The sequence below is a fragment of the Magnolia sinica genome, chromosome 7, assembly GCF_029962835.1.
Source record: "Magnolia sinica isolate HGM2019 chromosome 7, MsV1, whole genome shotgun sequence".
NCBI lineage: Eukaryota > Viridiplantae > Streptophyta > Magnoliopsida > Magnoliales > Magnoliaceae > Magnolia > Magnolia sinica.
Window position 1 is genome coordinate 29,267,985 of NC_080579.1, and position 72,089 is coordinate 29,340,073.

Genomic DNA, 72,089 nt, shown 5'->3' on the forward strand with positions numbered 1-72,089 from the left:
TACTTGATGTATGTTGTATGCATGGAAGGGAGGGCCCATAGTGTCGGGATCCCTCCATCACACGGTCCTCTTTCTCTCTCTCTCTCTCTTACCCCTTTTTGCGGCCCACCTTGATGAATGGATTAGATCTACATTGTCCATCAGTGGGCCATGTGTATGTGGGGCCACCTTGATGCATGTGACTGGTGGGCCATGTGTACATGGATCCCACCTTGATGGATGTATTGCATCCCTACCGTCCCTCCATGGGACGTCTAGAAGCTTCTGCTACTGGACTATATGAAGGGAAATCACTAACATCAATTAGTTTAAAAAATAATAAAAATAAATAAATAAATAAAATAATATATATACATATATATAACATGTATATAGTGGGTTGACCACACCACGTGAGAACCCACCATGATTTTTGTATTTTATCAACACCGTCCAAATGGTGGGGGCCCCACGTGATGTACATGTAGCACCCACACCGTCTAACTATGGGGCCCACTCATGATGTATGTGGTGTATCCGCACCGTCCAAGGACTGGACAGTGGGACCCACTCCATGAAGTATGTTTTATAGCCCCACACTGTCCATCTGTTTCGTATCCAGACCGTCCAGCGATCTGGACATGGTCGTGGGCCACCATGTTGTTTTATTATATCCCAGCCCCGGGCTACATACCTGATGTATGTATACCAGTAGTTTTGTGGGTCCTAATCATGAGGCATGTATTATATCTAAACCGTCCATCTAATTAGCAAGCTCATATCAAGGCCTGAGACTAAAAATGAGGCAGATCCATATATCAGGTGGACCACACTACAAAAAAGAGTGGAGAATTAAACGGCTACCATAAAAGCCCTTTTGGTATCTCAGAAGTTTTGGATCAATATGAAATTTGTTTTTTGTCACGCCCCAAACTCGGAAACCGGGCTCCCAAAATTCTCGATCGCCAAATCCGGCACCGACAGCCTCCGTAGTACCCCATTCTCTGTTCCTGGCACCCATATACCAGGTTTCGATCCTGGGATCCTATAAGAAGGATTTATATATCACAAGTCTGTTACATAATCAGCATACCCAAGATCATAACCATAGAAAATAACTACAAGAATAGTATTACAAAATCCATAAAGAATTAAAACTTTTTACAATACATGGCTCGAAATAAAAAAAGATATAATGATAGATGATAAAACTCCAAAAGAGATAGCTCATCGGCGTCACCTACACACATCAATCGTGCATAAGCTTATAGAAAGCTTAGAGGGTGGTGTAAGTGTGTGCAGGACAGGCACCAAGAGTTCAATATTAGAGTATGCGGAAATGCTGGCAAGACCATGAATATCATCAATACTATCAGCCATACCAAGGCTATGCTGTATCAAGCATGAATGCTATCAGCCGTCATAAGGCTATGCAATGAAACATATGAGTACTGAGCACCATACCAAGGCAATGCAATAAGAGGCCTACATAGCCAAATGCTATATGCAAGGTGCAATGCAATTATGCCAGTTCTCATATCAAGTCCACATATCAATACAGTTCCTCTCGAGGAAATCACCAGGGTCAAATACACTACATGCTGACTGCCACCTCCCTAGCCTCGCAAACCAGTGAGCGTAAGAGACCTCACTACCCGCCTATGGACAGCCAATCACCGACAAAGCTTGACGGTAGCGGACCCATTTACGAGCTGGTCAAACTCAGCCTAACTTAAATGCCCTCTCACTCAGGCGGATAAGGCCACACCCCTTTCCAACCGACCACGTTATAGTGGGAGACACGGCCTCAAGGTGTAAGCACCGGCGCTCATATTTTCACTTGGTCTAGACGTTGGAGCATCTCCTGATACCATGAAAATTTTGAGACTTTCACCCAAGGACATCCTAAGTACCCACAGTGCTCAAAATAATATTTTTGGTGTCCAATTCTAGCCATTCACGTTATGCCTGTGGAGGCCACCGCCCTGATAAAGCTAAGGCAGATATCTATGCTATACCAATGCATGATGCATAAATCACGCCAGTCAACCGTGCATCAGTCCTGTGCACCCAGGACTCATGTAGGGCAACTCCATAACTCTCGAAGTCCCATAAAATATTCTGCCCAATGGCATAAGGCATGATCAATCATACCACGCTCCAAGCATACATATGATGCACATGGATGAATCATGAAGGTAACTAAGTATGACATGTGACAATGTTGTACTCTCCTTTTAACAAGGTTAAGTCTAGATACTTAGACAATTCCTTAAAATGTGAAAGATACATGCTACTAGTGGGGGCCCAATGATTTGGGGTAGCCCACAAGGTCTAAGTAAACAATAGAACAGGCCTAAAGGGTATGAATGGGCCCAAATAAGGTCTAAAGTGGACATTCAAGCACCAGTAAATGAGAATGGACCTAACAAATGGGCCTAAGGTGGACATTCAACCACCAATAGGCCTAGAGGGGTCCACAATGGTGACATTTAACCACCATTGTCCCCAAGAGGGTGGCCCAACAAGAAAGCTAGCCAAATCAAGGCCCAAGGCCTAAATATCATCATGAAAATACAATGGGCAGCAATAAATACTCATCACAACACATAATGGGCCCCAAGAGAATGGCTCAAGGCCTAGATACAACAACATGGGCCCAAGGGGGTAAGTCATGGCCCAAGGTATACATTTTTGTGGGCAAATGGCTTGAACCTATGCATTAAATGGATCTAATGGGCAGCCCACAAGCCCAAAAACACAAGGCCAAGGCCTAAATCATCCATGTGGGCCTCACAACATCGGCCCAAGAGTTAACAAGGCCTATCCAACATGCTTCAAGGTGGGCCTTGCAAGTCAGCCCATGACTATGATCTAGATGTGGGCATTCAAGGTTCAATCATACAAGTTGGGCTTATAAGCAGCCCATTGGGCCCATAATACAGGGAGGTCAGCCCTTACACAATACTGGGCTCCAATGGTGGACTTCCAGCCCATCTGGGTCTAATGGACCATTAAAAAAAATCTGGTTTATAGATGGCCCACAATATTTAACTAAGGATGGGCCTCACAAGGCATTAATTAAGCCCAAAAATATCTCAGAAATAAACTGATTATGTGTGTACCCAATACTCTCCATTTGGTGGGCCTCAATCCTTAAAATATCCCACAACATGTATCATACACCCCTTAGTACATTGCTGGACTTTCAGCCCACCCAACTTCCTTGGCCTACTGAGGTCTAGCACATGGAAATTTTAGGAGAAAATAAATCTCATAATGGCCCTTAATGATCATAGTGGGCCCCAACAAATGGAGGGTGTGAATACGACACACAAAAGGAGGTGGGCCTAAGGTGGGGTGGACGGCCAGCCCATGGCTGGACGTCCAACATGTGTTGCTATCCCAACCCCAGAAAAGCCCCAAATCTTAAAAGGTTTGGTGGCCCACATGCACCTGAGGTGGGTCCCTATAAGGTGAGCCACAAGATGGGTGAAGGGGAAGGCCACCATCACACCCAAACACATGCAACAAAAATGGACAGCAAGGTCCAAAATAAAAAATACAGCAAGAACACATTATTGTCCCTGATTTGAGCACCCCATTAGAGTTGGCCCAAGTCTGCCAAAAATTTGGGAAAATGTGGCCAACCTCCCTATACATGTATACATCAAGGTGGGGTCCACAAAAAGTGGCCCACCATTTCAAAATCAAACTGATATTTATGCTTTTCCATCATGCAGGGTGGCTGGATAGTCCAGAAAATCTGGATTGTCCAACCCTATTGGGCCACTCTTTTGGGTGGTCAAACAGAGTCAAATAGAGGTGGAACTTATTATACATGTAGGTGGGGTCCACACCTCCAAAAATGATCTATCATTGAGGTAAAAACGTCCCTCCAACCAATCCAAAAATCCATGCCAAGATCAACCAGAAACACTCTAAAAAATTTTCTAGACAACAATATTCATCTGGAAATAACTGAGCATAAGTATTAAGAAAAGGGGAAAATACTCCATAAAATCTATTTTATGGTCCACCTTAGTGGGCCCCACAAATATCCAGACCAAACCCCCTTCTCAAAACCCATTGCATGTGCCCATTATGGGGCAAATAGGACACCAATGTCCATAGAGTGGACAGCCATGGGTGTCCACTCTACTTGGACGGTCTAGATATTTCCAGGCCATAAAGTGGGTCACACACATCAGGAAGCAAGAGATGAATAAAGGAAAAATAGAGATACAGCCATAAGGAAAGGGGCTCCACCATATTGAGGCCCTTTCCTTCATCACACAAATACATATCCACTATATCATTGATGTTACATAGATCTAAGCATGCATGGCCCTACTAATCAAGATCTAAGGTGGGGATGCCATCCCCACCAAGGATTAAGGGTCAAGATGACCCGAGAAGCCTTAAACCTAAAGGAAAATACCATGTTGGGTTCCATGGAGAATGGCCCCATCCATGGATCATGCATGCAAGGGGTGGGCCATTGACCACACTCATGGAGACATGGGGACCTCCACCATCACTTGATGGGCCCCACATGCTCCCAAAGATGAAATGAGGAAGAGGAAGAACATCTAGATAAAGAAAATCCAAAAATCTAAGCTACAAGAACACTCACCTCTCAAAACACCAAGATTCTACCCCAAATGGACTTCTCAAGCTCCAATGCACAAGGATCAAAGGTTGAGATCTATTGTTGAGGGTTGGATGTCACGTCCCAAACCCAGAAATCAGATTCACAGGAATCTCGATCGCTGAATCCGGTGCCGACAGCCTCCATAGTACTCCATTCTCAGTTCCTAACGTCTATACGTCAGATTCCGATCCTGGGATCCTACAAGGAGGATTTTTTTTTTGTACATTTAACTTGTAATAAACATAACCACTAGATTACCCAATTCACAAAGGCAACATCATCATCATCATATATCCACTAATATAATCATTTGAGTACAATGCTGAAAGGAAAAAATACATAAATCGAAAATCAAGCTCCAGAAGACTGGTGTACGCTCGAAGCCTAACACTGCTGCAACTTAACATCACCTACATGCATCTATCATGCATAAGCTTATAAAAAGCTTAGAGGGTGGTGTAAGTATGTGCACAAGATAAGTGTCAAGTATTCAGTACAATGTCATAATCATACAATACCAAAAATACTAATAATCCATAAATAATACAATGTTGGAATAAGTAGAAATACTGACAAGATCATGAATTATCAGAGCAAGTAGAAATACTGACAAGATCATGAATTATCAGAGCAAGTAGAAATACAAACAAGATCAAGAATTATCAGAGTAAACAGAAGTACTGACAATATCATAAATCATACGATAACGGAGTAAACGAAAATACTGACAAAACCATGAGTCATACAATATTAAAATACGCAATACAAATCAACTATGCAAATGAGGAGTCATAGAGAGCCAAATATCAGATGCAGAGGATGTAATGCAATATACATTCCTGATGAGTAACACAAATAGCGTTAGCCATATCTAGACCATATAAAAGCAGAAGCACAATAACCCAAATTGTCATATGCCGTGGATGTAATGCAACATGTAGTGTGAATGGAATGACCATGCTGGAGTGTGAAGTCAAGATGGTAGTACGTAGTATCGCAGGCTATGAGGTCCATCACAATGGACTTCTACTCAAACTAGTCTCATACCTAATTTGGATAGCAGATTCAATGTGGTAAACTCTGGATCTCAGGTTAGTCGCGCACCCCAACCGAAATCCTAGCCAATGTGAAGGTACACATAACAAATAGTTACGCACCACCAGCCCGAGTGGATAGTGAATGCATGAATGAATGACTATGCAACTCCTGCTCAATAAGTCCACATATCAGTACAGTTCATCTCTAGGTTCAGAACTAGGGACTATTACACTCTACGCCAGCTTGTCGCCCCTATCGAAGCGCACAACTGGGTAAGTGGAAGAGATCTCACAATCAGCCTGCCAATATCGGGCCCGGCACGTCGATAGCGGACCCATTCCTCAAGCTAGTCAAACTCAACTTAGACATTGCCCCCTCACTCAGGCGGGTAAGGTCACACCCCCTCCCAACCGACAGTGTGAGACACGGCCAACTAGTATACGGCCCTCATCCACTCGGTCTCGACATTGGAGCGTCCTCTGGTACCAAGAGGGTTTAGAAATTTTCACCCAGGGCCATCTATGGCAGCCGGATGCTATAACAGATTTTCAGTGTCCCATATGGCCATCCACGATACGCCTGTGGAGGCTACGGCCCTGATGTCGCTAGGTCATACAGTAATCACAATGCAAGATGCATGAGTCATACAATTCAGTCATGCATCAATCCTGCACATACCATGTGTTTATGTGAGATAACCTCCGCCTATCAGGGAGTCTCATAGTAACCTGCCTAATGACATATGTAATGGTCATCCACATCTCATAACAAACATGCAGATGATGCACATGGGCATGTATCATGATGCTATACTGTTACATACTCATAATCGGTATCAATAACCAGCATCGACAATCAACCACGATAATGTAGACAATTAACCAACATTGCCCCCAAGGGATGGCTCACATATAGCAAACATATAATGGGCCCACGGCCTCACACAAAGGCCTAATATGCAACACAATGGGCCTTACTCAAGGGCCACATATACACCACTGGTGGGCCCTGTTCATGGGCCTAATACATATCACAATAGGCCTTACCCATAGGCCATGAATACGTCATAATGGGTATTGCATCATGGGCCTAATATATATCATAATGGGCCTTGCTCATAGGCCACGAATACGTCATAATGGGTATTGCATGGGCCTAATATATATCATAATGGGCCCTGCTCATAGGCCATGAATACCTCACAATGGGCCTTGCCCATGGGCCTCAAATACATCACAATGGGCCTTGCCCATAGGCCTTAAATACATTAAAATGGGCATCAACTACAGGTCGCATATACATCATATAGGTCTCGACAGTTAGCCTTGGCAATCGAGCTCGGCCTCAAAAATCGAAATCGGCCTTAACAATCGGAATCGACACTCGAAATCGGCCTCGATACTCAGCCCGGACAATCGGGATCGGACTCGATGATTGGTACCGATAATCAACATCTATAATCAGCACCGACAATTAGCATCGATAATCGACACCGACAACCAGCATATATAAACAAGGCGGGGTCCATAAATGGACAACCAATCAACCATAATGTAAAGATCGACTCTCGGATGTGGTTATATCAAATCCGATAGCACGGAGCCATCCTCTATGGTAAATGGGGCCCACTTATTTGGGTTAACCCACGAAGAGAATGGGCCTTGACAATTTAGAATCGATCGATAATCAGAATCGACAATTTGATCACGTCAATCGGGATCGACAATCGGTCATGATAACCAGGGTCGGTCGATCAATAATTTAGAATCGGCAAATCGGTCATGACAATCAGAATTGATTGATAATCGATCTTGACACAAGGCAGGGTCGATAGATGAACAACCAAAGATGGACCAAGTAATATCAATGCGACCCATTTATTTAGGTTAACCCACTAGAGAGTGATGAGAATGGGCCTAACCAGGCCTAAGGGATGGTCACAGTGTGGACATCCAACTATCATTGCCCATCAATGTGGACATCTAACCAACACTGCTCCCAAGGAATAACCTACATAGGGCCAAACATATAGTGGGCCCATGGCCTCACATACCATCACGATGGACCTCATTTACGTCACATCAGACTCGTCACATCGGACTTATCATATGGGCCAACATACACCCCTTTGGGCCTCATACAAGGGCTACATATACATCACTATAAGCCGCATCATATGGTCCTAAAACACGTCACGGTGGGCCAATCTCATGGGCCTAATACACATCATGATGGGTCGTACCACAAGGGCCTCGACTACATCAAATGGGCCGCACTATATGAGCCCCATAAATATATCAAGGTAGGCCTCACAGATGGGTCACAAGTATATCCAGGTGGGCACCTCAAATGGACCACAAAATACATCAAAGTGGGCTTGACAGATAGGCCACAAAATACATCAAAGTGGGCTCGACAAATGGACCACAAAATACATCAAGGTGGACCCAAAAAATGGGCCACAAAATACATCAAAGTGGGCCCGACAAATGGCCCACAAAATACATCAAAGTGGACCCGACAAATGGCCCACAAAATACATCAAAGTGGGCATGACCAATGGGCCAAAAAATACATCAAAGTGGGCCTGACAAATGGGCCACAAAATACATCAAAGTGGGCCCAACAAATGGACCATAAAATATATCAAGGTGGGCCTCAACAACAGGCCACTGTAAGTGCTATAGTTTATATCCCTGTTTGTTGTCAAATTTGTGGTGCCAAAATCACTGTTATAAATAACTTGCATAAGTGAAGCTCTCTCAAGGATCAACATTCATAAACAAGCAAAGCTCACAAGACAAGACTCAAGCTGCAAGACTTCAAGAAGAGTTCAAAGCAGTTTGTACACTTTCAAGATTGAGCTACATCAAGGTTTCAACTACATCAAGACTTCAAGGCTCATACGTCAAGGTCACTTGTTCCTAATGTTTCAATGTCCATACTTCATGGTTGAGGTTTGACTGACCATAGGTTGACCTTAGAAGTAGGTCATTTTGGATACATAAGTTAAATGTTTATTTTACTTGAGTTTGGTCTGTTCTTCGACTAGTCCTAGGCCTTCTTCGACTAGTCCTAGGGTTGCTTCGACCAGTCTAAGAAATTCCTCGATCAGTCGTGAGTTTGTTACAAATTTCGGATGAAATCTGTTAGGCTTCGACTAGTCCAGGAATCTGTTCGACCAGTCGTAGGAACAGTGTCGACTGCATCTACGACCAGTCGACAATCTTCGACTCGAAATCCAGCGAAGCTTTTCAGGACCTACGACCAGTCGAAGGAGACCTACGACCAGTCGTAGGTGACCTTCAACCAGTCGTAGAACGGTCAAAGCATATCCCGCCGAATTTTTCAAATATCTGTTATTGCTTCGACTAGTCGAAGAGCTCCCTAGACCAGTCGAAGACACGATCTGCTCACCTATAAATAGTGCACGAATCTCAGAAGAAATCATTGAATTAATTAATCCATTCAAGCCAATCTTCGTCGAACTTCTGAGAGATAATTCTGTACTCCATCTAAGCTAAGTGTGCTTATTTAATATTCTCTTTCCTTAGCTTTATTTAATTGATTTTGTTTCTGCATTCCAATCTAATTTGATAAGAGGAATTGTTATTCCCTTTCTTTGGAATCAAAATCAATTAAGGCAAGCCCTATTTGGTTTAATTTAAAATCTATTAGAATTAGAACCATTGTAATTGAGTACTGGACATTGAACTTGGACATTCAATCATCTACTCTGATTTGGTTCTACCGGGCTGCTACAACGAAGGAGATAATTAGGTATTTTACATTTAATTATAAATTCCTTTTTGTTTTGGTTTCTTTCAAGATTTGCCAGAAAAATCTTGTTATATTGGTTATCTGAGGAGAGCCAGGAAAACTCAGAAGTGGGGTTTTTTAATTGTGTAAGCCCACAGACAAAGACACAATTGTAAAGGTTTTGGGTGAACCTGGGAAAACCTATTTTGTTAGTGAACGCTAATATCCCCTGTGTGAGGATATTAGGAGTGGAGTAGCATTTTGTGTGGCTGTTGTTTAACAGTTGGTGAACACACAGGCGAACCACTATAATCCCTTGTGTCATGGTTGAATGGTTTATACTTCTAATCTTTAATTATTCTTTTGTGGGATGTATGTATGGTGGTGAATGTTGTAATCATTTAATTCAAGCATTGTGAGAATGTTGTAATAGTTTAGAATTTATTTTCTGCTATTCCTTTATCAGCTTGATATTTAATTTCTTTTGAAAGTTGTTCCAGCAAGGTTGCCCTGCCATTTTTATGGTGTATGGCTGTCCCTAGAACAATACATTTGTGATTGCAATTTATTTCAATTCAGTTTGTATTTATTTTTGTATTCCTCTTCAATTTGAAATTTGATACAAAGATCTTTCTAGAAATAAAGTTGTCCTACCATAAACTCTGGTTTTTGGTGTAAGGTTGTCCTTAGAACAACATTTGTATCAACCTCTCAAGATCTGAATTTTGAGGTTACTTTACTTTCCTGCATTGTGATTTACTTTGGCTATCATTTTCTTTTTAATTCCACTGTTATAAGTTTTATTTGGCATTGTCCTATTCACCCCCCCCCCCCCCCCCCCCCCTCTAGGACATATAGCTTGGCCTTTTCAACCACAAATACATTAATATGGGCCATACCCAAATATAAGTGGTGATAATGATTTCCATCATTAAAATTCCCAAGGCCCACGATAACATTTATTTCCCATCCAATCTGATCATAAGGTCACGCTGACTTGATTTTAAAGGAAAAGCGAAATATCATATTGGTCCAAACTTGGTAGCCCAAGGGATTTAATGGTGGATGTTCAAACCCACTGTTTTTTTTATAACATGGTCCACCTTATCCTAGATCTATCTCATTTTGATCTCAAGCCTTAAAGTTATCTATCAAAATGGTTGGACGGTTTGGATGTAACACATGCATCATGGTGGGTCCCATAGATGGATGGCGAGGGTGAAACAGGTGGGGCCCACATAACTTGGTGAAGTCACATATACCATCTATATAGCTGGTGTGTGGTGCTCTAGCCAACCTGCTTCATAAGGTGGATCCACACGTGTGGCCCACCATAACATTTATTTTCCACCAAACGTTGATAAGGTCATACAGAGCCGGGCCCACTGTAATGTTTATTTTCCACCTAACCTGTTGGTAAGGTCACGTAGACTTGGGCCACCGTAATGTTTATTTTCCACCCAACCTATTGGAACGGTCACATAGACCTGGGGCCCACCACAATGTTTATTTGCAATCTGACCCGTTAATAGGGTTACACGGACCTGGATGAAAAGAAAAAAAAAACAAATTTCATATTAATCCAAAACTTCGGTAGCACCCAAACAGGGTTTCAATGGCTGACGTCCAATCCCGCTGTTTCCTATGATGTGGGCCGCCTAAGCCACGTATATGGCTAATTTTTGAGGTGGCCCACTGCCCTAAGGGGCCCACCCAAATGCACGGTGTTGATGACATGACACACATCACGGTGGGGCCCACGGCAGGGACCCATGTCCCTGCCAGTTCACGTCCAGCGCAGGATGCCTGCGCGTCCAGAGGTCTGCCAGCAGCAGCGCCTGCTGTTACTGCCCTTGTATTTTTATTTTATTATTTTAAAAAAATGTGTTTTTCTGAGGTTTTTCATATGTGGGGCCTGCATCAGGGGAATCTGACCCAACCATTGGTCGCTATGGCTCAAGACAAGCCAAACATGCCCAGTATTCAATATATTTTAAGGTACAGAAACATTAGAGTATATTTTAATGGCGAAAACCACCGTTTTCCATGTTATGGCCCGTCAGAAACTCAGATTGGCTCGATTTTTCGACTCAATGCCTAAAATGAGCCGGGGAACAGAATGGATGGCTTGGATTAGAAACATATATCAAGGTGGGGCCTGCATGAGTGGCCCACCCAAAACTCCCTTTTTTTGTTGGATGTTAGTACACCCACTGTTAGTTCACACTTCACAGTTGCAACGTCCAACATCCCAGGACGCTAGACGGTTGCTTAAAACATACATTTAAGGTGGGCCCCACCTACGGACATGTTGTCCAGGTGGGCCACCCAAATAGTTGGATGATGTGGGTAATACACACATCAAAGTGAGGTCCATTTGATGAACGGTTTGGACATCTCACAACTCATTAAGTGGGCCACACAATCACATCTTCACACATAAAACAAATGAAAAAGAGAGGGAGAGAGAGAGAGAGAAGCACCCACCTCAAGATCTCCTCTTCCTTCTTCCGCCTATAGCCTCTAGAGCTCCAAGGGCACGTTTTTAATGGTTGAGATGGGCTTTGGATGGTGGGGATGGGAGATAGGAAAGTGGGCCACACCAAACTCTCTCTCTCTCATGGAGGTTGGGACGTGAGTTGCTTGGGAGAAATGAGAGGTAAGGGAGATGAGAGAGATGGGAGATGTGATGTAAAGAGAGAGAGAGAGAGAGGGATGGGTGAGAGAGTGATGGGTGATAGGGAGAGTTAACTTTTTTAAGGGTTACTTTTGTACTTGGGGATGGGATAGATTAATGTGTGTACTTTGACAAGTGAAGTGATTGATGTGATGAATTTTCTAGGGATTGCAACGCGCAGCATTTTTTCCTCGAACTGAACGCAGGCCCACATCTCCTAGCCTGGGTACCGGCTCGGCGCGTAATACGCAGCATCAGAACTGCGGCGACGGCGCGGTCGCAATGATATAAGTCTCGGGTCGAGCTGACTCAGACCGATAAGATCCGGCTTAGGATCGCGCCCAGACGCCGTTTACAGATCGTGAGTCACCGGAATTCGACCGGGAGGACCGTAAAGGCATATGGAATGGTACGGGCTAGGATACGGGTCTTACAGCTCTCACCACCTAATAAAAATTTTATCCTCAAAATTTACTATCACACAGGACGAGGTAAGGGGAGAGAAAGCATCGATATAAACATATACAAGGCATAATCAATCTACAAAAGGATGAAGATGGTGCTTTCTATTCTCAGCCTTACGCTCGCAAGATGCCTCCTTAAAAGAATGGTGAACCATACTAATATTCGGATCCCGGATCAGAAACGATCGAAACGGGAATACTATGCAGCCTCATAATCTCAATAGTAGGGAGCTATATCAGAAAATCTCTAAGTTATTCGAACTCGGGGATCTAACCATTTTAAGTTCTCAACATTCATAAAGTGAAGGGTAGCTATTAGTAAATATGTGATGTTATCTTTAGGTATTCCCAAGTTATGCTCTGATACCAACTTCTGTCACGCCCCAAACTCAAAAATCAGATTCACAGGAATCTCGATCGCCGAATCCGATGCCGACAGCCTCCATAGTACCCCATTCTCGGTTCCTAGCGTCCATACGCCAGATTCCGATCCTAAGATCCTATAAGGAGGATTTTTTTATACATTTAACTTATAATAAGCATAACCACCAGATTACCCAATTCACAAACGTAACATCATCATCATATATCCACTAATATAATCATTTGAGTACAATGCTGAAAGGAAAAAAATATATAAATCAAAAATCAGGCTCCAGAAGACCGCTGCACGCTCCAAGCCTAACATTGCTGCAACCTAACATCACCTGTATGCATCTATCGTGCATAAGCTTATAGAAAGCTTAGAGGGTGGTATAAGTGTGTGCACAAGGTAAGTGCCAAGTATTCCATATAATGCCATAATCATATAATACCGGAAATACTAATAATCCATAAATCATACAATGTTGGAATAAGTAGAAATACTGACAAGATCATGAATTATTAGAGCAAACAGAAATGTAGACAAGATCAGGAATTATCAGAGTAAACAGAAGTACTGACAAGATCATAAATCATACGATAATGGAATAAACGGAAATACTAACAAGACCATGAGTCATACAATATTAAAATACGCAATACAAATTAACTATGCAAATAAGGAATCATAGAGAGCCAAATATCAGATGCAGAGGATGCAATGCAATATACATTCCGATGAGTAACACAAATAGCGTCAGCCATACCTAGACCATATAAATGCAGAAGCACAATAACCCAAATTGCCATATGTCGTAGATGTAATGCAACATGTAGTGCGAATGGAATGACCATGCTGGAGTCTGAAGTCGGGATGGTAGTACGTAGTATCGCAGGTTATGGGGTCCATTACAATGGACTTCTATTCAAACTAGTCCCATACCTAATTTGGATAGTCAGACTCAATGTGGTAAACTCCTGTTAGTCGCGCGCCACAACCGAAATCCTGGCTAATGCGAAGGTACACGTAACAAATAGTTATGCACCACCAGCCCAAGTGGATAGTGAATGCATGAATGAATGAGTATGCAACTCTTACTCAATAAGTCCACATATCAGTACAGTTCATCTCTAGGATCATCACCGAGGTCTATTACACTCTATGCCAGCTTGCTGCCCCTATCCAAGCACATAACTGGGTAAGTGGAAGAGACCTCACTATCAGCCTGCCAATATCGGGCCCGACTCGTCGATAACGGACCCATTCCTCAAGTTGGTCAAACTCAACCTAGACATTACCCCCTCACTCAGGCAGGTAAGGTCATACCCCCTCCCAACCGACCACGACACAGTGGAAAACGCGACCTACTGGTATATGACCCTCATGCGCTCATATACATCCACTAGGTCTCGACGTTGGGGCGTCCTCTGGTACCAAGAGGGTTTAAAGATTTTCACCCAGGGCCATCTATGGCAGCTCGATGCTAGAAAAGATTTTCAGTGTCCCATATGGCCATCCACAAAACGCCTGTGGAGGCTACGGCCCTGATGTCGCTAGGTCATACAGTAATCACAATGCAAGATGCATGAGTCATACAATCCAGTCATGCATCAATCCTGCGCATACCGTGTGCTTATGTGAGATAACCTCCGCCTATCAGGGAGTCTCATAGTAACCTGCCTAATGACATATGTAATGGTCATCCACATCTCATAACAAACATACAGATGATGCATATGGGTATGTATCATGATGTTATGCTGTTATATACTCATAATCGGTATCAATAACTGGCATCGACAATCAACCACGACAATGTGGACATTAAACCAACATTGCCCTCAAGGGATGGCTCACATATAGCAAACATATACTAGGCCCACTGCCTCACACAAAGGCCTAATATGCAACATAATGGGCCTTACTCAAGGGCCACATATACAAAACAGGTGGGCCCTATTCATGGGCCTAATACATATCACAATGGGCCTTGCCCATAGGCCATGAATACGTCATAATGGGTATTGCATCATGGGCCTAATATATATCATAATGGGCCTTGCTCATAGGCCACGAATACGTGGTATTGCATCATGGGCCTAATATATATCATAATGGGCCCTGCTCATAGGCCACGAATACATCACAATGGACCTTGCCCATGGGCCCCAAATACATCACAATGGGCCTTGCCTATAGACCTCAAATACATCACAATGGGACTCAACTACGTGTCGCATATACATCATATAGGTCTCGATAATCGGCCTTGGCAATCGAGCTCGGCCTCAACAATCGAAATCGGCCTTAACAATCATAATCGACACTCGGAATCTGCCTCGATACTCGTCCCCAATAATCGGGATCGGCCTCGATGATCGGTACCGATAATCAACATCTATAATCAGCACCGACGATCAGCATCGATAATCGACACCGACAACCAGCATATATAAACAAGGCAGGGTCTATAAATGGACAACCAATCAACCATAATGTGAAGATCGACTCTCGGATGTGGTTATATCAAATCCGATAGCACGGAGCCATCCTCTATGGCAAATGGGGCCCACTTATTTGGGTTAACCCACGAAGAGAATGGGCCTTGACAATTTGGAATCGATCGATAATCAGAATCGACAATTCAGTCACCTCAATCGGGATCGGCAATCGGTCACGATAATCAGGATCGATCGATCAATAATTCAGAATCAGCAAATCGGTCATGACAATCAGAATTGATTGATAATCGATCTTGACACAAGGCGGGGTCGATAGATGGATGACCAATGATGGACCAAGCAATATTAATGGGGCCCATTTGTTTGGGTTAACCCACTAAAGAGTGATGAGAATGGGCCTAACTAGGCCTAAGGGAAGGTCACAATGTGGACATCTAACCATCACTGCCCATCAATGTGGACATCTAACCAACACTGCTCCCAAGGAATAACCTACATAGGGCCAAACATATGGTGGGCCCATGGCCTCACATACCATCATGATGGGCCTCATTTACATCACATCAGCCTTGTCATATGGGCCAATATACACCCCTTTGGGCCTCATACAAGGGCTACATACATATCACTAAGGGCCGCATCATATGGTCCTAATACACGTCACAGTGGGCCACATCTCATGGGCCTAATACACATCATGATGGGCCGTACCGCATGGGCCTCGACTACATCAAATGGGCCACACTATATGAGCCCCATAAATATATCAAGGTAGGCCTCACAGATGGGTCACAAGTATATCAAGGTGGGCACCTCGAATGGACCACAAAATACATCAAAGTTGGCTTGACGGATAGGCCACAAAATACATCAAAGTGGACTCAAAAAATGGGCCACAAAATACATCAAGGTGGACCCGAAAAATGGGCCACAAAATACATCAAAGTGGGCCCAACAAATGGGCCACAAAATACATCAAAGTGGGCCCGACAAATGGGCCACAAATACATCAAAGTGGGCCCAACAAATGGGCCAAAAAATACATCAAAGTGTACCCAACAAATGGGCCACAAAATACATCAAAGTGGGCCAAACAAATGGGCCACAAAATACATCAAAGTGGGCCCGACAAATGGGCCACAAAATACATCAAAGTGGGCCCGACAAATGGGCCATAAAATACATCATGGTGGGCCTCAACAACGGGCCACAAATACATTAATATGGGCCATACCCAAATATAAGTAGTGATAATGATTTCCATCATTAAAATTCCCAAGGCCCACAATAACATTTATTTTCCATCCAATCTGATCATAAGGTCACGCTAACCTGATTTTAGAGGAAAAGCGAAATATCATATTGGTCTAAACTTGGTAGCCCAAGGGTTTTAATGGTGGACGTTCAAACCCACTATCTTTTTTTTTGTAACATGGTCCACCTTATCCTAGATTTGTCTCATTTTGATCTCAAGCCTTAAAGTTATCTGTCAAAATGGTTGGACGGTTTGGATGCAACACATGCATAATGGTGGGTCCCGTAGATGGATGGCAAGGGTGAAACAAGTGGGGCCCACATAACTTGGTGAAGTCACATATACCATCTATATAGCTGGTGTGTGGCGCTTTAACCAACCTGCTTCATAAGGTGGGTCCACACGTGTGGCCCACCGTAACATTTATTTTCCACCCAACATTAACAAGGTCATACAGTGCCGGGCCCACTGTAATGTTTATTTTCCACCTAACCCATTGGTAAGGTCACGTAGACCTAGGCCACCGTAATGTTTATTTTCCACCCAACCTGTTGGTATGGTCACATAGAGCTGGGGCCCACCACAATGTTTATTTGCAATCCGACCCATTAATAGGGTTACACAGACCTGGATGAAAAGGAAAAAAAAACAAATTTCATATTAATCCAAAACTTCTGTAGCACCCAAACAGGGTTTCAATGGCTGACATCCAATCCCGCTGTTACCTATGATGTGGGCCGCCTGAGCCACGTATATGGCTGATTTTCAGGGTGGCCCACTACCCTAAGGGGCCCACCCAAATGCACGGTGTTGATGACATGACACACATCACGGTGAGGCCCACGGCAGGGACCCACGTCCCTGCCCGTTCATGTCCAGCATACGATGCCTACGCGTCTTGAGGTCTGCCAGCAGCAGCGCGTGCTGCTACTGCCCTTGTATTTTTATTTTTATTTTTATTTTTTTGAAAACGTGTTTTTCTAAGGTTTTTCATTTGTGGGGCCCGCATCAGGGGAATCCCACCCAACCATTGGTCGCTACGGCTCAAGACAAGCCAAACAAGCCCAATATTCGATCTATTTTAGGGTACAGAAACTTCAGAGTGTATTTTAACGGCCAAAACCACCGTTATCCATGCTATGGCCCATCAGAAAGTCAGATTGGCTCCATTTTTTGGCTCAATGCCTAAAATGAGCTAGGGAACAGAATGGATGGCTTGGATTAGAAACATATATCAAGGTGGGGCTGCATGAGCGGCCCACCCAAAACCCCCTTTTTTGTTGGACGTTAGTACACCCACTGTCAGGTCACACTTCACAGTTGCAAAGTCCAGCGTCCCTGGACGCTGGACGGTTGCTTAAAACATACATTTAAGGTGGGCCCCACCTATGGACATGTTGTCCAGGTGGGCCACCCAAATGGTTGGATGATGTGGGTAATACACACATCAAAGTGAGGTCCATTTGATGAACGGTTTGGACATCTCATAACTCATTAAGTGGGCCACACAATCACATCTTCACACATAAAATAAATGAAAAAGAGAGGGAGAGAGAGAGAGAGAAGCACCCACCTCAAGATCTCCTCTTCCTTCTTCCGCCTATAGCCTCTAGAGCTCCAAGGGGACGTTTTTAACGGTTGAGATGGGCTTTGGATGGTGCGGATGGGAGATAGGAAGGTGGGCCACACCAAACTCTCTCTCATGGAGGTAGCGACGTGAGTTGCTTGGGAGAAATGAGAGGTAAGAGAGATGAGAGAGATGGGAGATGTGATGTAAAGAGAGAGAGAGAGGGATGGGTGAGAGAGTGATGGGTGATGGGGAGAGTTGACTTTTAAGGGTTGTTTTTGTACTTAGGGATGGGATAGATTAATGTGTGTACTTTGACAAGTGAATTGATTGATGTGATGGATTTTCTAGGGATTGAAATGTGCAGCATTTTTTCCTCAAACTGAACGCGGGCCCACATTTTCTGGCCTGGGTACCGGCTTAGTGCGTAATATGTGGCATCGGAACTGCGGTGATGGCGCGGTCAGAATGATATAAGTCTCGGGTTAAGCTGACTTAGACCAATAGGATCCGGCTCAGAATCGCGCGGAGACGCCTTTTACAGATCGCGACTCGCCGAAATTCGACCGGGAGGACCGTAAAGGCATACAGAATGGTATGAGCTAGGATACGGGTCTTACATTGAATGAGGGAGTTTTTGGGTGAAAGAGGGTTGGATTCTCAGCTTGGGGTGGGACGTCCAAGGGAGCTCAAGCAAAGGAGAAAGGAGAGAAATGAGAGAGGGAAAGAGGCAAGGCAGGCTTGTAACTTGGAAGCAATGAGTGATTTCTAGAAAAGGCAAGCAAATGATGGTTTTTTTTTCTAAAAAAGAGAAAAAGGATGGAGTTTCTCTCTTCGTTAGAGAAAAGCAATAAGTGGTTTATGGGATAGATAGGAGATTGCTTAGAAAAAGGCTAATCATAACCTAAAAAAGAGAGGCTATTATGAGAGGCTAGCTACCTATGGCCTATAGCCTAAGCTAGGTAATAATGAAATCTAGGATGATTTCATGCATGGGGATTTGTGCACACCCATGGTGGGCCTAACAAATCATGATCAACGGTCTACAACAAGCACGGCCTACATCTTTTGATGTACAACTCGGATTGTCACACGAGACACGGCGTTGAAACCGCGGTGATGATGCGGCCGCTATGGCGCTAGTTTCGAGTCGATCTGGGTTAGGTTTATATAATGGGACTTAAGGGTCATCGCAAATACAAACTGTAGGTTGCGAATCGCCGAAATTCGACTGGTAAGACTACGGGACTCGACGGAATAAAATAGATACTAAGGTTAAGGGTCTCACATTTTTTTTCCTTAATTCAGGTCTTCATGATCGTACGAACAGATTGGATGGAAAATAAATGTGATGGTGGGCCCTGCGAATTTTAAGGAAAATCATTATCTCCACTGTTATTTGTGGTATAGTCCAGATGATCTTTCGATGTGGTTCATTTTTGGGTAATGTTCTAAAATGATCTCTAAAAATAGATGAATAGTGTAGATGGTGCGGCCCATGTGATGCGGCCACGTGATGTATATAAGGCCCATTGGAGCGGCCCACCTATTGTATATGAGGCCCATTCGTGCATCCCACTTGATATATATGAGGCCCATTATTGCGGCCCACTTGATGTATATGAGGCCCATTGGTGTGGGCCCATTGATGCGGCCCACTTGATGTATATGAGGCCCATTGTGATGTATTTGAGGCTCATGGGTTGAGGCCCAAATTTATGTATATAAGGACCATGAGTGAGGCCCAATGAGATGTATGTGAGTCCTTTATGTGGGGCCAAATGTGATGTATATGAGATCCATTGCAATGTATGATTCCACTATGATGTATGTAATGATGTTTATGGCAGGTCATGCCTTGGGAGCAGTGATGTTTTGACATCCACATTGTAAGAGCAACGATGGTTAAATGTCCTCATTGTAACTCTCCCTAGGGCCCATTGTTGGGCCCATACTTGTTGTGTGTAAGCCGTCTAGGCACATCTTCATTATGAAGATAGTTCATCAACATATAACATGCTTAGTATAACTCCATGATTCATGCCCATACGCATCATATGTATGCTTGATATGAGGAGTGACTGATCATAGCATAATCCATTGGGCAGATTATTTATAGGACTCCTTATGAGACGGAGAGCCTCACATGATCGCATGATACGCATAGGACTGATGCATGTCTAGATGGTATGACTCATGCATCTCGCATTTGTGTGACATGAACACTATACGCCTTACCGACATCAAGGCCGTGGCCTCCACAGGCACATCGTGGATGGCCAGATTGGATACCGAAAATCTTTTCTCTACATGGGGTGTTATAGATGCCCCTGGGTGAAACTCCCTAAACCCTTATGGTACTAGGAGGTCGCTTCAACGTCTAGACCGAGTGGATGCATAAACATTAAGTGTCGATACCAGGAGGTCACGCTTCCCACTGTATCGTGGTCGGTTGGAAAGGGGTGCGGCCTTACCCACCCGAGAGGAGGGGACAAAAGTAAGCTGAGTTTGACCAGCTCGAGGAATGGGTCCGCTATCGACGAGCCGAGCCCGATATTGGCAAGCGGATAGTGACATCTCTTCCACTCACCTTATTACATGCGATGTGGTGACAATCTGGTTTGGAGTGTACTAGACCCCGGTGATTATCCAGAGAGAACTATACTGATATATGATGCTCCATAAATGAGCTGGTTTGATATGTGGATTGGTATGCTTGAGCTGCATCTTGCACATGACATTAGCTATGTAGGCCTTGCATTGCATCGCATGGCCTTGGTGTGGCTGACAGCATTCATGCCTTGCATCTCACAGCCTTGGTACGGCTAATAGTATTCATGGACTCACCAGCATATTCCGCTTTACTCTGATATTGCATACTTGCATTGCTACCTTGCGCACGCACTTTCACCACCCTCTAAGCTTTCTATAAGCTTATGCACGATTGATGCATATAGGTGACGCTAGGTCGTAGCTAAGCAGGAGCAGGAGCGTACCGTAGAGCTTCTGGAGTTGCTATCATTATTATCTTTATATTTCCCTTTAAGCACTTTGTACTTAAAGTTTTGATTATAGTGGATATGTGGTGATATTTTTTGTTGTTGTTGTTTGTGGGTTATGCTTGTGGTTATGCTTCTTGTGAGATAAATGTACGTCAAAAATCCTCCTTGTAGGATCCTAGGATCGAAATCTGGCGTATGGGCGCTGGGAGCTAAGAATAGGGTACTATAGAGGCTACCGATGCCGAATTCGGCGATCAAAAATTTTGTGAGCCCAGTTTCCGAGTTTAGGGCATGACAAGGGATATCATGTACATAGCAATTCAACAGACGTGATACGGAAGGAAGTTTTTATGGTAGAATTCATTCACACGTTCTTGAAACGTGTGACCCACCCATAGCTCGAATATACTTCAAACTTGGGCCCGTGGATCCACACAGCGAGCTAAAGTCGATGAATGGAGCAGATTTTCTGAAAGATTATCACAAGTGGACCACACCTATTTTAAACAACAATGTAGAAAATAAACTTGTCCGTATGCTGCAATGGGGGACACAAAATCGGAAGTGGCAATGAATATTATCCCCACGTTGACTAATGATGTGGCCCACCTAAGCATCAGATTTACCCCATCTCTGGGTTTATGGCACTATTCTAAACAAGATAGACAGAGTGAATCTCTTTAAACATTGCTATGGGCCCCACAACCACTGTGAGTGCACACCAAGTTAGGTACACTTACAGTGTACCAGACCCCAACTTGGATCAAAACGGGTGCTGACCCCGACATCTTCCAAAATAGAGGGATTCCCTCTCTTTCACGTTTCCCGCCTGGTGGGCGTTTAAATGGACTGACTCCGTTTTCATGATCTGTGGCCCATCATCACCACCCATCTGGATGATCCAAACCGTCCATCTGACAGAACGGCCAAATCTGACCAAACCCCGGTCATCTAACATGTTCTTGCACATTTGTGCATGCTCAAATAAAGGGTGCACGTGAGAGCGTGCGGCGAGTTCTTTCCGAAAATAAAAATATCGGTTTGCCTCGCTGGCAATATGAGCAGTCATTACTGCAATCCAAACCCTTCACGAGGACGAATCTCACCGTCCATTTGAATCTCATTTTGTGCTAGGGTTTCATAGCAAAGAGAGAGGCGCAGCTGACCGTTAGGAATGGTTGCCCTGAAATGAATCCAAACCGTTCGATAGCTCCAGACAATTTGATGTGTTGGAATGGAATCACAGGTAACCACCTAGAAGTTTCCTACAACAACAGAAACGGATGCAACTCGTGCGACAAACCAATTTCTCGTGAAAACCGCGTATTGGATAGGAACTTGTGAATCTTTGGGACTTTCATCATGGCAGTCCAAAGCGTGGCCCCCACAAGCTTCTTTGAACTAATCAGGTCCGTCCATGATTGTCAAATTGATGGATAAACCGAGAAATCATAATCTTCCATGATCGATTGCCTCATCTTCTCCTTCCGATCAAGAAACCCATCAACATGGGATGGGCCTTATTGGTTGATCAGACACATCTATTAGTTGGGCCATACGGTCAAAAAACCATACACAACATCTGATCATGGTCATGTAAGTCGGATCTCGAACCATTGAATGCAGCTCTCTCGATTAGAGAAAGCAACCGTAACTAATCCCCCGATTAGTTACTGCCCGAATCTTTTAAGAAAGGGATTAAGAAAGATTATTTAAGGCTGCCCTTTTAGGGCAACCCTTTCCCAAAAAAAAAGAGAGAGAGAAAGAAAGTGAGAAAAGGAAGGGAAGCTGCGCCATTCTTGCTGCACCAACCGACTCAGTGAGTTGGAACGTAGGGCCTGGTTGAGTTCGTTGATGGGCGTATTCCAGCAATAGAAAAGAAAGGAAGAAGATAAACAGAAGGAAAAGGAGAATCAGAAAGAGAAGAAGTGAAAGTGGAGAGAGAAAGAAGAAGAATCGGGGCTGGCTGCTCGTTGCCGCACTCGTGCCTGAGTCAGCCAATTTCTAGGCCGAGTCGGGATGATCTGAAGTCCATTGTTGGACCATTAGAGAAAAATAGAAATGAGAAATGAGAGAGAAGAAGAGAAGTCAGAGAGAGAGAGAGAGAGAGAGAGAGAGAGCGAAGGAGTGTGGTCCCAGTTGCTGCCGAGTCAAGTAAATCCAACACGTTGTGATCAAGTCACGGTCCAGGTCTTTCTGGCCGAAATGAAGAGAAAATAAAAGAGAAGTATGAAAGGAGAGGAAAGGAGAGAAGATCAGAGAAGAGATCCGACAGTTATGTCGTCGGGCTAAGCTTGGACCGAGTTCGGTTCGGTTCGGGTTATGACTCGGTGAGAGTCATGTGCTTAGAACCGAGTTAGGCTTGGGTTTGGCCGAGTTATTACATGAAATCAGTAGAGAGAGAATGAAAGAAGAAAAAGAAAACAATAGGAGAAGTTGGACAAGTTACTGAGTCAACTCGGTTCAATACAAAGTCAGGTCTCTGACTCACTGATGAGTCAAGTCCACACCTTGCTGGAAATTCTTTGTAAAAGAAGATAAGATGGAAAGAGAAAGGAGAAAATGAGAAGAAAGGAAGGAGAGAAACTAGGAAGGATATGCGATGGTGAATTGTGTCGACTCAACCGAGTCAACATACGTGAGTTGCTTTTTATTCTTTTCACAAATTAGATTCTTCATTAAATAGCTATATTTTTAATATCATTTAAAGTTAATAGTTAAGATTATAATTGTGGTTATAAATTTCTATTAGGTTGTATACTAACTACTGTTATTATTATTAATCTTCATCGATTATAACATCTACTACAATTTTCATCCGTTGTGCAATCTAGATTTTAGAATTTCTAAAATGGCTAACCTTAAACATAGGTGGGGGATCAAAACCTGAGGTTAGATCTTAACCATAGATGGCGTGTGGAACTTAGATCTAAACTGTCCAAGTTGGATTTGTGCATTGGAGCATTCATGTTGCAATCACTAAATTTAAGGTGAGGATCACCCTTCAAGCTTTGCTACATCATGATAGTTAACATTGTCTATTTATATTAATTGATTGCTTAATATAGTATTAAGAGGAAATGATAATGAATATTAGTGTCTACATGTATAGTCATTTACAAATGATCGTTGATTGGACTTTAATTCAATTATATGAACATGTTATAGATCCCAACCACCTCTGTTTAGATTAAAATGAATATTTAAATGTCTAAGTCCTATTCAAATTGTACGAGGCTCATTTCATCACTTGCGATTACTTTATGGTGTTTTTGGTGGTCCTAGAGCTAGTGGTCATTTATCCTGATAAGATTAGATAGAATGTTTGTTATGGGATTACTATCTTGTGGATCCTTAGTGCCTTTGTAGCTTTATGGGGATAATCCCATTTTTATTACATCCTTGGAATGAACTATTTGCCCTAGCAGTTTTGATAGATTATTTGCCTACATGGCTTTGACGGACCACTTTCTTACGACCCTACGATGGTAAGTTCCACTTGTAGAACTATAATTGGCCACTAGTTGTGTAGGTTACCTTTAAACACCCTATTTGTTTACCTCATGAGCCAAGGATGGTGGAACGGGACACTATGCCTGAGCTGTCGGCCTATGCTGGGTAACAAACCCCCATGGTGACCTTTGAGCTTTCTTAAAATGATTGTTTGAAATTGGAATAATAATGGTTGGGCTAATCATGCATTTTCATGGCATATGGTCTGTTCCAGGTGACTAGTTCTCCTTGGGCGTACCTTGTGTACTTTTTTGGATAGATAGATCTCCTTAGGCGATTTATATATTATTATGGTCTTTTTCGTGTGGTTAGTTCTCGCTGGGTGTACCTTTGTATACTTTTCCAAGTGACTAGTCCTCATTAGGCAATCTATATATTATTATGGTCTTTCCGGGTGGTTAGTTCTCTCTAGGTGTACCTTTGTGTACTTTTTCGGGTGACTAGTCCTCCTTAGGCGATCTATATATTATTATGGTCTTTTTCAGGTAGTTAGTTCTGCCTGAGTGTACCTTTGTGTACTTTTCCGGGTGACTAGTCCTCCTTGGGTGATGTATATATTATTATAGTCTTTTCCAGGTGGTTAGTTCTCCTTGGGCATACCTTTTGTGTACTTTTCCGGGTGACTAGTCCTACTTGGGCAATCTATATATCATAGTCTTTTCCAGGTAGCTAGTTTTCCTTGGGCGTACCTTTGAGTACTTTTCTGGGTGGCTAGTTCTCCTTGGGCAACTTTTTACTAGCTGAATTTGCATCACCAGGTCTATGAGCATGTGCATGCATTTAAACAAGATCATATTTGTGAAATTTATTTAATGAATGTGTATCTGATGAACCTTATTTGATTTTTATGATAATCATTGTGTAATGTTTGTTATAACATTGTCTTTGTTAACTATGCTTAATTATCTTGATGATACGATAAATCTTGAGGGGTATACCTCACTGCGATAGCCATTGACGCTATCAAACCGTACTCAGTATGCAGGTAACGCAAATGATACGCATGCTGGCATTCATATGGAATAGGAGGAGCCAGATGGTCTTGCGACTCTCTATTCCTGACTTTATTTGTAATAGATTTGTATTATCATGTTTTGTATAATGTTAAGATATTGGTTTGTATAAGTTTTTGAGCAACCACTTAAAGTCCTGGTAACATATATTTGGACTCCCTCTTATACTTAATTGTTTCCATCCCGCTATATTACTAAATCTGATAAAGAAAAAAAATGTACGTGAAATTTGAGTTACAGTTAAAGATTAACACTCGAGTTTTTGGAAAACGAGTAGTATACTCAGGTTTCAAGAACCTGGGTGTTACAACGACTTGCTCATTCATCCTGCTTTTTTGTATTGTGTTACTGTATATAACATTTTGCTCGATGGACATTTACTTTGTATAACATTAGTAGGACCACTAGCATTTATGGACATGACAACATAGCTCTCCATCATTTCTGCATACTCTGATATCGTTATACTTGTCATATCTATTGTGCACGCACACATGTACTCTCTAAGCTTCATAGTAAGTTTACGCATATTATTTACATGCAGGTTATGTTAGACAACAGAAATAGTGAGGCAGGAGCACATGCCTGACCTTTTGGAGTTTTTATATACGTATTGTATTTCCTCTTCCTATACTGTACTCAAATACTTTTATAGTAGATGTATGTAATAATGTTTTAACTTATGATACATTCATGGTTATGTTTCCTTTAAAAAACTTACCCTGAAAATCCTCATTGTGGAATTTCAATTTCGTAACTTGGCGCAAGCCAGGGATCGAAATCGGGGTACCACGGATGTTGTCAACAACGGATCCGGTATAAGGCGAATGGGCACTGGAAACCGGATTTGGGACATGACATCAGCCCCACTCAACCCAGGCTCTAGCACTACTAGAAGTATCAATGGGGTAGGTTAGGGCCGGACCAAGCACTATCTAAGCTTGTTGTGCATTGTTCAACATAAGTCCAAACTCAACCCAAGCCCATGATGGACCAAAATAATCTAGCCCAAGCTCAAGCTAGAATGTTTATATAGGGTCTGACCAAGCCTGGCCCAGCTCGAATGGTGCCATCTAGACTACATTATTGAAATAGTGTACAAGGCAATGATCACCCTCTAAATTGTTTCCCTTAGTATGACCCACCTAAATGACAAATGGGCCTGATTTTTTGGCCTCGAGAATAAATTTTGTTGTGGCATCTAATGGTTGGAGTGGATTCTATATAATCATCAGAGTTGGCCCAGTAAAAATCAAGGGTGGAAGTCTCTCTTCCAATTGTTTTATTTACTGTTACCCACCCAACTCACAGTCAGCCTAATGTTTTGGCTTTGGGCCTAAACTGGGATTAAGCATCAAATAGTCAAAGTGGATTTAGCATACACATCATGGTAGACCCTAATCGTGCTTTTGTTCGGCCAACAAGTATTTTTTATGTCAGATCTACTCCAATCATTAGATATTTAGTCCCATATTAGGCCCAGGAAAAAATCAGGTTGAGTTGTGATTACATTGGGCCATACCAAAGGAAACATTTAGGTGAGAGACATCCACTCTTGATTTTTATAGGGCCCGAAGTGATAATTATAGAAAATCCACTGTAACCATGAGATTCCACAAAAAATTAGGCCCATGTCCAAAAAATCATACCCATCCATGATTCAAGTGGGCTACACTAATGGAAACAAGAAACAGTTTGGAGGGCAAGCGTTGCCTTGTACATTGTTTTCAATCATGCGGTCCACCTAAATCACAAATGGTGATGATCTTTCGGATCTTAGCCTGACATGAGGTGACACACTTGGTTGTCAGGGTGGATTTTATATAAATACTAAGATGGGGCCACCTAAACCACTGACCCATTTGATCGCACAACAGCTAACCTAAGGTAAGCTTTTTAAAATGTTTATGGGAATGTAACCTAAACAAATATTACAAAATTGACCTTTGCAATTCCTGGTGGTATAAGGTAGGTTAATAGGCTTTTTAAACATCTAGTTCAAGCCCAACCCAATTTAAAAAGGCATTTAAATTTTAAGCTCAAGCCCAGCCCTTAGGTCTTATACTCAACCCAAGTCCAGTCGAGGTGGGTCAGGGCCAGAACAATGTGAGTCAACACAGCCCAACCCGTTGCTTAGCCCATGGTCTAGGCTGGGCTGGGCATTGTCGATCCCACGCTTCAAGCCAGCTGCACTTAGCTACTCCTGGGAATAGGTCCATAGGAGTGGCACACAATTCTCTTCCCTCCCATGCTGTGTACCATACTTCTGCGCTCTTTTCTTTTCCACACCAATCCTTATTTACTACATTTTTTTGTTGGTTGGCACATAGAGTAACTTTGCTTTGATAGGACCATCCTAACCACCTAACTTTGGCAAGCGCTTAGGAATTACTTAAAATTTGAGCACATGACATACAAGTAATTCAAATTAAACAGTCCAACAATGCTTCCCATACACGAATCATGAGCCAAAAATTCAATCTTGTCTAATTTTTTGGTTATAAATTAGTGGACATATATTGGGCGGTTAAAAATGAAAAGTTATCCAATGGTCTTGTTTAAAAAACAAGTGTCCGTGAAGTCTTACAAAAGTGTGTTCCATCATTTAGTTGGTTAAATCCGAAGTAACGCATGCCACACATACAATTTCCGAGTACCCGAGTATCAAACGCTACATATGTTGGATTATTTATTAGATAATTCCCCTAGTTTCAAAGCAGTTTGGTTTTAAAAAAGATGAGTTTATCTGATACTCTGGGTGACTAGGACGCTTGATACACGGGCACTTACACAAGGAATAATTTAACTTGGATTAAGCTGAGTTAATCCTTGGGGCTTCTTATCCCTGAGCTACAGTCTCAAAATTAAATTAATTAAATTGGTTGAAGAATCCTATATTTGGATTAACAGACACTCACAGGACCCATGGATATTTTCATTCTTATCCCTTTAGTAAATGCCTGAAAATGCCTAGGTGGTAGACTCACAACACGAGGTCATGGGTTCGAGTACCCACTGTGGTGTGTGTGAGGTGTGACTGCTTGTAAAAAAATGTATAATTTTCTATTGGTGATACACCATAATTTGAATATTTTAATTATTTGTATTCAACCTATGTAATTTCTAAGGGAAGAAGATTGCCACTCGGTGACCGAATCTAACTGAGATTTGATTGAGCAATGTGTCAATCCCAGTGCCGAGGAATTCAATGATAAATCATCAATGCATTGATGAACTTGAGATTAGATAGTGTTGGCAGGGTAAAGAATAGATCTTGTAATTCATCAATATGTAATTTTGGGCCTGTGGACCGCCAGATGGTTACATGCCTATATTAAGAGCCCATGATCGAATGTTTCCTTTGTCACTTCAGTTCTCCACTTATTCGCAGGCGTCCATATGGCATTGAAGGTTGATGCTGCATTTCAAGAGCCCAGAAAAATAATTTATGTTTTTAGTTCTACTTTTAGTAGAAATGCTAAAGACATGAAATGGGGCTCTTTCATGTTGTCCCATGAAGGAGCTCTTTCCTACCCATACTATATCATCCCAAGTGTTTCTTTGCTCTTTTTTAAAAAAGATTTATGATGTGGTTTTCAATTGCATTTTTTCTTTTTGGTCTCTTTTTTGTTTGGTCTAAAAATCAAGATCATCACGGTTATGTACTCTATGATATACAAGCCACCTCATGGAAATGAACACTTAGCAAATGATTGCAACCACCACCACTATTTGTAGATGATTTAAACAATGAAAACATACTTAAAGAACAATGGATAGGATCCTTATCAGGGTGTGATGCTGAGATAAAGGCTTACTTGCGGTAGTAATGAGAACCGTTGAGTCGCATGAGAGAAATGAGAATATGAGACATGGATGGAACCAAATTCAGCGGTAAGGTCTCTTGAAGCTGGGGTTCAAGCATCCACGCCAACAATACATGTGTATGAGAGGAAGAGGTTCAAAAATCTCACATGTGATCAAACCTCAATCTAAGCCAAGATGGAATTTGACGCCCAATCAATGATCCAATTAAGCAGTGCCGCCCACAAAAATGGTTCAATTATGGGGCCCACAATTTCAATCAAGCATTCTTTCATTTGCTCCTTTTGGTTTATAGAAGAAAGCAGAGTCTGTGGCATAGATATTGATACATAAAACATCATTCGAAATAAGACAACTTAGAAGTACCATGCATATGACTAATTTAAGTTCAGTTTCATGTCTTTCTACTTGAATCTGGCTCAGAATCACTCACACTCACGGGAAAGTACAACTACTTGTTTCCCGACATTGCGTCCTGCGAAGAGTCCTATTAAGGCTTCTGGAGCACTCTCGAGTCCTTCGAGCACGTCTTCCATATAAACAATCTTTCCTTCCTTGATATATTTCCGGGTCATCTCAAGAAATTGAGGATACTTGGGGTAGTAATCTATGTAATTGAACCCTAGTATTCGGATGCACTTCTTGACGAGATACATCAAGTTGTGCACACCTTCAGGTTTCTCGAGGTTGTATTGAGAGATCATACCGCACACTGGAATGCGACCATGGTACTTCATGTTCTCTAGAACTGCCTCAAGCATTTTGCCGCCCACATTCTCAAAGTAAATGTCGATGCCCTCAGGAAAATACCTGACAATAAATTCCAAACAGTTGTTTAAACTAGGAAACAGGACACCCATATACCATTTTCTTTGTTTTGAAAATTGAAATTGCCAACCACACAGTGCAGAGCTTTGCTAAGCCCACATTCACATGCAAAGGTCTGGGTAGATGATCTGTCTAAATAATCAAGTTGTCCAATCAACAAGTGGGCATCACACGTAGAATGTGGGATTTTGGCAATTCTTTCTAAAGCAACTTCAACATGTGTGGCCTGCCTATTGGGTGGGCTAACTTGATTTTGAGGCCACATCATTTACATTGTGTGGACCAGCTGATGTGCAGCTTATACGTCAACACATGGATGGTGTGTGTTTAGCTATGAGTAGGGGTGCACATTTAACCGGTAGAACCGTAGAACCGGACTGGAACCGACCAAATGGTCCGGTTTGGTCCGGTTCTAGAGTGCACCGGTTCCGGTTCCGGTTCTAAAAATCAAAGAACCGGTGACATCGGTTCGGTTCTCGGTTTGGGGGTATGTAGAACTGAACTGAACCGTGAACCGATCCGTAGAACCAAACCGTGGATCCGATCCGTAGAATCGAACCGTGGAACCGAACCGATGTATTTTTGCATACCTTATAATTATTTTATCTAGAATAATTATATTCGTAAATGTATTTTTGAACACCTTATACAACATCTAAACCATTCATCAAATGGACCACAACATGGATGGACATGGGCTTGCAATTAGGCTGGATTATAAAAAGCCAAGAACCGTGGAACCGATCCGGAACCGAACCGGTTTTAACGGTTCGGTTCCGGTTCGGTTCTAGGGTGCTAACGGTTCGGTTCCGGTTCCAAATTTCCTAGAACCGTTAGTAACGGTTCGGTTCCGGTTTCACCCCAAAACCGGACCAAACCGAACCGTGTGCACCCCTAGCTATGAGTAAGGGCTTGTGGACAAACAAACAACGATGTTTTAAAGAAAATTAAATCAATGATGTTAGAGATTCTTATATGCTAACACGGATACTTTACCTTTTTAAAGCTGCGGTCAAGTCAGGTTCTTCTTTATAGTTGAAAGCATCATCAAACCCAAACTTACTCTTTAATAGATCAACCTGAACCCACAAAACAAATATTAGCAATTTTTTCGCTACTACATGCCAATGGTAACAGAAACACTATTTTCTAACAGTTTGCATTTTGGGACTACACGTGAACATATTTATATTACTAGGAATTACTTTATCCTCATCCATTGTTCAATAATCCTGACCATTGGTATGTTGGGCCCCAACGCAGATGAACTGTGACCCGGGAACCTCCTCAATAGAACAACCCAACCATTAAAATTGTGGCCTCAACATAGTAGTTGAGAAGAGGAATACAACAAATTGTGGCCTCAACATAATAGTTGAGAAGAGGAATACAACAACACTACCCATAGAACTAAAAAATGACCAGGATTGGTGTTAGGATCTTCCAATCTAAGATATATTTGACGCATGGTCCATCCATGGAGTGTTGCAACTATAGTTCAAAAACCCAAAACTCAACTCGAAAACTTGAATGAGCCTTAAATTGACTCGACTAAGTATTATAAAATGTAACTCAAGAATATGAGCAATATGAATAAATCTTTAAAATTATCTATCACATGTATAAATTTGTCTAAAAAACACAACTATGCATGAGGAATATTGGTAACATGATGCACTTGCAAAGCGTTGATGCTGGTTTGGTTCATGTTGGCTGCCTTCTTTATCACAAAAGTCGCTAACTGGGTAGCTGACTTGGTTAGAGTCACACTGAATCATACTGGGTCACTCGAGTTATCGAGTTGACCTACAAGTCTTGTTGAGTTTAGAGCGAGTCAAGCTCATGAACAAGTTTCTCAGAGACCCCTCTCAAAATCTCATTGACTTGAGTTGATACAGCGAAGTTTTGAGTTGAGTTGGTGAGTTATAGAACTATGGTTGTAATAGATTGATTGTCTAGATCATTGAACCAGGGGCCAACTATTACAAATTGAAAAGTGCAAGCAAGCTGTGTAAAGCCTCTAGTCCAGGATCATATATTCTTCTATGAACTAGTATATTATAAGGTAATGTATGAACCAAGGGCCAATCATACTCTTTTTACTAGATCTTATGCTTCTATGAACTAATATTTTGTAAGGTAATGCATCTTTCACTTAACAAGGTGAAAATAATACTCATCCTAAGTAATGACTTACCTTTTCATTAGAACCAGCACTTCCAACAACGTAGCAGCCCATCAACTTAGCGTATTGTCCGACTAGTTGACCCACGGCACCAGAAGCTGCTGAAACATAGACGGATTCACCTTTCTTAGGACTAGAAAGCTCATGAAATCCACCATAAGCTGTAAGACCAGGCATACCTGCATATAATCAAGCAATGCAGTTATATGGGGTGTTAGACATTTACATCAATAGAAATGAGAATGCTAATCCATGATCTGAAATGAATGTAGCCGCCACTCATATTAGCTAAAGTAGATTTAAATGAACTCCATTTGATGGTTAAACCGACATGCTTCACTTCATAAATGTACTTTTCCCCAAATGGTGGGAGCATATTACCTGTAAACAATATGTGTATGCATATATTATATTTTTTTAGTCCACTTTGTTTTTCTTAAAAAGGATAATAAATCTTTTAATGTGGAAGTTCTGCCTATACCTGTTGTTGTTGAAAAAGATGAATCCAATCTTTTACCTCTATTTATTCTTTTATTCTCATTGTGCCTCAATTGAAAGTCTGCTCACAATGAAAATTGACATATAATGTAGTCAATCATGATGTGTTATTCACCAATTCTTCTTTCAAGTCTATTGATTTAGTGACTTCTCTAGCTTGGCTTGATATTCATATGCCTTAAGAAAATATAAGCGTGTGTGTACTGATCATCCTATCTCCAAATATATTTCCTTTCAATGCTTGTTTCCTACTTTTCTTAAATTTATCATATCCTCGTCTTCTCATTTTATTTTTAAATAATAAAAGGAAACATTGTTAAATAAGGGATGAAAGTAGGCAATGGAAGAAGAATTTTTTTTTTATGATGACAAGGTGTCCTCACCCCTTTAAGGTGAGACTATTCCATATGGATGCATGTAATCACCTGCCAACCATGTGCATCGGGTAATCCAAGGGGAGGAGAATCGAACTTGTGTCTATAGAGAGCAAACCCGCAAATGAAGCCATTCGCCCTTATCATATAATAACACTTAGGAGCTCACTAGCTACCTGCTGCTAAATATGTTGTTGATGGTAGGTAGGTGTACACTATTAAATTTTGCCCTGATGGTATGATTAAATGTTTAAAGGTTCACTCGATTGCTAAGAAATATAATCAGACCCTTAGTGTTGATTGTATTGAAGCATTCTCTCATGTTGGTAAGTTAAATTCCATGTTATTCTTTCTTTAACCATTAATCATAGTTGGTCCCTCTTTTAACTGAATATAAAGGAATATCTTTCTTTATGGTAATTTCATAAAGGCTATTTATATACAAGAATCACCTGAATTTGTTGTTCAAGGAAATTCTAATAAGGTGTGTAAACTAAACAAGACGATTTATGAGCAAAAGCAGTCACCACATGCATCGTTTGATAAATTTAGTAAAGTTGTGTTGAACTATGACTTTGTTCGAAGTCATGTTAATTATTCTATCTATATAAAGAAATATGCATAAAGTCTTATTGTGTTACTGGTATATGTTAATGATATTATTATTACTGGAAGTGATAATGGGGAATCGAGGAGCTTAAGAAGTATTTTTAGAGGCATTTTTTCTTAAAAGATATTGGTCATCTTCAATACTTTTGTGATATAGAAACTACTAGATTAAGGAAAGTAATTAATATATTTCAAGAAAATTATGTTCTGAATTTACTCACGAAGACAACCCTTTTTTGTACTAAGATGGTTGATATCCCAATGGATTAGAATAAAAAATTTATTGATGATCAATGAGACATATTTGAAGACCCATGGAGGTATAATATATTAGATAGGAAATCCATCTGTATAATTATCACCCAGATAGACATAGCTTGTGTTGTGAGTATGTTGAGCCAGTTAATGAGTTCTATAAGGGTAACTTATATGGATGCAGTTGTATGGATTTCGTGGTATCTTAAACAAGCATCAGATCATGGCATATTGTACAAACAGAACAATCATCTTCATATCATGTACTTTGATATATATTGGGCAGGTTCTTTAGTAGATAGGCAGTCTACTACTAGATGTTATATATTTATAAAAGGAAATCGTTTTTTTTCTTTACACACGCACACACCACCACACACTCACACCATAGTGGGATTTCACCACCTATGGATACTCGAACCCTTGACCGGTTGCTGAAACTCCTAAGAGTCTACCACCGGAGCAAGAGCATGAAAGATTAAGAAATAAATGTTATTGCCTGATTAAGGACTTTAGCAAAATATAGAGCAGTGGCTCAATACTATTTGTGAGTTAAGGTATCAATAAATTATGAAAGAAAAATGAGATTTTCAATGAATCTACTATGCATTTATTTTATGATCATCAAGTAACATCCCACGTTGACAATAATCAAGTATCTTATGAGAGAAATAAATATATTTAAGTCGACTATCATTTATAAAGGTCTCTCGTGGTGAAATCTCTATACTATATTATTAGTCACAATCAATCTACATGCATATACTCTAAGCTTGGCATCGACAATATTTACGATGTAACTTGACAGGGGTTGTTAACAAATGTAGAGGTTGGCTCTACAATGTATACTCTGACCTTTGTTTTTAGTTATTCTCTTAATAAAGGGGGGAGGTTGTGGATTTTCAATTCTTAACTCGCTTTCTTCTTCTCTCAACTCTCTTCTCTTTCTCTTTCTTTTCTTCTTTTACTCTTTAATTCATGAAACTGTGGGCCCATAATTAGCCATTCCTCATAAGCTAAGACTGACACATCGTATTCGTAACATAATTTGGAGATGCATGGAAGAAAAAAACATAAATTTTTATGCCATGCCTAACACAATAGAAAGTTAGATTTTTAAATCTTTTTTCCATGTTAGGAAAATGGGCTCCCCAATAACACTGTATATATCGCATGTTAATAAATGAAACTAAGCAAGTAAAGCAGCTCTAATAAGCTAGTGTTTTGATTATGTCCCATGCATTTAATCATCTCTCTTGTATTATTATTATTGAAGAAGAACATTAACTATCAACCAACTTGAATAATAAATTTTCAATCGCTATACATTCTTCATAATGTTCAATCAATTGAAGAAAAAACAACTTACCAAGAATGCCTGTATAGTAGGAAAGAGGTACATCAGTATATTTGATTTTATACAGAGTCCGGATGTGGGGCTCTGATATAAGACTGAATTCTTCCCATCCAGTCAATCCCCAAATCAAGTCATCTTTCTTGAAATCTGGATGTTCTGAATCTAAAACTTTTGATACTCCAAAGCCAATAATGGGCTGAACAATAATGAGAAATTAACAAATGTAAGTTCAAGAGTTAGAAACAGGGAAAAAAGGTTAAAAACTCAAAAATTAAATGGGTTTGATGTGAGTCCAAGTCGGCATGAAACATTGTTAGGTAGTCAGTGAGTTCTTTTGGTTTAAAAAAGTTCATGTTGTAGTAAACTATTTAAAAAAGAAGAAGAAGAAGAAGAAGGAATGACTCATTGACTTCATTTCTGATAGTCAACCTTATTTTTAAACATTATAATTAGGCCAAGAGTTCCAAGCTTTTGAAGAGTTAATAGATCAACCACCTTCACAAGAAAGCGGTTAATGTATTGTTGGAGGACCACGAAACCACACATAGATGAATCAAGTGAAGTAATCCAATTGCACCAAGCAAGCACAATACAAACACACCGATTTTAACATGGAAAACCCTTTCAGGGCACAAAACGATAAATAATCACTATGAAAGCAGAAATTACAAGAGTTTAGAGAAAACCCGATTCGAACATGCTTAGAATCACCCCAAGCTACACCCTTGAAACCCTAGGAACGAATTGAAAAAGCTTTTAGATACCCTAGTCCTGATTTCCACCCATATTTATAGCCATGGGAAGAATCTCAAACCAAATCATAAACAAATTCCACAAATACGCAGATCTACATAAAATCTGCAATACGTTCGATGGGACCTTATATGGGTCTCGATGTCATTGACAGACCGTCGATGGCATCGAACCCCACTTCGATGGCATCAAACTAATACCAAAACTGTCCAGAGACAAAACATGGAAAATCAGATTTTCTCGATTGCACTTCGATGGGTCTCGATGGCATCAAACTTAAGTTTCAATGACATTGAAACTAAGCTCAGTGGCATCGAACATGTACCCAATTAGTCCAGCAACCAACTGGAGAAATTCCAAATTTCTCGATGGGATCGAGCAACCGTTCATTGGCATCGAACAGTACTTGATGGCATCAAATGGTCTATCGATGGCATCGACAAAATAATGGATGATTTTTAATTAAACTTTATATAAAAATGATATAATGCAACTCGCATCATAATATTGTACAACAGAGATGTACTACACAAGCAGATAGTTCTCTTGGTGGCTTTGCTTGAGTTACAAGTTCAGTCTGAGCATCTCCATTGATGGATTTTTTACAACTATATTTTTGTATCAACTATGAAATTCATTTACAAAGTATTTCATGAACACTAGGGACTAAAGGGGATGTTTAGGGGGATGTTTAGATGTTTAGGGGGGATGTTTAGATGCATTGTGTAACACATCAAGATGAGGAGAAAAATACAAAAATCGGCTTGATCAAAAATTCATGCAAACCATACTGAGCGACTTGGAGATTTTAAGAGCAATTTTACGTCGTTCCCATTGGTGTGGCTTATTGGAGTACTTTATTGTGTTGATCTTTTTTATGTACAGTATAAATAAGGTTTCCCACAAGATGGATGGAGTGGATTTACACATACAGCATGGTGTCTCACAATTAGGTGTCTTATTCAACTATGACAAAATTGTTGTTGTAGATGATTCGGGAGTGTGTTTTAAGCTCAATGGTTTAGGATTTAGATTCATTAGTGATCCCTCTAACATCGACATTAGCGCTTGAAAAGTTCCGTGAGGCCCACCATGATGTATGTGTTTTATCCACAGTATCCATTCATTTTCCACCTCATTTTTTGGTAGATCCAAATCTCAGGTGGAAGGAAACAATGGTGAATGAATGTGCACCATTAAAAACATCTTAGGGCAACCTATAATGTTTATTTGCCATCCAACATGTTGATTAGGTCACCACAGACATGGAGGAAGGGAAAACAAAAATATCAGCTTATTCAAAACTTTTGTGGTGCCCAAGAAGTTTTTAATAGTGGGCGTTCAATCACCACTCTTTCCTATGGTGTAGTCCACCTAAGATTTGGATCTACTTCATTTTTGGCTCGTGCCCTAAAATGAGCTAGCAAAATGAATTGACGGTGTGCATAAAACACATGCATCATGGTGTGACATCCATTCCCTCCGTCACCATCTCAGGTTAGTAGATGAGTTTAAAAATAAAAATAAAAATAAAAATAAAAAATAAAAAACAGATAAAAAAGCATTAGATAAGGCTACTATTAAAAACCTTTTTGGACATAAGGAATTTAACACTTACTATTGTAACATTTATGGGACACAAGTTTTAGATCAGGCTAATATTTATACTTTCAGTTTATTACCTTACAAATGATTACATGGCATATGAACATCACGATGAGATACAGGAAAATTTCAATGGTTATCATTTTCATCCCTACCATTTCCTGCACGTTTGGGTTACGTTTCTTCAGCTGATCTAGAGAGAGCAATGGAAGAATTATGGAAAGAGACATGGTATTAGATTTTTATTCTATATAAATATTATTTATTTATTTTATTGGATTTTCTACCAATCATTAGTAATCGTTGATACGGTTCCTGAAGGTATATCATTCCTGCCACTAATTCTAATAAAATAATGAGCCCAAATAAGGATATTCACGTGCAAAAAGGAAGCGGATTGGCTGGTGTACCACACACCAGCTACATAGCTGGTGTATTAACGTCAGTAAGTTTTGTGGGTCCCATCATGAGGTATGTGTTATATCCAAACCGTCCATCCATTTTTCGAACTTGTCGTAGGGCTTGAGACAAAAAATAAGACAGATCTAACGAACAAATGGACCACACTGAAAAAAGCAGTGGGGGATTGAACATCTGCCATTGAAACCCTTTTGGGGTTCACATAAGTTTTGGATCAATATGATATTTGTTTTTCCTCTTCATCTAGGTCTTTGTGACGTTATGAGCAGATTGGATGGAAAATAAACGTTATGGTGGGCCCTACGAAATTTTTAACAGTGAAAATCATTATCTCCACTGCTATTTGTGGTGTGGTCCAGTTGATCTTTGGATGTGATTCGTTTATTGGACAGTACTCTAAAATGATCTCGAAAAATGGACGAACAGTGTGGATATATTAAATAAATCATTGTGGGGCCATGTAAAATGATCTCAAAAAATGGACGAACAGTGTGGATATATTAAATAAATCATTGTGGGGCCATGTAACTTTCATCTCCTTTGAACCTGGCTTTTTTTTTCTTTTTTTTTTTTACACACGCACACACACCCCACACACACACACGCTTACACACGCACACGCACACACACCCACACACGCACGCCGTGGGATTTCACCACTGGTGGGTACTCGAACCCTTGACCCGGTGTCGAAACGCCTTTGAACCCAGCTCGATGAGAGTCGGCGCTCGTCTTCGGACGACACGTACATACACCAGACACGTACCTACATCAGCTATATAGCTTCCGTGCAAAAAAGAGGGAGAATCTTTTCCGCTGGAACATGGGAAAGTGGCGGGCCCCACGACGAACAGTCCACGCCAACGAAAAGATAGATCCAGAGTCCTGACGGAAGGTACACATGCAACCCGTTCCATGAACATACTCACCAAATTTTGGGCAGATCCACTGAGGTGAGTGGGACCCTGAATGTGGTATTTTCCTTGAATGTACACCGTCTAACTATTTTTCCGGCTCATTGTAGGGCATGATCCCAAAAAAGAAGCTGACAGAAATCTTAGGTCGACCACACCATAGGAGACAGTCATGATTGAATCCTAACCATTAAAAACTTCATGGATTCCACCGGAATGCTTATTCACCATCCTCCATGTAGATAAGGTCACAAAGACCCAGACGAAGAGACTACACATATCATCTTGATACAAAGCTTTTGTGGTTGGCAAGATGGTTTTAATGATCAATTACTACTGTTTCCGTACTATAGTCCATCTGATATTCGAATTAGCTTATTTTATTACCATACGCTAAAATGAGCTTTCAACGCTGATGGACGGCATGGATGTAGTCACATAAATCACGGTGGCCCCACAGCCAGGGTCTCACCCACGTCCGTGGATCCAGGCATCGGACGCGGATTGCGTGACGTCTACCCCGCCCATCTCCAGCTGGGAACGGGCAGGAGCTTTGAGTGGCCACTGTGATGTATGGGTCTTATCCATACCGTCCATCCTTTTTTTTCATATCATTTTCGGGTAGAATCCCAAAATTTAGGCATATCCAAGGCTCAAGTGGACCACACCACAGGAAGCGACGGTGATGATGATTCTCACCGTTGAAAATTTTCTAGGGCCCACCATGATGTTTATTTGCCATCCAACCTATTCATAAAGTTACATAGACCTGGATGAACAAAAAACACAAATATCAGCTCCATCCAAAACTTATGTGGTCCCCGACAAGTTTTCAACGGTGAGATTAATTCTCATTGTGTAGTCCACAGCTGTTTGGATCTACCTAAATTTTGGGCTTATATCCTAAAATGATATAAAAATAAAAATAAATAGATGGAGGGTGTGGATAAGAGCCATACATTACGGTGGCCACTCAAAGCTCCTGCCCGTTCCCAGCCGGAGTCAGGCCAGGTAGGACGCATTCCGCGTCCGCGGGGATCCACCAAAGCCGCGCGCCCAAATTTTGGGCAAGGGCCACGATCACGATGGGACCTAATAATGGACGGTCTGGATCTCGCACATGTGACACACAGTCAAAATCCCTAGAACCAAACAAAAAGAAACCAAAATTAAAAATAATGATTAAAAAAATTACCGATCCGGGCACGTAAGTCAATTCAGTCGGAGTGTCGTCCATCTTGTTCATCAGGTTCCGGATCATGGGATCGATAGAAATGTAGAGATTCTTGACGAGAACGGCATTTGATCCTTCGGGCACCTTCAACCGTATAGTTCCAGTGGTCAATATCATATCGGATAGTTTCGGAGCTCCCGTTACGAAATCTCGGAAGATGATCTGCTTGTTGCTAACCACTTCTGCCATTTTTTTCTTCTTCTCCAGGAAATCGGATGCTAGTAAAGAGATTTTTTTGTTTACTACAGCAAAATACCAGGGGCTTCTTCCACTTGTGAGAACCACCTGGCTTTTGGAAGACAGTATGATTGCTGGGAACAAAAGCACAAAATGCGTACCGCGGATTACCTGTTAACCGGGTAACCGGTGAGTGGGTGTTACGTTTACCGTGTGGGGCCATCTTGATGAATATTTTTCGTATCCACGCCGTCCATCCGTTTTCTCACCCCAATTAAGGATGTTATACCAAAAATTAAGTACATCCAAACCTCTGGTGTACCATAATACTAGAAAAATGATGGATTAAGATTTTTATATGCCACGAAAGTATTGCATCAAGCTAATATTCCTATTTTCCCTTCATCCAGTTCCGTTTGACCTTATGAACGGTTTGGATGGAAAATAAACATTAGGGATATTCTTACAGTGGGCGTTGGAAAATTTTTAACGGTGAATGTTCAATCATCACTGTTTCTTACGGAGAGGTACACTTGAGACTTTGAAAAGCATAATGTTTGGTATTGAATTCTAAAATGGACGGATGGATATAAAACATATCACCATGGTGGGCCTAATCGGTAAGGGTAACACCACTAAGCTAAGCTGTTACTGGGGAAACATCTAATCTCCGACACGATTGAAAGAGTGGATTTTATTTATTATATGCCGTCTTCCGACAAGAATCCAAAGAAGATCTTCACCATGAGGTATTTATAATGTCCAGACAGTTCATAATATAGTTATATCCCAAGAGGGTAAGCGGAGCACACCACAAAAGTCAGTGGGGACATTGATTCCCACCGTTAAAACGTTCCTACGGCCCACCGTAATGTTTATTTTTCATCCAAAGTGTTAATAAGATCACACGCACTAATATTAGATTGATCCAAATTTATGTTACCTCGATAAAGTTTCATTGGTAGACATTCAATCCCCTCTGTTATATGTGGTGTCATTCATTTGAACTGTGTGTCTGTCTTATTCAGTTATTCCCATATAGGATCCCTATAACGATCTCACCGAATGGACAAAAGGCTTGAATATAACACATACGCCATGGCGGGGCTCACACAACTTCGTGACGTCAACGCTCAATCCGCATCTAATCCCTGCTCATTATTTCAACGTGGTCCCTTATGTGGAAGCTGATTGACTGGTGTACCACACACCACATGTGGTTGGTGTGTTTACATCATCAGGTTCTGTAGGTCTCGTTGTGAGGTATGAGTTATATCCGAACCAGCCATCCACTTGGTAAGCTTGTGTTAAGTCTTGAGCAGGAAAATAAGACAGATCCAAAAATCAAGCGGACCACACTGTAAAAAGCAGTATAAGATTGAACGTCCGCCGATGAAATCTTTTTGAAGTCACATAAATTTTGGATCAATAGGATACTTGTTTTTTCTCTTCACCCAGGTCCGTATGACTTTATGAATAGATTGTATGTAAAGTAAACGTTAAGGTGGGCCCTACAAATGTTTTAAGTGTACAAATTATTGTCTTACTGCTATTTGTGATGTGGTCCATTTGAACCTTATAAATTACTTATTTTTGGGATCAAAGTCTAAAATGATCTACCAAATGGATGAACGGTGTAGATATCATAAATATATCATTGTGGGGCCGTGTAAGTTTGAAATCTCATTTGTACTGTTAATACAACTCGGAGCTCGAGGAGTGTCAGCGCTCGTCTTTGCAGCAACGCGTACCCACACCAGCTACGTTGCTGATGTACGGGGAAACGGATTGGCTGCTCCCTTGCTGGTGGTGGTCGGTGTTCCGTGAGCCCACCATGATGCATATGTTTCATTCATACCAACCATATATTTTTATAGATTATTATATAGTATGCGACCAAAAATGAGATATATCAAAATATCAAGTGGACCACATTATAGGAACAAATTTTGAATTAACATTGACCATTAAAAGCTTTATGGGGGAATAAAAGTTTTGGATCAAGCCAACCTTTGTTTTTTTTCCTTCACTGGGTCCGTATGACCTAATCAACAAATTGGATGTCAAATAAACAGTACAGTAAGCATTAGGAGGATTTTAACGGTGGATATCCAATCACTCTTGTTTCCCTGTCATGTGGCTCACCTGAGATTTATATCCCTCTCATCATCCAGAAAAAGCCTAAAATGATCATAAAAAATGGATGAACAAAATGGATGAAACAAATAAATCGTGGTAGGGCCGGAGCACCGACCATCAGCCACCAGTGGCAGGAGTAGCCATTCCGTTTCGGGTGTATGGTACACTAGCCAATCCGCTTCCCCCTTGTCCACTCCCATCCGGACGCGGAATTCCTGCGGAATCCTTTGGCAGTAAAGTTCCTGCCCAAGGATGCTGGGTGGGGACCACCATGATGTTTTTTTTTCTAAATCCACCATGTCCATCCGTTTAATGAAATCATTTTAGAAAGTGGAACGAAAAAAAGGTGTATCCACCACTCACACGGGCGTTAAAGGGGAAACGGTTGGCATTCAGTGAGCATCATCGTAGCATTCTTATAGCCATAAAAGTTTTCTATCATGTGGTACTTTTGGGTTTTTCACTTAATTCCGTTGGGAATGACCTTATAAAGGGTTTGGATAGCATATGAACATACGGTGGAGCCCAGGAAAGTTTAAGCAGTGGAAATTTCTTTCCCCAATTTTTCCCCTCATGTGACCCACTTGAGTGTTTTATCCATCTTTTTTTTTTGTTACACTTACTAGAATGATATATATATAATTTATTTTTATTTTTAAAAAAAAAAAACAAACTGGACGGACAGAATGGATTTGTCACGTACATTACAGTGGGCCCCACCCAACATACTTGATTAGGAAGCTTTCGCATGAAATCCGCCTCCTTCCCATCCGCTCCCAATCTTTCCCTATCCGTTCCCAATTATTTATATGAGGTAAGCCATGACGTACGACGGTGAAAGAAAAAAAAAAGTTGGAGGGGCTCATGGGCCCACGGTGGACACTCTGTGGGCGGACCCTGATGGACGTATTTTACCCACGCCGCTCATCCGTTTTACTAGTGGGCGTTTCATCCACCTCGTGCGGTCCACCTAATATTTGGACTGCTTCGTCGTTGGGCTGATGCTCCAAATTGAGCTGGAAAAACTGATAGATCATGCGGATACATAACTGTTTGTACCAAAATCCGTCTGGAAGTTTTGCTCTCCTCTACTAGCGCCCCTTACACAACTCTGAATTCCTTTTGCAGAAAGTTATGCACTAGGATGCTAGGGGAGGCCTACTGTGATGTTTGGGAGAAATCAACACTTCCCATGTGTTTTTTGAGATCATTATAAGCTATGCAACAAAAAAAATGAGGTAAATCTAAAACTCAAGCGAAACATACGTAGAGCTAGGTATTTTATTTCCAAACCGGTGTCCCGATCAGTCCCGATCCGACCCGATTCGAACAGAACCGATGGTCAGGATCAGTCAGGATCGGATAGCGTAATCTAGATTCGAATTATTTTCGGGTCGAATCCGGATAGGCCCTATTCCGAACCGACCCGATCCGGAATCCGATCCGATTGAATCCAATTCTGACCGACCCGATCCGGACCATATATATATATATATATATATATATATATATATATATATATATATATATATATATATATTACTTTTACCGCCTAGGATTTAGGTTCGGCGCCAAAAAAATCCCGCCCAATGTATACCTTAGCCCGTCAACTCTCCCTCTCTATCTCTCTCTATCTCTATATCTGTGATTCTCTATATCTACTCTTTATCTCTCTTGAAGAAGAAGACAAGAAGAAGGCTTGGATTCCTCTACTGGAGAGATATATTGAGAAATGATCTATATGTATATACGGAGGAGAGAAAGAGCGAAGGAGAAAGAGAGTCGCAGTTCTGCCCGATCAAAGAATGGTGTATGAAGTGGTTTTTGTGGGTCTGATCACGAGGTATGTTTTATATCCAAACCGTCCATCCATTTGGCGAGCTCATTTTAACGCTTGAGACAAAAATAAGACAGATCTAACCATCAACTGGACGTCTACCATTGAAACCCTTTTCAGGGTCACCAAAGTTTTAGATCAATATCAAATTTATTTTTCCTCTTCATTCAGGTACGTGTGAACTTATGAGATTTATTTTTCCTTTTCAATCAGCTACTTGTGACGTTATGAACAGATTGGATGTAAAATAAACGTTATGGTGGGCCCTGCAAATTTTTTAACGGTGAAAATCATTATCTCCGCCACTATTTATGGTGTGGTCCAGATGATCGTTGGATATGATTTATTTTTTGGATAATGCTCTAAAATGATCTCTAAAAATAGATGAACGGTGTAGATATAATAAATACATCACTATGGGGCCCATGTAACTTTGATCTCCTTTGAACCGTTCTCACAACTCGGAGCTCGAGGAGCGTCCGTGCTGTCTTCGCACGACACGTAATATAGCAGCAACCAGGCGTATTTATTTTATTTTAAGAGTTCGGAGTTATTTGATACTCTGGCAGACTACGTCATTTAATACACATGCATCCAAAATTGTAGCTCAAAGTAAACTGGACATTTGGGTAACTCGATGTCAATGACACACAACCTCAAATCAAATATCTAAAGAATCCGAACCGCTAATTAGTGGACATTTGCTCCTTGGAATTGGATGCTTTCATTATCAACCATCTAATCAATGTCCAGCAATCCGATAATCACAAGATCAAGCAATCCTATATTTTCGTTCATAACACGTCTTTACTGGGCCCCATCATTTTGAAAGTTTAATTTGAATTTTTGTAATGCCAAGTATTCAATTTTAAAGTAACTTCTAAGTGGCTGCGTATCATCCATCACACTCAGCCAGAGTATCAAAGAATTCCTCTTTATTACAGTTGTGCTAGCTACAAGCTAGCTACAGCCTGTACTTTTATAAAGGGTAGCTGAATGCATGTTGAGTAACTTAGTATGCGAGTAAACTCTGTGGGGCCCACCGTCATTTATGCATTCTATCCTCTCTATCTATCCATTTTATTAGTTAATTTTAAGTGGTTAGCCCAAAAACAAAGCATATTCAAAGATCAAGTGGACCAAACCACTGGAAACAGTGTGAATTTAACGTCTACCATTGAAAAGTTCTTGATGGCCACAGAAGTTTTAGATCAAGCTGATTTTTTTTTCACTTAATCCATGTCTTTTTTATCTTACTAACAGGTTGGATGACAAATAAACATCATTGGAGTCCTTGGAAAGGTTTCAACGGTGGAAATCAATACTTCCACTGTTTCTGTGGCATGGGCCATTTGAGCTTTGGATATGATTCAATTTTGGGCTAAACCCCTAAAATGATCTGAAAAAAAGGATGGACGGCGTGGATAAACCAAATGAATTCACGGTAGGCCCAACTCAGTACGATAAGAGCGTACTGAGTAACTCAGTACGCAATCCCATTTCTTTATGAAGCTTCTTGGAAAAGCTATTAGCGGGTGTAAAGCTTCTTCAGCAAGCTATACAGCTGCACATTTTTATCTATGTGAGGCCCATCTTGAACTTTTTAGTTTATCCACACCGTCCATTAATTTTTTTAAGATCATGTTAGGGGTTGATACTAAATTTTAAGTATATTTAATAATTAAGTAGATCACACCATAGAAGACTGAGAATAATGATTTCCACACCGTTGAAAGAAATGAACGAACTGAGTGTTACCCAATCCGATCCGACTCAATTTTCTTGACCGAGTCGGAATCAAATCGATTCAGGCCAGCAGGAGTTCGGATCTGTTCAGGTTAGATGACCTAGACTCGGCCCCAGATCGGATCAGGTTCGGGTCCGGCCCTGCAAATCTCGAACAGAATCGGGTTGGACCGAATCCGATCTGACTCGGTCCGATGCCCAGCTCACGAGAGGGAGAATTGGGGAAAGAGTTTCATATCATTGAAACCTTCTTGGGCTCCACCTTGATGTTTATATGCTATCCAAACCTTTAATAAGGTCATTCCCACTGGGATGAAGTGAAATCAGAAAAACCTTAGCCTAATATGAAGTATTTGTGGCTGTACGAATGTTTCACCCGTGCTCACTAAATCTCCACTGTTTCCTCTTGTGTGGTACACTCAAGTTTTGGATTCTCCCCATTTATTGTTGCATGTACCAAAATGATATGGAAAAATAGATAGGACAAGTTGGATTTCTAACAAAATCACAATGGGCCCCACCTACCATCCCATTGTAGGAACTTCATGCACAAGGCTTTTATAGAAACCACATCCTAAAATGAGGATGCAGGTTTATGTGAAAGCCTTTAGTAGGAAGTTCCTACCTTGGGATGCTAGGTGGGGCCCACTTTGATGTCTAGGAGAAATCCACCCCATCCATCCATTTTTCGAGATCTTTATAGAGTATGCGACCAACAATGAGGCAAATCTAAAACTCAAGTGGGACATACGAGAGGGAAAACCATGGGAAAAAAATTTCCTACCATTGAAACCTTATGGGCCTCCACCTTGATGTTTATATGCCATCCAACTCATTTATAAGGTCATTCCCACTGGGATGAAGTGAAATCAGAAAAAACTTAGTGTAATATGAAGCTTTTGTGGCTGCATGAATATTACAATGGTAGTCATTGAATCCCCACTGTTTCTACTTGTGTAGCATACTGAAGTTTTGGATCCATCCCATTTTTGGTCGCATCTACTAAAATGATCTCAAAAAAGATAAATGGGGTGGATTTCTCATAAAAATCACAATGGGCCCGACCTAGCATCATAATGCAAGAACTTCCAGTGAAAGGCTTTCGCATGAAACCCACTTCCTAAAATGAGGGCACGAGTTTCCTACAAAAGCCTTTGGCAATAAGTTCCTATGTCAAGATGCTAAGTGGGGCCCACAATGATGTTTGGGAGAAATCCACCCTGTCTATCTATTTTTTAAGATCATTATAAGACACGCAACCAAAATTGAGGCAAATCTAAAAGTCAAGAGGGACATATTGAGGGAAAATTGGGGAAAGAGTTTTCTACCATTGAAACCTTCATTGACTCCACCTTAATGTTTATATGTCATCCAAACCATTTATAAAGTCATTCCCACTAAGATGAAATGAAATAATAATAAGAATAAAAACTTAGCTTAATATGAAGCTTTCATGGCTGCATGAATGTTTCAACGGTAGTCACTAAATCCCCAAAGTTTCCTCTCGTGTAACACACTCAAGTTTTGGATCCGCCGCATTTTTTGTCGCATATACTAAAATGATCTCGCAAAATGGATGGACGGGGTGGATTTCTCACAAACATCATGGTGGGCCCCACCTAGCATCCCATCACAGGAACTTCCTGAGAACGGCTTTCACCGGAAGTTCCTGCGTTGGGATGCTTGGTGGGGTCCACTATAATGGCTGGGAGAAATCCACCATGTTTATCTATTTTTTTGAGATCATTATAGGACATGCATAAAAAATTGAGGCAAATCTAAAAGTCAAGTGCAACATAGGAGATGGATAGCTGGGGAAAGAGTTTCTTACCATTAAAACCTTTGTGGGCTCCACTCCTAATGTTTATATGCCATCCAAACCATTTATAAGGTCATTCCCACTGGGATGAAGTAAGATCAGAAAAAACTCAGCCTGAGAAGAAGGTTTTGTGGCCACATGAATGTTTCAACAATAGTCACTGAAGCCCCACTATTTCCTCTTGTGTAGCACACTCGAGTTTTGAATACTCCCCATTTTTTGTCATATATACGAAAATGATCTCCTAAAATTGATGGATGAGGTGGATTTCTCATAAATATCACGGTGGGCCCCATCCAACATCCCAGCATAGGAACTACTTGTGAAAGGTTATTGAGCATTAGGAAATAGTTGGGGCCCACCGTGATGTTTGGGAGAAATCCACCCCATCCATTTGTTTTTCAAGATCATTACATGACATGCGACAAAAAATGAGGCATCTAAAACTCAAATGAGACATACAAGAGGGAAAACTTGGGAAAGAGTTTCCTACCATTGAAACCTTCTTAGGCTCCACCCTGATATGTTTATATGCCATCCTTCTTAGGCTCCACCCTGATATGTTTATATGCCATCCAAATTATTTATAAGGCCATTCCCACTAGGGATGAAATGAAATCCGAAAAAACTTAGCCTCATATGAAACTTTTGTGGCCTTATGAATGTTTTAATTATAGTCACTGAATCTCTATTGTTTCCTCTCATGTAACACACTCGAGTTTTGGATCCACTCCATTTTTGGTCGCATTGACTAAAATGATCTTGCAAAATGGATGGACGTGGTGGATTTCTTAGAAACATCACGATCGGCCCCACCTAGTATCCCAACATAGGAAAATCCTTTGAAAGGCCTTCCTAGGGGATGTGGGTTTCCTACGAAAGCTTTTCACATGAAGTTATTGTGTTGGGATGCTATGTGGGGCCCACTGTGATGTCTAAGAGAAATCCACTCAATCCATTTATTTTTCGATATTATTATGGGCCATGCAACGAAAAATGAGGCAAATATAAAACTCAAGTGAGACATATGAGGGGGAAAACTGGGGAAATAGTTTTCTACCATTGAAACCTTCCTGAGCTGCATCGTGATGTTTATATGCCATCTAAATCGTTTATAAGGTCATTCCCACCAGAATGAAGTGAAATTAGAAAAACCTTGATACAAAGCTTTCATGGAAGCATGAATGTTTTAACGGTAGTCACTGAATTCCCATTGTTAATTTCCTTTTGTGTGGCACATTCGTGTTTTGAATCCACTTTATTTTTAGGCACATGTACTAAAATGATCTCGCAAAATGGATGGGCATGGTGGATGTGTCAGAAAAATCACGATAGGCCCTACCTAGCATAGCAGCCCAGGAACTTCTCGTGAAACTCTTTCGCATGAAACCCCCATCCTAAATGGGGGCGGGTGCCTACGAAAGCATTTCTTAGAATTTTCTTACACTGGGATGCTAGATGGGGCCTACCGTGATGTCTCAGAGAAATCAACCTTGTCCATCTAATTTTTAAGATCATTATAAGACATGCGGAAAAAAATGAGGTAAATTTAGAACTCACATGGAACACACGAGGGGGGAAAATAAGGAAAGATTTTCCTATCATCGAAACCTTCTTGGGCTCCACCTTGATGTTTATATGTCATTCAAACCGTTTATAAGGTCATTCTCTCTTAAATGAAGTGAATTAGAAAAAAAACATGGCTTGATATGAAGCTTTTGTGACCACATGAATGTTTTAATGGTGGTCATTTAATCCTCATTGTTTCCTCTCGTGTAACACACTCAAGTTTTGTATCCACCTTATTTTTTGTCGCATGTATTAAAATGATTTCATGAAATGGATGGATAGGGTGGGTTTCTCACAAATATCATGGTAGGCCTCACCTTACATTCCAGTGTAGGAAGCCTTTCTCCCGAATTTCTTAGAATGGGATGCAAGGTAGGGCCCATCGTGATGTCTAGTAGAAATCCACTCTGTCCATCTGTTTTTCAAGATCGTTATAGGACATGTGACAAAACATGAGGCAAATCTAAAACTCAAGTGGGTACATACTAGAGGAAAAAGTTGGGGAAAGAGTTTCCTACCATTGAAACCTTCGTGAGCTCCACCTTGATGTTTATATGTCATCTAAATCATTTACAAGGTCATTCCCACTTGGAATAAGTGAGAAAAAACAACAAAAAAAAAAAAAAAAAAACTCAACTTGATAGGAAGATTTTGTGACAGCATGACTGTTTCAATGGTAGTCACTGAATTTTCATTATCTCCTCCCTTGTAGCATATTTGAGTTTTGGATCCACCCTATTTTTGAGCGCATCCACCCTATTTTTGAGCGCATGTACTAAAATTATCTTGTAGGGTGGATTTCTCGTAAAAATCAGGGTGGCCCGACCTAGCATCCCCGGTAACTTCATGGGAAAGGCGTTGGCAGGAAAGCTGCGTCCATAGAATCAGAGGGGCGTACCTGACAAAAGTTACGGATATAGGAGGAGTGGATTTTATTTTTGTGCTCGGAGTAAGTACTACCCGGCTGTTCCAATCTTAGTACAGGTAAAGGCCCCAGGGCCATCGTTATGTATGGCTTTTACCTAAACAGTCCATCTATTCTTCCATCTTATTTTAGATTATTATCCCAAAAATAAGGCTGATTAAAATATCAGTTGCACGACGACACAGGAAACAGCCTGCTGAGGACGCCCACCATTGAAACCTTCTTAGGGCCCACTGTGCTATTTATTTTTCATCCAACAAGTTGATATGGTTATATACCCATGGATGAAGTGAAAAAACAAATATCTTCTGAATCCAAAACTTCTCTGGTCCCTAAGAATTTTTCATGGGCAAGAATTTAATCCACATTGTGTGGCCCACTTGAGCCTTGGATTTTCCTTGTATTATGATTATAATTTTAAATGATATGAAAAAAATGAATGGACAGTGTGGATGAATTCCATGCATCACTGCAGACCCTATGAGCCCAGCCTGTCCCCAGCTCGGAACGGGCGGGGGTAGTACCCAATCCGTGCCCTTTATTATCGTGATTTTTTATTTTTATTTTTATTTTTTACTCTCTTTTTTCTCGAAGCGGATCGCGGGGGGAACGGATTGGCTACTCCCCCTGACACCAGCCCCATGGCTGGTGGTCGGTGATCTGTGAGCCCCACCATGATGTATGTATTTCATCCATTCCGTTCATTCATTTTCAAAGATTATTTTAGAGATTTATACCAAAAATTAGAGGGATATAAATCTCAGGTGGATCACACCACAGGAAAACAATAGTGATTGGATATCCATCATTTAAATCCTACTAAGGCCCACTGTACTGTTTATTTGACATCCAATCTGTTGATTAGGTCATAAAGACCCAGATGAAGGGAAAAACAAAGATCATATTTATCCAATACTTTTATGGACCCCAAAAAGTTTTTAATGGTTGACATTCATTTAACACTATTTCCTATAATGTGGTCCACTTGAGATTGAGATATATCTCATTTTTTTAAAATACCATAAAATGATCTAGAAAAATAGATGGACGGAATTGATGAAACACATACATCATGGTGGGGCCCACAGAGCACCGACGATCAGCCATTGCCTGGTGGCAGGGGGAGTAGCCAATCCGTTTCCGATCGCGGGGTGTACCAGACGTTCCTGGCGAGTACCCGCGCGGGCAGACGAGCGCGTCAGTCCTCCAGCCCCGTGAAGGTAAGAAAGATCACCCACCATAATGTATTTATTATATTCACACCGTTCATCCATTTGAAGAAATCATTTTAAGCGTGAGCTTTCTAAAAAAAGTCATGTCAAAAGGTTAAGTGGACCACACAACAAAAGGCAGTGGAACAATGATTCCTACCATTAAAACGTTCGTAGGGCTTATCATGATGTTTATTTGCCATCCAAAATGTTCATAAGGTTATAGAGACCTAGATGAAGGCTAAAAACAATATCATATTGATCTAAAACTTTTGTGAACCCAAGAAGATTTCAACGGTAGACGCTCAATCACCGTTGCTTTCTGCAGTGTGGTCCACTGGAGCTTTGGATCTATCTCACTTTTTGGAAAAATCCTTACAACTATCTTGCCTAATGGACGGACCGTTTGGATATAACACATACCTCATAGTGGGGCCCTCAGAACTTTCTAACATTCACACCACGCAATCCGCTTTCAATCGTGACGCCCCCATTTATTCATTCAACGTTATCCCTTATCCGCTCCCTCCCATCACTGGCTCACCATCCCCTATCCGCTCTCAATTATTGATATGAGTTAAAGGAAAGAAGTACAAGTTCGAGGGGCTTACTTTCCCAGTCCTACGGTGAAAATTCTGTCGGTGCACCATGATGTACGTATTACCCACGTCGCTCATCCATTTTTAATGGCGGGCTTTCCTTCACCACTGTTTTTTGTTGTGTGGTCCACCTGATATTTGGACTGCTTAGTTTTTATCTCATGCCTCAAATTGAGTTGAAAAAACGGATGGACCGTTTGGATATACAATACATACGTCACCGTAGGCTCCACTGTCACATGGACCTCACCTAATCAGCCAGCCTACGCCAGTGGGACGCGGATTAGGTACTGATGGCCAGACTCGCTACTGAAGTAACGTCACCAAGTTCCGTGGGGCCACCAAGATGTATGTTTTGTATCTACACCGTCCATCTATTTGGATAGATCATTTTAAGGCATGAGACAAAGAATGATTATAGATCATTTTAAGGCATCAGATAAAGAATGAGTCAGATCCAAATATGGAGTAAACTCCACCACATAAAACAGTGGAGAGAGAGACGCCCACCATTGAAAGCTTCCTAAGGCCCACTATGGTGTTTATATGAGATCCAACCTCTTTATAAGTTAAGAACGGTTTTATGTGGAAGGGTTCACTCCAGCTTTGGATCTAACTCATTCCCTGTCTCATGCCCCAACATGATGTCTCCGGATAGATAGACGGTGGGATACAATACATACATCATGGTAGGCTCCACAGAACTTGGTGACGTCTCAACCTGTCAGTATCTAATCCCCGTCCTAGTTAGTGCTCTCTTTTCATTAGATTTACGTGCATGTGACGTTAAAATCACGCGTTAAATGGCAAATAAACACTTTGGTGGGATCTAGAGAGGTTTGACAGTGGGTGTCATTATCAAGAGCACTATAGATGGCAAAATAAACATTTCGGTGGGCTCGAGAGAGCTTTGATTTTTTGGGTGTCATTCTCGAGATAAGCTTAGATGGCAAACCAAATATTTCGGTGGGCCCTAGGGAGATTTGTCTGTGGATGTCATTATCAAGAGTCGATTACGTGAGACCCCGGCCTCACCCAAGATGGTGCGGCCCTCACCGTGGTGTTACGGTGGGGCTCACCTTGATGCATGTATTATGCATCTATATCATTTATCCATTTTTAAAGATCATTTAAGGGTATTATTCTAAAAATGAAGCAGATTTAATTATCAGATGGACCATATCATCATAAACAGTGGTGATTGACCATTAATGAGCCACAAAGTTTTGGATTAAACTGATATTTGTTTTTTCCCTTCATCCATACTTATGTGATCTTATTAATAAATTGGATGGTAAATTAACACTAGGGGAACATTAAGATGCACCCTAAGAAGTTTTTAATGGTAGAACGGTCAATCACCACTATTTCTCATGGTATGGTCCACGTGATAATGGGATCCACTTCATTTTTGGGATAATGCCCTAAATGATCTAGAAAAATGGATGTCCGGTGTTGTATATAATACATAGATCAAGGTGGGCCCCACAATAACCCTATGGTAAGGGTTGTACCATCTTGGGTGAGGCCGGCATCTCACCCAACCCACTCGTCATCATCCCGCTCTCGTCGTTATTGCCACGAATGATTGAAGCAGGTTCAATCATATTTTAGGTGTATTTGTTCTAGCTCACCATGCGTTGTCCGGGTTATGAATAATCACTCTTATAGGATGAATATAACCATGTCATTTATGGCTTGAAAAATGGATGGCTATGAATAAGAAGTCCAGTTTATATATGGACCGGATCATCCCTTCTCTGTGATCTTTGCATGGAAGCCCTACAAATATTTTGTATAGATTTTATTGGATGTCTTAAATCAATTAAGCAATTGGGTTTGTTGATGCCATTGACGGACCAGTTGATGCCGTCGAACAACTGCTCAATCCCATCAAACAAAATCAGAATTTCTCTAGTTAGTTACTGTACTATTTAGGTACCCAGTCGATGCAATTGAGATTAGTCTTGATGCTATCGAAATTTATGTTCGATGCCATTGAGACCCATCAAAGTGTAATCGAGAAAATTCGAATTTCTATGTTTTGTCTCTGGATTATTTTGGTGCTTGGTCGATGCCATCGAAATGCGGTTTGATGCCATCAATGGTTTGTCAATCCCATCGAGACCCATCGAATGTATCGGGCAGAATTTGTTTCCGATTTTGTTTGGGATTCTTTCCATGGCTATAAATATGGTTGGAAATAGGACTTAGGTATATATAGAGCTTTTCCAATTCATTCCTAGGGTTTCAAGGGTGTAGATTGGGGTGATTCGAGACTTGTTCAAATTGAGTATTCTCTAAACTCTTGTACTTTCTACTTTCATAGTGATTATATGTTGCTTTTTTGCAGTGGTTTTTTCCCAAAAATGTTTTTTCACGTTAAAATTGGTGTGTTTGCATTGTGCTTGATTGGTGCGATTGGATTACTTCACTTGATTTGTCTCTGTGTACTTCCGCGGTCCCCCAACAAATGGTATCGGAGAAAATGTTGGAGCGCATGCTTGAATCCGATAGTAAGTATCAATGGCTGCCAATCCCAAGTTCAATGTTTAGAAATACTCCGAGAAAAATAACTTTGAATTATAGAAGGTCAAGATGATTGGCCTATCAGTTCAACAAGAATTAGATGAGGTCCTTAAGAAGCGACTGGAATCTATGGATGACGATGAATGGAACAAACCGGATAAGAAATCGATAACCTTTATTTAATTGTGCCTAACTGATGAGGTTCTCTACAATGTCACGAGAGAGAAAACTGTAACGAGTTTATGGGCGAATTTAGAGGATATCTGTGCGAAGAAATGTCTTGAAAATCACCTATACTTGAAATTGGAGTTATTCAACCTTAAGATGACAGAGGGAGGAGCAACTTTAATAAGATAATTTGCAAATTGCTGGATGTGGAAGAAACAGTTGGGGATGAAGATCAAGCATGTATTTTGTTGAATTCTATCCTGGCTTCGTATGAGTCTTTCAAAGACATCTTGTGCGCTGGTAAAACGTCTCTTGACATTAATACCGTGATCTCAACCCTTCAAGGAAAGGTGATGAGAAAGAAAAATGGTAACATGTGGGCCTCTACCGATGCATTGTTTACGAGAGGGTAGAATTCTAAGTGAGACACTAGATTTTCTTGATATAGATCCAGATCCAAGGGCAAGGGTAAAGGTAAATTGAAGTGCTGGAATTGTGGGATGACAGAGCAAATGAAGAAGGATTGTACAAATACTAAAGTTAAGAAAGAGAACTCAGAGGTTTCTTCTAGGGATGCCAACACTGCCACAACGGATGAAGGCACGAGTGGAAGTGATGTGTTGTCTGTGTCCATGATCGGATACTTATATGATGATTGTAAGGATCAATAAATTCTGGATACAGGAGCACCACATCACATGACTCCTCATCGGGGTTGGTTCATCAGTTACAAGGAGTATGATGGTGGCCAGGTATTTATGGGCAATGATAATGCCTGTAATGTGGTGGTTGTTAATATTGTGCGCGTCAAGATGTTTGATGAGATGGAGCGTACCTTAACTGAGGTGAGGCATATTCTTGACATAAAGAAGAGTCTGATATCTCTTGGTGCACTTGAGGTGAATGGGTGCAGATTCACTAGTTTTAATGGTGTCCTTCGGGTTTCAAAATGGACAGTTGTAGTGATGAAAACACAGAGGCACAAAAATCTTTATAGGTTGATTGGGAGCACTTCAATGGGTGGAGCTACAGCAGCTATAGCGGATTCCACGTCTGCACGTGTGTGGCATACACGTCTGGGCCACATGAGCGAGTGGGGTATGAAAGTACTTTCTGATCGTTATTTAATTCTAAATTCTAAATTCTAAAAATTTTGATTTAAGTATATGTGAGCATTGTATATATGGTAAACAATTTAAGTTATCTTTTAAATATGAAAAACATGTATGTAAGGGCGTGCTTGATTATGTGCATTCTAATGTATGGGGATTGTCGCCCATTGTTTTCACTGGAGGGTGATCATGGTTTGTCACATTCATCGATAACTACTTAAGGAAAATATGTATTTATTTTATGAAAAATAAATCTGATGTTTTCACAAATTTCAAACAATGAAAAGTTATGGTTAAAAAGCAATCTGGGTAAAATGTGAAAATATTAAGGACAGATAACAGTGGAGAATTTACTTCAACTGAATTTAATCAATATTACAAAGATAAAGGGATTATAAAGCACAACACATTGCGCCACATGCTCGAGTAAAACAGTGTGGCCGAGCGGATGAATTGGACTCTCTTTGAGATGGCCTAATGCATGATCAATAATATTGGGTTGGGCAAAAACCTATGGACTGAGGTCGTTAACATAGTTTGCTATTTGGTGAATTAGTCCACTTATACAATGATTGATTATAAAATTTCAGAGGAAGTATAGAGTGGTTAGAAGGTAGACTACTCGGGATTGCGTGTGTTTAGTGTGAAGCTTACTCTCATGTACCATCAGTTGAGAGAGATAAGCTAGATCAAAGAGCTAAAAAGTACATATTTGTTGGCTATGGTGTTGGTGTGAAATGATATAGGCTGTATGAATGGGTCACACTGTTGAGTGTCAAATATTACATATTTTCTCCCTATTTATATCTTGGTTTTATGAACATGATAATGCTTAATGGGTATATTTTATACATGTTTGTATTACAAGGTGAGTTTAAGAGTTTAGATTAAAAAGAATGTTAAAAGCATGAATTTGATGCTCAAGAATCACCAAGGCAAGGAATGGATCTTAGGAGACCAAGATTGAAAATTTCAAGGCCCAAGATTCAAGGAAACCAAGTGGAGAAGGAAGGAAGTTGAAAGTATAAAGTACGAAAATTCACACTGTCTATGTCATCGACCGGCTTTCGATGACATCGAAGCCAGTGTTCGATGACATCGACCACTGGTAGATGACATCGAAGAATTACAGAAAATCAATTCTGGTTGCTGGACTAATTGGATACAGTTTTCGATTGCTCGAAGACCTATTCAATGACATCAAAGGTAGTTCAATGACATCGAACTTTTTACAGATTTCTGGAGCAACTCGTTGGAACATTCTGGACACATTCTCGATTCATTGAAGGTATGTTCGATGACAAGAAGAGTTACGCAGTGCAAAAGATGTTACGTAGTGCGAAAATGTACGACTTCCGGATTTAAGTTACCTTCGATGACATCGAAGGCGTTACGTAAAGTTACGCGGATTGCGTAAATTTGAGGCGATTTTTCGATTTTAGACAGACAAGGCTATAAATATGGGTTTTCTTAAGAGTTCCAAACATAAATTAGGTTTTGAAAAGCAGATCAAAAGGGTGGAGTAGCCTCCTAAGACTTTTTCTTCTTTCATCCCTATTTTTAATGTTTTCTTTTATAGTTTTAGATCCAATCATGTCTATAGTTGGCTAGACATCTTAGCTAGGGATAAGAGGTGAAGCTTGTAGCGTATTGGGATGATTTTCTTGCTTTGATTGAACCTTATTGATTTATAGTTTGATATTAAAGGAATATTTTCAGTTTTCTATGATTTATTATGACTCAAATTATAATAGATGCTGTTGTAGTTTTGAATATCTTCTTTTCCTATTTTTAGATTGTGAGATCGGTAAATCCTGTTATTCACCATCGTCTCTGGGGCATGGTAGGGTGATGAAATCCCTTCTAATCATCATAATACTCCCTCATGTGTGGCTAGGTCAATGAAAAGTTCGTATTTGGTTTGAATGCTTTATCTTCCAATTGGATAGGATAGGACTCCAATTCCAATTGCGTTTCTTAAATCAAGCAAGGTAGCATCCTGATAGCTACAAGTGGATCCTTGGCACCCTAGTTCCCTTTTGATTATTGAAATTCCTTTCACAATTACTTCCTTATATTCCATATTTAGATTTAGATCTTTTTCTAGCTCTAGTTCTAATTACTTTCAAAATATGTACAAGATTAGTCCTGTGGATTCGACCTCGGTCTCACCGAGATTATTACTACATCGTAACCCTACACTTGAGGTTGTGAGCAAGTTTTTGGCACTGTTGCTGGGGACTATGGCTACGTTTTTCTAGAATTAATTGGTATTAGAATTAGGTTAAGATTAGGTTTATTTTTCTATTATGTTTTTAGGTTAAGATTTTTTCTGAAATTGTTTTTAGAAACTAACATTATTAGGATCCTAACCTAGCAACTCTTATCTAGTAACTTTGTTCTAACTCTTTCTTTCTTTTAGATTTCTTATTTGTTTTAGTTTTAAATTTTTAGATCCTAGGTTAGATTCCGAATTTGAGGGCTGAGAGTGTTTTATGCCCAAGTGGGTCCGTGACAACACTCTTTGTCTCTTGAGTGAAGGAGGATTAGTGAAGGGGTTGCCTATCCATTACCGGATTAGACACCACTTGAGATCTTTTGAGTCAGTAGAAGTGATGGCTGCAAATCAACCTTAACCTCAACCTCCAGTTGAGGAAGTTCAAGATGAAAACGAGGTGCATAATGCACCCCTGCCTTATACTCTACGAGATTATTTACAACCAGTAGGGGTGAGTACACCTTCCTGCATGATATTTCCATTGAATGTAGGAACTGTTGACGTTAAACCAAGGGTGATTCAACTCCTTCCTAAGTTTCATGAACTGAAATCTGAAAGTCCATACTTACATATGAAAGAGTTTAATGAGATAATATCTACATTACACTTCCCAAACATGTCTAAGGACACGGTAAGACTGAAATTATTTCCTTTATCTTTGAAAGAAAAGGCTAAGCTATGGTTACATTCCTTAAGACCACGGTCCATTGGCATATGGGCTAAGATGACAAGGGAGTTCCTTAAAAAGTTCTTCCTATATCACAAAACGAACACCTTAAAGAAAGTAATCATGAATTTTGTGCAAAAAAAAGATGAGACCTTCTTCTAATATTGCGAGCGATTTAAGGATCTCATAAATTTATGTCCACAACATGGCTACGAAACATGATGTATAAAAAGATTTTTCTACGAGGGATTGACCTCATCCATGCACCAATTTGTGGAGATGATGTGTAATGGAGAATTCATGAACAAAGAAGCCGATGATGTGTTGGATAATTTTGATAAACTCGCTGAAAACCCGCAATCATGGGATACTTGTCAACAACCTCAAGTGTAGGGTTGCGATGTAGTAATAATCTCGGTGAGACCAAGGTCGAATTCATAGGGACTAATCTTGTGTGTGTTCTAAAAGTAACTAAAAGTAAAACTAGAAAAAGATTCAAATCTAAATCTGAAAATAAAGGGAGTAATTGTGATGTATGAAATTAGAAGCTTAAGATATTAAAGGTGGGAACTAGGTTTTCCAAGGATCCACTTGTAGGTTCTCAGGATGCTTACCTCGCTTGATTCAAGGACACAACTAGAATTAGAGTCCTATCTTATCCAATTGGTAAGAAGAGATTTGTCAAATCTCTAAACTTCTCATGGATGTAATCATCAATGGATGAGAGTTGTGAGGATTTGGAAGTGATTCCATCACCTAACCATGCCCAGGAGACAAGGCAAACAACAGGATTTACCAATCCCATAACCTGTAAGACTCGTATCCCAACCCGTACCGTTCCGTAGACTTCCGCGATTTTTTCCGGTTGAATTTCGGCAACCTTCGACCCTTATTCGGTATTTGTGCGTGACTCTGCGTCACATGCCGTCAACCCGAGTCGACTCAATCCAAGACTTGTATCCTTGCGACCGTGCCATCGCCGCGGTTCCGATGCCGTGTCTTGCGCGTCGAGACGATATCCAAGCCAGGAGATGTGAGCCTACGTTCAGTTCGAGGAAAATGCCGCGCATTACAAATCCCAAGAGAATCCATCACATCAAATGTCAAGTACACTCCCATCACTCACCATCCCTCTCTCCCATCACTTCTCTCCCATCATCTCTCTCTCTCTCTCTCATCTCTCCCAAGCTCCATGGGAGCAACTCACGTCCATGGTTTCCATGGGAGAGAGTAGTGTGGCCCACCTTTTTACCACCCGATCCCACCATCCTAAGCCCATCTCAACCATTGAAATTGTCCATTTGGGACTCTATCATGCATTGGCGGAAGAAGGAAGGAGAGATCTCGAGGTGGGTGATCTTGGATCTACATCTTTGTCATTTTATTCTATTTTAGTTTTGTGATTTAAGGGCTCACATGTAGTGGGACCCACCTTGATGTATGCTTTGTATTAAAGAGGAGCCCATAGTGGCGGGACTCCTCCGTCATCACGATCTCTCTAATTCTCTCTTTCCTTCTCCCTCTCTTTCCCTATGAATAATGGCCCACCTTGATGGGTGTATCATCCATCACCGTCCATCCATTGGACAGGACCCACCGGATATGTGGATGTAAAACTCAAACATTAGCTTCCTTCAAAACTTATGGGTTCACACGAGTAGACTCACATCTGTTGTATGTATTCCGTACACATGGGGCCCACCTTGTATCCTACTGTCCAACCGTTTGAGAATGGTGGACCCTGCCACGATGTATGTGTGCATCCAGCGGTCTAGGCATGGAAGGACGTTGGATGTTGCTTTTGCCCAGGAAAGTAAGATAATAAAATAAAATATAAATATATATTATAATATATATACTTACATATATGCATATGAGGTGTGGCCACGTGTGTGGAGCCTCACCATAATATATGTGTTTAGCAGTGCCGTACTGTCCTCGTGTGTGGACCCTACCATGATGCATATGTTATATCTATACCATCCGTCCGTTTTTGGCAGCCGTGGGACCCACTCCACACGTGCTGCGCTTGTAGAGGTGGGGCCCACATCAATGTATGCATTCTGTATCCACGCTGTCCGTTGGAGGGATGGTGGATCCCAGCCGCAAATATGTTGTACTACGACAGCAAGTTCTGTGGACGTGGTCCACATGATACTCATATTTCATCCACGCCCTCCATCTACAAGGACCACCATCATGCACGTGTGCAGAATCCACGCCGTCCATATGTGAGGGACGCACAGTGATGTAGGTGTTTTATCACCATGGTGTAGGCCACACGTGTGTGGGACGTATATGACATATATGTCACATCCTGTCCATCCACTTGGCTATGTGCCAACAGCTGCAGCTGCTGCTTTGACACAGCAAGCTCCGTGGGTCCCACCAGCAATTGAGGTCACCAAGTTCTGTGATCCCCATGAGATACGTTTTATATGTAAACCGTCCATCAATGACGGTGGGCCCACTGACGCTGGTGTACTATCCATCGTCCATTCATCTGGACGGTTGGGCCCACTTTAATGCATGTGTTTCATTCACCGTGCATATGTGGAGGTTGTACAGCTAGTGGGCCACCATGATTTATGTATTTTTTTTGCTCCGTCCATCTGTTGGACTGTTGGGCTGCTGCCCAGCAGCAATTTACCTTTTGTGAGGGTCACCGTGATGCATGTGTTTCATGCAGTCCGTTCACCTACAACGTGCAGGGCCCACCTTGATGTATTCACTTCATCCACACCTTCCGCTGGATTGGGACGGTGGGACTCACCTCGGATGTATGTGTCCTATACAAGCTGTCCATTTGTTTTGCCAGCATGGATACCCACCTTGAGTTGTGTTTTGATCCAAGCCGTTCATCTGTTTTAGCAGCAGGTGGGTCCCACCTTGATGTATTTACTCTGTCCACTCCGTCCATCTATCCAGATCAGTGGGACCCACCATGATTTTTGAATTCATCAATGTCATCCACTTTTTTTGCATCCATGCCGGCCATCTGCGAGATCCGCCGTGATTTATGTATCGTACATCTATGCCGTCCATCTAGTTTTCCTTATAATTTTAAGGACCGGCTCACCTTGATTGTACATATTCTATAGACACGCCGTCTATCCATTTTGATGGACGTATGGTCCACCTTGAGGCACGTGTTTTAGCCACACCGTACAGTCCAGCTAGGACGTGGACCCCACCATGATGTATGTGTATTACACACACTGTCCATTTATTTTAGGCCATAGACCTCATTACCTTGAGAGGCTCACTTGATGTGTATGAGGCCCATTGGTGCGGCCCACTGATGCGGCCCACTTGTTGTATTTGAGGCCCATGGGTTGTGGCCCGTTGTGATGTATTTGAGGCCCATGGGCAAGGCCTGATGTGATGTGATTATGACCCATATGATGAGGCCCATTAAGATGTATTTTCGGCCCATGAGATGCGGCCCACTTGATGTATGAGACCCTTGTGTGAGGCCATGGGCCCACTATATGTTTGGTTCCATGTGGGCCATTCCTTGGGAACAATGTTGGTTAAACGTCCACATTAATGGTCAATAATGGTTGAATGTCCATATTGTGACCTTCCCTTAGGCCTCGTTAGGCCCATTCTCATCGAGGCCGATTTCGATTATCGGGGTCGAGGCCAATTCCGATTGTCGTGACCGATTTGTCGATTTTGATTGTCGATCGATCTGATTGTCGTGATTTATTTGCCGATTCTGATTATCGATCGACCCGATTGTCGTGACTGATTTACCGACTCTGATTATCGATCGATCCCGATTGTCGTGACCGATTTGTCGATTTTGATTATCGATCGACCCGATTGTCGTGACCGATTTACCGATTTTAATTATCGATCAATCTCGATTGTCGTGACGATTTGCCGACTCTGATTATCGATCGATCCCGATTGTCGTGACTGATTTACCGATTTTGATTATTGATCGATCTCGATTGTCGTGACGATTTGCCGACTCTGATTATCGATCGATCCCGATTGTCGTGACCGATTTGCCGATTCTGATTATCGATCAATCCCGATTGTCGTGACCAATTTACCGATTTTGATTATCGATCGATCTCGATTGTCGTGATGATTTGCCGACTCTGATTATCGATCGATTCCGATTGTCCTGACCGATTTGCCGATTCTGATTATCGATCGATCCCGATTGTTGTGACCGATTTGCCGATTCTGATTATCGATTGATTCGATTGTCGTGACCGATTTGCCGACTTTGATTATCAATCGATCCCAATTGTTGTGATCGATTTGTCGATTTTGATTATCGATCGATCTGATTGTCGTGATCTATTTGTCGATTCTGATTATCGATCGACCCGATTGTCGTGACCAATTTGCCGACTTTGATTATCGATCGATCCCGATTGTCGTGACCGATTTGTCGATTTTGATTATCTATCGACCCGATTGTCATGACCGATTTACCGATTTTGATTATCGATCGATCTCGATTGTCGTAATGATTTACCGATTTTGATTATCGATCGATCCGGATTGTTGTGACCGATTTGCCGATTCTGATTATCAATCGATCTCGATTGTTGTGACCGATTTGCCGATTCTTATTATCGATTGATCCGATTGTCGTGACCGATTTGTCGACTTTGATTATCAATCGATCCCGATTATCGTGATCGATTTATCGATTTTGATTATCGATCGATCTGATTGTCGTGATCTATTTGCCGATTCTGATTATCGATCGATCTCGATTGTCGAGGCCGAGTATCGAAGCCAATTCCAATTGTCGAAGTCAATTGTATAGGCCGACTCCGATTGTTGAGGCCTATATAATGTATATGCGAACCGTAGTTGAGGCCTACTGTGATGTATTCATGGCCCATGGGCAAGGCCCAATGTGGTGTATTCGTGGCCTATGGGCAAGACCATTGTGATATGTATTAGGCCCATGATGTATGACGCATTTGATGTATTCGTGACCCATGTATAGGGCCCACATGTCATGTATTTGAAGCCCATAAGTAGGGCCCACCTGTTGTGTATATGTGGCCCTTGAGTAAAGCCCATGGTGTTGTATATTAGGTCCTTGTGTGAGGTCATGAGTCTACTATATATTAGGCTTTATGTAGGTCGAGGGCAATGCTGGTTAAATGTCCACATTGTCGAGATCGATGGTCGATGCCGGTCATTGATACCAATTATGAGTATGTGACTGCATAGCATCATGATACATGCCCATACGCATCATCTGTATTATTGTTATGAGATGTAGTTGACTATTGCATATTTCATTAGGCAGATTATTATGAGACTCCCTGATAGGAGGAGGTTGTCTCACATGAGAGCATGGTATGCGCAGGTTTGATGCATGACTGGATTGTATGACTCATGCATCTTGCATTGTGTGCCCTAGCGACATAAGGGCTGTAGCCTCCACAGGCATATTGTGGGTGGCCAGATAGGGCACCGAAAATCTGTTCTACATGGGGTGCTATAGATATCCCTGGGTGAAAGTCCCTAAACCTTCTTGGTTCCGTAGGTTGCTCCAACGTCTAGACCGAGTGGATGCATGAGCGCATGAGGGCCGTATACCGTTAGGCAGCGTCTCCCACTGTTTCGTGGTCGGTTGGAAGGGGGTACGGCCTTACCTGCCCGAGAGGAGGGGGCAATACTAGGCTGAGTCTGACCAGCTCGAGGAATGGGTTCGCTATCGACGAGCTGGGCCCAATATTGGCATGCGGATAGTGAGGTCTCTTCCACTCACCTTGTTGCGCGCGATGGGGCGGCAATCTGGTTTGGAGTGTAATAGACCCCGGTGATTTCCCCAGAGAGGAACCGTACTGATATGTGGACTTATTGAGCAGGAATTGCATACTCATTTATTCATTCATTCACTATCCACTCGGGTTGATGGTGCGTAACTATTTGTTATGTGTACCTTCGCAATGGCCAGGATTTCGGTTGGGGCGCGCGACTAATCTGAGATCAGGAGTTTACCACATCGAGTCTGACTATCCAAATTTAGGTATGGGACTGGTTTGGATAGAAGTCCCTTGTGATGGACCCCATAGCCTGCGATACTACGTACTATCATCCCGACTTCACACTCCAGCATGGTCATTCCATTCGCACCGCATATTGCATTACATCCGCGGCATATGGCGTTTTTTTTTATTACCTATGTTTCTGTATTTACATGGTTTAGATACGGCATCTGATATTTGACTCTTTATGACTCCACATTTGTATAGTTGATTTGTACCGCGTATTCTGATATTGTTTCTCATTGTATAGTTGATTTGTACCGCGCATTCTAATATTGTTCCTCATTTGTATAGTTGATCTGTATTGCGTATTCTGATATTGTTTGACTCTCAGTATTTTTGCTTACTCTGATTACTCTGATATTGCTTACTTGACACTTACCTTGTGCACACACTTTCATCACCCTCTAAGCTTTCTATAAGCTTATGCACGATAGATGCGTGCAGGTGTAATTAGGTTGCAGCAACGTTGAGCTTGGAGCGTGCAGTTGTCTTCTGGAGCTTTAATTTCGATTTATGTATTTCCCTTTCAACATTGTACTCAAATGATTATATTAGTAGATATGTGATGATGATGTTGCCTTTGTGAATTGGGTAATCTTATGGATATGCTTATTATGAGTTAAATGTAAAAAAAAATAAATCCTCCTTGTAGGATCCCAAGATCGGAATCTGGTGTATGGACGTTAGGAGCCGAGAATGGGGTACTACGGAGGTTGTCGGCACCGGACTCGGCGATCGTGATTCCTGTGAATCCGATTTCTGGGTTTGGAGCGTGACATAACCAACATAGGAGAATTGTGAAGGTTAGTAAGTATTTCATCATCCTACCACGCCCAAGGGACGATGGTGAATAATGGGACTTGCTAACTTCATAATCTCAGTTCAGGAAAAGAAGATATTCAAAGCAATTATAGATCTAGTGTAATTTGTTACAACAAACCATTAAAAACTGAAAATATTCTTTATAATCAAAATATAATCCAAGAGAGTTCAACAAAACATGAATCAAAACAAAGCTAACATTCCAATCACGCTACAAGCTTCACCTCTTAGCCCTAGCTAAGAGGTTTAGCCAACCATAGACATGAATGGATGTAAAACCCTAGAAGAAAACATGAAAAACTAAGGAAGAAAGAAGAAAAATGCTTAGAGACGTCTTTCGCCCTTGTCATTCGCTCCTCCAAACCCTAGATTGATTTCCTAGATCCCCAGGAATGCCATGAGGACTCCTATTTATAGTTGTGCAACACCTCCTTTCGCACCTCTTTGGAAAAATATGAAAACTACCTCAAGTTTACGCACTCCGCGTAACTTCGCCCGATTTGTTCGATGACATCAAACTGCCTTCGATGTCATTGAAGGTGTCTCTTATACGTGCTTTTTTCGCGCTTTTGTAACTTCATCTGGACTCTGTAACCTTCGATGTTATCGAACTTACCTTCAATGTCATCGAGCGTTGTTCGAGAAATCGATAATGCATCCAAAACAGTTCAGCGAGTTTATTCAATTCCTTCAATAAATTCGATGTCATCGAAGAGACCTTCAATGCCATTGAGTAGTTCTTCGATGTAATTGAGGAATCCTTCGAGTAATTGAAAACGGTGCCCTATGTATCCAACGAGTTTTGCCGAAATTCCACAAAAAATTCGATGTCATCGAGCAGAGCTTCGAGTCATCGAACAAGTTCTCGAGTCATTGAAAAACGTCTTCAATTTGTCCAGCGACCAACTCGATTTTCTTTCATAAATTTGATGTCATCGACTTGTGTTCGATGTCATCGAATATGTCCTCGATGTCATCGAATGGTGTTCGATGACACAATCAATGTGTATTCTTGACTTGTTCTTTTGGCTTCGTTCCTTCTCCTCTTGGTTTTCTTGAATCTTGGGACTTTGAAATATTCAATCTTTGTCTCCTAAGATCCATTCTTTGCCTTGGTGATCTTTGAGCGTCAAATCCATGCTTTTAGCACATTTTCCAATCCAAGCTCTCAAATTCACCTTGTAACATAAACATGAGTAAAATAGGACATTAAGCAGTATCATGTTCATAAAACCAAGATATAAATGAGGTTCAATATGCAATATTTGACCCTCAACACAATTCCCAACCAGCATTTTGTTAGTCCCGAGCAAAGTATGCGTAAAATAAATTTTAATGCTTAATGTCAGAAATCTCTTTCAGAAAATAATCTTTTGTGCACTCAAGTATGAATGGGAAGAAATAAGATACAAAAGTGATATTTTGAAAACCTATAACCAAATCACATAAGCAACAAATCAAATTAGTTCTTTGTCCATTAAATCAAAACATAATTTGTATATCAAGTTTTTCAATGTGCTCAGTGAAAGTCAACTTACTTGTCGTACGAATACTATGAATTCATCATGTTAGCCATGCTTGTCACTTCAAGATCAGTTTGAAACTCAAGTACTGATTCCGAACTTATCCCATTTTCTTTCTTTTTCCAGTTTTTGATTTTATATCAACAGTCAATTTTTATTCATTCTTTTTATTTTTACATTCTTTTCCAGTCTTTTTATTCTTTTCATTCTTTTTCATGACCTCTTTGTCGATCTCCTGTTTTTTTTTTAACTGGTTCTTTTCTTCTTTTAAGGTGGATAAAATTCTTCAGACTCAATTCTCACCATCTATCAATGATTCACATACTAACAATAAAAAATTTCAGTACATCTTACAGAAGGCAATTTGAGTGTCTTGTGATTTAGATTAACATGATATTTAAACTTTCTCTTAATCAATTGAGCACAAGCACATAGGTGATAAATTACTTAGATGATTAGACTCTAGCAATTCAAAATTCAATCTCTATCTTATCATACCCAAAGTATTCTTAAGTACACAATTCATCGCTTCACAAATAGATTTCAACTTGAAACATTGAAAATTTTTAAAATTTTTGCTCAAAATTAAGAAAACACTGATTAGTTTACCTAATCCCCTATCCCCAACCGAAAAATCTACATTGTCCTCAATGTAAAAGAAGTAAACATATAAAGCAAAAGAGGCAATGAAAAGAAAATGGGAAGTGATGGAAAGGTAATACCTGAAGAAGGAATTTTGAAGCTTTTCTAATAATCTTAGTGTGAAGATGGGTTAGTACAAAACAAAACTCAACAAAGTATAAGCAAACTATCTTAAACAGTGGAAGCAAACTACCCTAGTCCTATGAAAGCGTTAAACCTACCTATACTTCCATCAAACTAGGAGATCAATCCTGGTAAACAGGATCACTAAGAGGCATGAACATGTCCTCTGAATCAAATTTCTCAACAAATAGCTTTAATCAATGTCCATTTACTTTGAATTCATTACCATTGTTTGGATTCCGAATCTCGATAGCCCCATAAGGATAGAAATTAGTAATAGTGAAGGGGTTAGTCCAACGAGATCAGAGTTTACTCGAAAAAAGATGTAACTGAAAATTATACAAAAGGACCTTCTGACCTAGTGTGAATGATTTTCAAAGAATGCGTTGGTCATAAAACACCTTCATCCTGTCCTTGTAAATTCTCGAGTTCTCATATGCATCATTCCAGATCTCTTCAAGTTCATTCAACTGAAGTTTGCACAGTGAGCCAGTGTTGTCCAAATTAAAGGTCAGATTTTTAATAGCCCAGTATGCCCTATGTTCCAACTCCACAGGCAAGTGGCAAGCCTTCCCATAGACAAGTCTAAAAGAAGACATTCCAATAAGGTTCTTAAATGTAGTAGGCAAGCCCATAAGGCATCGGTCAAGTGGATTGACCAATTCTTACGATCAGGGTTAACCATTTTTTTCCAAAATATGTTTAATTTTCCTATTAGAAATCTTAGCTTGCCCACTTGTTTGTGGGTGGTATGGAGTTTCCACATTGTGGGAAATGCCATATTTCTTCATTAAGTTTGCAAATGACCTATTAAAAAATGTGAACATCCATCACTAATGTCGTGCCCCAAACTCAGAAACCGTGCTCACAAAATTTTTGATCGCCGAATCCAGCGGCGATAGCCTCCGTAGCGTCCCATTCTCGGCTCCTAGTGCCCATTCACCAGGTTCTGATCCTGAGATCTTACAAGAAGGATCTCTATAACATAAGTCTGATTCATAATGAACATACCTAAGATCATAACATCATAACCACAGATAATAACTACACAAACACCATTACAAAATCCACTAAGAATTAAAACTTTTTACAATACAAGGTTTGAAAGAGAAAGAAACAAAGGCTATAAAGCAAAACTCTAAAAGATCCGCAGCAACTCTTGCTCCTACTCCTGCTCACTGCCTAGAATCACCTGCACGCATCAATCGTACATAAGTTTATAGAAAGCTTAAAGGGCGGTGTAAGTGTGTGTAAGACAGGTGCCATAAATGTAATATTAGAGTATGCGGAATGTGCAGCAAGATCATGAATACCAACAACCGTAACAAGGCTATGCAAATGTAAGGCAGGAATATCATCTGCCAACCAAAGGTTATGCAACTCAGTGAAAAATACCATCAGCCATCCCAATGCTAAGCAATGCGGGCCTTATAGCCAAGCGCCATATGCAATGTGCAATAAAATCATGCCAATCCTCATATCAAGTCCACATATCAGTACAGTTCCTCTCTGAAAAATCACCGGGGTCAAGTACACTCCACGTAAACTATCACCTCCCTAGTCGCGCAGCCCAACGAGTATAAGAGACCTCATTACCCGCCTGTGGACAACCAATCACCAACAAGGCTCAATGGTAACAGACCCATTTACGAACTAGTCAAACTGAGCCTAGCTCAAATGCCCCCTCACTTGGGCGGATAAGGCCACACTCCTTTCCAACCGACCATGATACAGTGAGAGACGCGGCCTAATGGTAAAGGCACCAATACTTATATTTTTCACTCGGTCTTAATGTTGGAGCATCTCCTGGTACCATGAAGGTTCTAGGACTTTCACCCAAGGACATCCTACATGCTCACAGTGCTTAAACTAATTTTTGGTATCCAAATCTGGCCATCCACGATATGCCTGTGGAGGCTACGACCCTAATGAAGCTAGGGAGAATATCAACCGTGCTATGCAATGCTCAATGTATGAATCACACAAATCAACCATGCATTAGTCCTGCGCATACAGCGCGCTCAAGAGGGGTAACTCCATCACTCAGGGGGGGTCCCATAAAAGCCTGCCCAATGGCATAAACCATGACCAATCACATCTCAACCAAGCACACATATGATGCACATGGGAATGGGTCATGAAGATAACTAAGTATGCCATGCGATGATGTTGTACTCTCCTCATAATAAGATCGAGTCTAAGTACACATGGGGATGACTCATGAAAAATAACTAAGTACATCATGCGGTGAAGTTATACTCTCCTCTCAACAAGGTAGGATCTAGGTACTTAGAAAATTTTACATGGAATAGAAAGAGCACAACTACTAGTGGGGGCCCAACAATTTGGGGTAGCCCACAAGGATTAAGAGAGCAATATTATGAGCCTAAAATGATAAGAATGGGCCTAACAAAGGGTCTAAGGTGGACATTCAAGCACCAGTAGTTGAGAATGAGCCTAACAAATGGGCCTAGAGGGGTCCACAATAGGGACATTTAACCACCATTGTCCCCTAGAAAGCGGCCCAACAAAGATTCTACCTAAAGCAAGGCCAAGGCCCAAGTACTACCTTAAAAATAAAATGGGCAGCAATATATATATATATATATATATATATATATATATATATATATATATATATATATATATATATATATCATATCATATCACATAATGGCCCCCAAGAAAATGACCTAAAGCCCTCACACAACATCATGGGCCCAAAAAGGCAAACTATGGCCCAAAAACAATGGCCACTGAATTCATGCATTATGTTGGACTTAGTGGGTAGCCCATAAGCCTAAGCACATAGGTAAAAACATATCCAAGTTGGGTCAAATGGGCCTTTCAATATCAGCCCAAATCTGGGTAAAATAGGTGGGCAATCAAGGACTCAATTACACATAAAATTCAGCCCACTAAGTCCAGCATAATGTGAAAACAGTCCATGCACAAGACTAGGCCAAGGCTGGACGTCCTAGCCCATCTGGGCCTGCTAGACATCCCAAAAAATCTGGTCCAATTATTTGGGCCCAAGCAATCAACTAAAAGTGGGCCTAACAAGCACTAACTAAGCCCAAAAGAAATCTCAGGGAAAAATATCTACTCAAGGAGTATACAACACCCCAATCTGGTGGGCCTCACCACATAAAATTTTCCAGTTATATCCAAAATATTTTAAGGCCCTTGCTGGACATTCAGCCCACCTAGCTCTGTGGGCCCGCTGAGGTCCAGCAGATAGTAATTTTGGGAGAATAAACTTTATTGTAATGACCCGAAAAATTTTATGCAAAGGCTCGAGTACTACCTCAATTTCTTAGAAGTTAAATGTGGGTTAATTAGCGCTAAACTTGATTGCTTGTGAAATTAGAACCAATTACTTTAAATTTGATCTGTAGGACCCAAAACCTGTAGAATCGTTAGCACTATGTTATCCTGAAATCTAGGATTCAACGCTAAATGTAGTTGCTCTTAGGAGTACTTGGAAACTTTGTATCGGACCTGGACCATGTGTCGAAAGTCTGATAGCGATGATCTTAGACAATTATGATCACCTTGTTG

General features: G+C 41.0%; 1 protein-coding gene and 1 non-coding gene across 2 annotated transcripts; both read right to left on the reverse strand.

Annotated features, from left to right (window-relative positions):
* Positions 1 to 29,825: 29,825 nt before the first annotated feature.
* Positions 29,826 to 40,909, reverse strand: LOC131251258 (2-alkenal reductase (NADP(+)-dependent)-like). Its single transcript, XM_058251873.1, has 5 exons — positions 40,566 to 40,909; positions 35,691 to 35,874; positions 32,598 to 32,764; positions 31,397 to 31,479; positions 29,826 to 30,382 (listed from the first exon to the last, which is right to left on the reverse strand). Exons 1-5 carry the CDS (start codon positions 40,791 to 40,793, stop codon positions 29,998 to 30,000), a joined length of 1,047 nt encoding a protein of 348 aa, XP_058107856.1. The 5' UTR covers positions 40,794 to 40,909; the 3' UTR covers positions 29,826 to 29,997.
* Positions 40,910 to 59,484: 18,575 nt separating this feature from the next.
* On the reverse strand, positions 59,485 to 59,592 carry LOC131252309 (small nucleolar RNA R71). Its single transcript, XR_009174338.1, has one exon. It is a non-coding gene; the product is annotated as a small nucleolar RNA R71 (small nucleolar RNA).
* Between the last annotated feature and the right edge of the window lie 12,497 nt (positions 59,593 to 72,089).

Bases quoted from the DNA above. Each gene is read 5' to 3' on its own strand.
- LOC131251258 (XM_058251873.1), bottom strand. From the start codon at position 40,793: ATGGCAGAAGTGGTTAGCAACAAGCAGATCATCTTCCGAGATTTCGTA. The intron at 35,875-40,565 runs GTAATTTTTTTA...ATTATTGTTCAG, and splicing joins TGACTTACGTGCCCGGATCG to CCCATTATTGGCTTTGGAGT. The intron at 30,383-31,396 runs GTAAAGTATCCG...ATTTATTGTCAG, and splicing joins TTGACCGCAGCTTTAAAAAG to GTATTTTCCTGAGGGCATCG.